The sequence below is a fragment of the Saccostrea cucullata genome, unplaced genomic scaffold (assembly GCF_032062105.1).
Source record: "Saccostrea cucullata isolate Sc308-1 unplaced genomic scaffold, CSIRO_AGI_Scuc_v1 ctg1396, whole genome shotgun sequence".
In the NCBI taxonomy this organism is placed as follows: Eukaryota; Metazoa; Mollusca; class Bivalvia; order Ostreida; family Ostreidae; genus Saccostrea; species Saccostrea cuccullata.
The window spans coordinates 15209-79363 of NW_026919687.1; the positions used below are offsets into that span (position 1 = coordinate 15209).

The following is a 64155-nucleotide window of genomic DNA, read 5'->3' on the forward strand; positions in this document are numbered from 1 at the left end:
TAGTCCAGTCAAATTGGAGAGATCCTCATCGGAAAATGACGAATCCTCATCAAAATCAAGTCTTTTGTTGACTGTATTTGACATAACATTGCGAATGTCCTTGAGAACACCAACAACATCAGCAGCCAATATTTCCTTTCTTTTAATTGATTCTGCATTAAGCTTTATCTGTGATTTCAGTTTTTTATTTTGCAAATGCGATTTGCAACAGTACACACCCAGTGGTATTAGGACGCCATAGTTCAAAAATATATCTACTCTAGTCTCAGCTGGCACAAGACAAAGACCTGTGTTTTTGTGTTTGCATATAAAACAATTTGATTTTGACTTGCCAGCGCGGGGAAAAGGTACTTTAATGAAATGTTCATGTTTACGATTCTTTAGACCTAGATCTGATTCTGAAGAAACATTGGATGTTGGTTCTGCTGATTGTATATATCTATAGTATTTTGACAAACACTTGGAACAGAGATATCCATCAGAATTTACATCTGCTGATTGCTGCTTTGTCCATTCATACTGTTTAACTGATATTTTTTCTTGTTTGGCCTTTGTTTTTAAATGACCTACATAGTTCGCATCGATTTTTTGAAAACGGCATGATTTACATATCATTTCTTCTATCTATCCCACTCACTTTCTTCAAGGAAGACTCCGTAACATTTAAAACCATTGTTTGGTGAGCCAGTAGGTTGAACAATAATGGAAACTCTATTCTTGCTTATGTTGTTGACATAACGCATGAAGTTTGAGATCACAGTAACGAGGAAAACATGTTTTTTTTAATTCAAAATTTTACAAATAAATCCCAATTTTTACTTTCATACCGTATTTTTTTAAATACATATAGTTCATTACATTTGCAATGAATTTGCTTTAAAAAAAAAAAAAGAAAATAATGCAGCTATATTGGGACTCGAACCCATTCTCAAGTTTAAAAAGATATTTCTAATCCACCTACACAACCACTTGACCAGTTAGAACACAATTATAACCGCGTAGATTTTAATGTTATACCTGAATTTTGGACATATCATTTTTTTATCGCTTTTTAAAGTTTTTTGAAAAAGTGCCTCTTTGAAACAAAAATCGGAAATAGCAGTTTTGAAGGAAATTTCCGAATCTATATGTTTATATTAAATTTATTCTGTTTCAAGGAGGCACTTTTTCAGAATGATGGGGATTCCCTACTGGAAAAGCACGAAATATGTCAATTTTGGCTATGTGACTCATTTATATTTTAATTTTTGAAATAATATAAATAAATATCAACTTTCCAAATATAATTCCACATTGTATAATATATATATTTGCATTTGAAAAAAAAAATTAACATAGATTTAAGTTTCTTTAAATTGTTCATATTATCTGCTACACTTTTAGGGAAAATAACAAAAGAACTGCAACACCCTCTTTCTATACATACGAGTATTAAATGATGGCACATAAAAGGAAGAAAAATCCGTTAAATCTAGGTATTTTTTAACGGATAGAGTCTAATTTTATCTAGAAGTAGGGCAAACTATATATTTTCGGAAAGGTCTATGCAAGTCCTAATTTTTTGTTTCCATGTCAGCTAAAAAATATCCAAGATGGCGGCAAAATATCCAATATGGCCGCCAATAGTAAAAATGACAGATACAGTCTTATTGAAAATATACTTTCAAAATCAGGTGAGTTAAGAATAAATAGAGGATATTCAATGTTTTGTAGTTGAATATGGAATTTATTTCACGAGTGGGACGGATTTTTGATATTTTCACGAGTGCGAAGCACGAGTGAAAATATCAAAAAATCCTGTCACACGAGTGAAATAAATTCCATATTCAACTACAAAACATTGAATTTTCTGTTTATTACATTTTTAAAATAAAAATTCTTTAATTTTTCCTTTGACTTTGTCTTTTTGTTATACAGTCATAGGCTCGTGACGTCATAGTTGAGCGGTTGAGACGTCATAGCTATATGAGGTGAAAACACTGTAAACATGGATTTAGCAACATATTTTTGGAAATTTTAACCATTTAATTCGCTGTCAGAGTGGTTTATATATTTTCATCTGTCTTATATTAGGTCAAGGAAGATTTTTTTTACAGAAATCTTCGTTATGGGAAGGGAAATCGAGAGTTTTCCCGCACTTCTGATATTCATCACACTGTGACAGGATATCATTTTGATATCCTTTCACAGTGTGACAGGATATCATTTTTATTCAATAAATAAATTACAGTATTTCACGGGTAAAAATGTAATAAATAATGAAATTTTATGAATTATTTTCAATTTATTACTTTAAAAAGATTTATTAAAATAAGGATCGTAATAAAATATGGTCACTAAAAGTTAGCAAAGAAGAAAGATGTCAATATTATGAAAATGGCAAAAAAAAAAAGGAAAAAAGAATTTACTACAATTAACTCACAACTTTATTTTTAAATTTACATAGATCTTTAAATACATATCAAATTTTCGGTTTCAATCAATAATTGTATATTTTATCCATGCTTCCTGGACAAGTTGTGTGTTAGATTTCTCTCAGACTTCTGCTACTACCGGCCACGGGCGGGTACCATAATCATGATATGGAATGATTCTATAGCATTTTCCTGAAGTCTAACTGTATATACTCACTGAAAAAAAAAATTAACCACAAAGTATCATGTGCACAAACAAAATTAAAAATGTTTTATAGTTATAAGTAAAACAATAAATATATATTTTCTTTTATCACATTTGAACTTCGGGTTATTCATTTATTATACAGGCAGTATTTCAGAATTCAGAGGAAATCCAGGCTGCAGAATCAAATTTGTACATTTATATCAGGGATCGTTAACTAGCATATATAGGCCCCTGTATATGTTATGTAGTAGGAAATGACCATAGTTTTCGAATTCATAGACTTTATTCCAATAAGTCTAAAATTATTTAATCTCACATTTTCTATTTCACTTGTGGTTTTACGATACAAAAGTGTGCATGAATTTAAAGGTACTTAGAAACTGTTCAAAAGTTGCGTCGGGTTGACGTCTTTTGAATGAAATCCGGGTGAATTATTTTCTGAAATTATTACAGAACCACAGTTTTCTGATAGGAAATTTTCTCAGCTTTCCAATAGTGTATGTTGCATAAAAATATTTTGATTACTTACCGTAGTAAAATTGACCTCTTTCCTTTGAAACGGAAATACATAAACTTCTGCACATTGCATCAAGATGCAACAATAACAATGTTAATCTTCAAAATGTAAGCTTTCCTGTGATATGTCAATGTCGTTAATTCCTTTAAAATCGCCTCCCGGAAAGCCAATCAAAATGACGCTATCAACGTCGCGGAGACAAAATTACAGTGCCATATGCATCAAAAGGGAAACCCCGCATCCAATTTTAGCACAACTTCGACCCGGTTAATTTTCAACACAGACTTATTAGAATGATATAACACACACATCATACGAAAGTTCAAACAAAGAAGAAAAAAATCGTTGTATTTAATTTCTACATAAATATGAATAATAATGCAAAAAAGACATTTATAAACACCGATAAATTGTGTGTAAATAGCACAATTACACAGGTAACTCGGGTTACCTGAACCCCCTAGTAAAGGCTTGGATTTGAGGATACGCAGTACAGTTAAGGCAACATTTTCTATAAAAAGCCACCGAAAATGATACACTTAATGTGTAATTGTTTTATTTTTCGGCAAGACATTCTAGCTAAAATAGCTTTACGTTATCTTGAAGAGTATGTCCATCACTTTTCACATCGGTATTTTTTTTTTGTCATCATGTGACCCTCTTAAGTCACGTGGGCTCCGATTTTAGGTCAACAAATGAAATGTCAAATTTAACCAAAAAGTTCAAGGGCAAGGCAAACAAAAAAATAACTGCACAGCATTTTAAATTGTGCCTATGTATCTATACTTTTGCAAAAACAATGCTCATTCAGTTAGTTTTCCGATATATTTAAGTTATTCAGCTAAAACAGACAGTAGTATATGAAAAATAGGGTATTTTACTAATTCCATAGATAATTATAAATTACCTGAAGGATTACAAAGAAATGAGCAACACTTTTTGAAAACTATATAGTAAAACGAATAATTTAAAATATAAACCTACTTTTTCCATTGTCGCCTTGACCTTGAACTTTTTGATTAAAAATTGACATCTTGGTGCAGTCAATCTAAATATAGTTTTCAAACGCCTCTTTGACCCAGCATGGGAGATAACTCTTTAGTACTTGATATAGTTTGTTTACCTCGTAGATTTTAAATAAATATACTTGCGGACTGCGCTGGGATTTTTTACTTAATCAAACGGTATGCACAAAACATCCTGAACATTTGTTCCTTCTATTTTGTGACTTAGTTCTCTATTCAATGTATGAATGATGTTTGCTAAAAGACGTCTTTCAGACCTTCCGCATTTCCTTAAAATGTGTCAATACACAATGTCATGCAGCTACATGAAGGCGTACAATATGCTGCAGCATGTAATCTAAAACGCCGATTGTTGATAAAATTGGAAGTATTCAATTATAATTTTAAATAATCAATTGATAGGCTCCATCAATGCAATAATTAATTCGGTAACTATAAAACTCTGTCTCATACACATACACTTGTGTACAAATAAGAAAACGTTCTGCCTTTTGCTTTGATTTGTTTTATTTTTGCATACGATATTCTATCATGGCTTTCATTCAAACCTTCAACTCCTAAGGAATTTAAGTTGTACGTTTTAAGAACTAAGTAGAAAGCTTAAATATTCCTGTATTTGTTAAGAAGACTATCATTTCATTCCAAAAGAGGCTATATGGCGGGGGGGGGGGGAGGGAGTTCTTTAAAAATGTTGAAAATACATATGTCCCGGACTGGATAAGAAATAAAGAAGTGCTCACCTCCTATAAATTAGAGGGTTTTTTTTGCTTGCCAGATATTTTTTCAGTGAAAAGGAAATTAAATAGATAGTGTGTCGTTCATTTAATTGGAAATCAATATGAGTCTACCCTTCATTGACATGGAATTTTAAAAAAAATGACTTGGGAAAACTTGCCAACCAACCCTCCTTTCAGAATAAAATGGTGGTCCCCTTTGTAAACCTGTTTTGAATCAATAATCTCCTTTACAGTTTCTATTATTGAAAAATTAACACAATGTACATGCTGGAAATAATATCTTGATGGAGATTGACACCCACCACACAAAATATATGCAAGTTAAGATTTCCAAATCTTAATAGCCTTTTCAATACCTATACAGTAAGTACATGTATATGAAAAAGTCAAAGCATTATTCATTGATCAAGAACATTTATTTTATAAACAGCTTTTCAAATTCATAGGTAGACTGTATAAGGAATACTAAGCAGGTGCAAATTATTTCCATCACTTCATGTTCTTGTGGATGAATCAATTCTGAAAATACATGTATGAGAAAATTAGGATATACATGTAAACATTCCATTATTGAGAGTAAATTGGTGTTTAGAATTAAATTAAATTCAAAACAATGTATTGAAACATGGAGCATTGAATGCATAAATAATTGAAATATAAATTAAATGCGATTCCGCTTTTATATTTTATGATTTTACCATTTACCTTAAATGATGGATTAACCTGCTGCCTGAATGAATCCATAGGTCCAATTCTTTGGGAATAGCTGCAACACATCATATATGCTATGAGATTACTAAATGAAAAACATTGTGGAATAAAGTGACATTACATTTGACAATAAAAAAAATCATGATATACATGTAACTATATTGGAGATAAATAGAAACAAAGTTGTGTTACAAAACTTTTCTGAGAAATTAAAACCACTGATATTTACAAAAACAAGTAATTGGTATATGAAAAAAAACATTCTATCATCTTTCCCAAAATGAAAAATAAATATAATCACACATGCATGCCTTAAAAAGTGAAATGCTTTAGAAGTATACATACCCTGTGGAGAACTGGAAGGAATTTTCATTTGTTTATCCTCAACCCTGGAACTCTTGACAGCTTCAATAATAAAAGTTTTATATATCATATATATATATATATATATATATATATATATATATATATATATATATATATATATATATATATATATATATATATATATATATATCTAAAATAAATAAATGTACATGTATGAATTACAGAATTTTAATTGACTTGACATGTAATCAAACTAAAAAAATATTTTATTTCCCCAATTAATTTAGAAATTCTATAACTTTACAACCATAGATGATAGATCTTAACTGTAGATTCTATGTTTTTAACATAATGATGAAAATTTGGTGGCATGTTTGAAAAATCCTATCAAGAACCAGTGTGCCAGCTAGGATATATGAAAGATATGGGGAAACATCCTCAGGTAGTGTACAATTTTTTATAATTATAAATTATGTAGCATGTTTGTATACTGTCAGAAAGACAACAACATAACATGTTTAATAAATCATTATCAACTCATAGACTAAAACAATGAAATTTCAAATTTAATTTAGTGTAAATTTGTATTACTGTTGTCATAGTTGATCCCCACTACTACACATAATGTCTCAAAGAAAATGAAAGAATTGTCAGGAACTCTGTACCACATATTTACAGTACAATAACATTAAAAAATTCTATTAATACAAAAAGTGTGCAACTTTGTATGGGTATGTTGGGATTGGGGGAAGCATACAGTACACACCAATCACAATGCACAGGGGGGGGGGGGGTATAATATACATACAATCGCAGTACACTGCTTTAGTTTTTCACTGACTGCGATAACACATCTAAATGAACATGTACACACGCTATCGTTTTTTTCTATGGTGTTAAGTGCATACACAGTGATACATACCTGGGCTAAATGTATCGACGATACTGCAGTGATGGATCTAAGGAGCTGATTCTGATCGTCTCTGTTTCCATGATCTTTCGAAATAATGTCCTCATATTCTCGTAATAGGTATAAACAATGACTTGTCTCTTATCTTATCCCTATTTTCTTTAATGATTCTCCGGTTATTGCATTAAAATCCACTGCATATCCCAGCTGATGTCGCCACGTTTGTAGATGTAAACAAACACTCCGTGTCATCGAGTGCAAGCGTTTGGCTGAAGCCGAATGCAGCCAAGCGGCACATAAAAAGTGAATTATTTTTAAAGATATGCTATTCTATGTAAGGGGAAATCACTAATAATTATTTATTTCCACATGAATATATTGACGTTTGCTACAAATTCTTGCATATATCGGTAAATAATTATTTTGAGCTCTATTTCCTTATAAGGATTAATCAGGGCGGAGCAACTGTCATGACGTCAGGCCTCATTATTACCTCATTACCATATTTTTTTCATGTGTTGCCTTTTAAACTGTACTGCGTAAGATGGTTGTCGTTTTCTTTAAGGAAAACTTATCTGTGCTTTGAAATAGCCCGTTATGGAATTAAATGTTGAGCTAAATTATTATTTAGTAAAAGAGATTCCATACACTGTCCTAGTGTGAGAGTAATTCGTCAATCGTAAAAGTCGGCGCTTCTCGTAAAAATCCAGTGGGAGCTAGCAGCATATAATTTTTTTTTTTTGTGGATGCATTCATTTTAATCGAAATGTACAATGGGTATATATGTACAGAGTTAAAATTAATATGTTAAGTAATATATCATATCAGTTAAGATATGTCATTTTACTCCAGAACTGAAAAAAATGCTGGTTTTATCATAATTCTAACAAAGGCATGAGAAATTAAAAATTAAGTTTTGTTTATTGAAATATCAGTATAATGCCTTGGCCGGTCACATATAAACTGAAGTTCGGGCGCCCAAATTTTCTCGCATTGTCTGCTGAAAAATATGAGCTGTCGACAGAAGGATCGGGCGCATACAGCAGTCTCTGTCACATTAATTCCCAAAAACACCGATAATAAAAAAAACGAATTAATTCTAAGTTTGCAAATTGTCAAACAGTCGACTGTCGCCCGGAGCATCCTAGGTTTGCATAAAAAAAAACAGCGGTCGATGGTCGTTTATACCTCACCTGAGCCGAAGGCTCAATTGAGCTTTTCTGATCAAAATTTGTCCGTTGTCTGTCGTCGTCTTCGTCGTTAACTTTCATTTTCGACTTTTTCTCAAAAATCACTGGGCCAATTTCAACCAAACTTGGCACAAAATATCCTTAGGTGATGGGAATTCAAGTTTGTTCATATGAAGGGCCACGACCTTTTCAAGGGGAGATAATTAAGAAATAATGAAAATTTGATGATATGTTTTAAAAATCTTCTCAAGAACCGCTGTGCCAGGAAAGATGAAACTTATAGGGAAGCATCCTCAGGTAGTGTAGATTCAAATTTTGTTCAAATTATGACCCACGGGGGTAGGTCGGGGCCACAATGGCCGATCAAAGTTTTACACAGAAATATATAGGAAAATTCTTTAAAATTCTTCTCAAGAACTACTGTGCCAGGAAAGATTTCAGTGTCCTGCAGTGGATTGGAAGCCGCGAAGTAAGGAGCAGGTTCGTTTTACTAAAGAACTTGAGACCAAATTTAATTTGCATATATTTTATTAAATAAAACTAAATTAAATTTGATTCTTATCTTTTTAAAACGAGTACAATTTTTTGTACGGTATAATGCAGATGTCCAACCTATTTAAACAACATTATACATTTATTGACTGAGTTCGAGGGCAACATGCGTTTTGTGGGACCCAAGAACCAAACGGTCTGCCTGAGACCGTTAGGCCGAAGGCAGACAGTTTGGTTCGAGGGTCCCACAAAACGCGTTTTGCCCGAGAACTCTGTCAATAAATGTTTTGTTATACCTTTCATTTTATTACATATTTTTTGACATACATGTATTTTGTAATTTATTCAGTAATGTAACATCAGGTCTGTCACTGTTTAACATCAACGAATGAAAATGAGATTAAGCTCCGCCCATTCTGTGACGTAAGCGGTCCAACATCTCACTCAGCGGTCCAACATCGATTTTTTTATGCCCGCTCAGCAAAACATTAAAAATGTCAGACTTTTTTTCGTATAGATTTGTATAGGAACAATTTTTTAAAGGTATAACAAATAAATGTATTTTATATACAGAGCAAAAAGATCACAAAAAGTTAATGATTTTCCAATAATTGTTATGTCCATGATATATATTGACATCTTCATGAGTGGAAAATTCTTCAGAGGGACTTTAAACAAAATACAAACAAACATATATATCGTGTACCGCTTAAAATCTGGATTTCCTGATATTTAGAATCACAGTAAATAATTAAAGGGGCTTAAAGTACGCCTTTGTCTTTAAAATCCCAGCAAAAAAGGACATAGATTACACCTCGTGTATAACTTTAGGTAGACAGATTTTCTTTTCATTTCATATAAGTATTATACTTTTCCCGAACCCTTCAAGTTTGGCTGGGTGCAAGGCTAGCTCCAAAGCGATTGAGGCAGTTAGGCCTTTTCCCTAAGGACATATCTGTTGATCGACTTATCTGTCTATTGCTTATTGCTGAACTTTCCATTCAATAGCACGGCTTTGAATTTTTTACTGGGCAATGAATTATTTTTTTTTGCATCCAAAACAAAACCCTGAAAGGGTGAAAACTACAGACAAACTATACACAAATGTTAAAATCCCTATAAAAATCATATCAGATACATGCATGAGGAGGAGTCATTTAAATTAATAAACAAACAATAAAAATAGCTCATTCCTAGCATGTTAAACAGATGCATCAATGATGCAATAATAATCAACTTGTTGCAATCTAGAATAAACAATTGACACAAAGACAGACAATAAAACTTATGTTCCTCGACTTAATGTGCATTGTACAGCTAAAAAACTTTATACTGTATAATATACTGTATTTGGAGTAGCATTTTGAAAGAATTTTACAGAAATTTCTATTTTTAGTAACCATGACAACACCGTTCATCGAAATCCGATATATAGAATTATGTATCTTAGTGTAGTTTACTTGTGTGCCAAGTTATATTGAATTCAGACCAAAACTGTAGGAGATGTAGCATTTTTGAAAGAATTTCACAGGTTTCTATTTTTAGTAACCACGGAAACACCATTCATCGAAATCAAAAACCAATACACAGAATTATTAACCTTAGTGTAGTCTATTTGTGTGCCAATTTATACTGAAATCCGCCTAAAACTGTAGGAGGAGTAGTATTTTGAAAGAACTTAACAGAAATTTGTATTTTTAGTTACCACGGAAACATACACTGTGGTTCAACGAAATCCAAAACCGATAAAAAGAACTATGTACCTTAGTGTAGTCTTCTTGTGGCCCAAGTTATATTGAAATGGGATCGAAACTGTAGGAGGAGTAGCATTTTGAAAGAATTTAACTGAAATTTTTAGGTCACCTGAGTAAACTCAAGTGACCTATTGCTATCCGTTTTCGTCCGTCGTGCGTCGTCCGTCGTGTGTTAACATTTGAACATTTTCAGCTTTTTCTCTGCAACCACTGAACCAATTTCAACCAAATTTTGCACAAAGCATCTATGGGTTAATGGGAACAAAAATTGTGAATTTCATGATCCCTGCCCCCCTGGGGCCTGAGGGGTGGGGCCAAAACCACTAAAATTAATGCAATCTTTAAAAATCTTCTTCTTTACTCCTGGGCATCAAGCAGTCAAACTGTTTGCATGATTGTATTCAGCATTGAGTCTTTTACCAAAATTGTGAAATTCATGGCCCTGGGGTCAGGGGTTCTAGTGCTAGGGCGGGGCTAAATAAGTATATAGTGAAAATGCATTATTTCTTTGAAAATCTTCTTCTCTGCTCCTAGGTATTAAATAAAACCAACTAAGTACATAGTTATGATAAGCAAGAGTGCCTCTACCAAAATTGTGAATTTTATGGCCCCAGGGTCAGGGGCTCTGGTGTTAGGGTGGGGCTCTATTGATTATATATGGTGAAAATACATGATTTCTTTGAAAATCTTCTTCTCTGCCCCTGGGTATTAAATAAACTAACTAAGTACATAGTTATGATGAGCAACAGTGCTTCAACCAAAATTGTGAATTTTTTGGCCCCAGGGTCAAGGGTTCTGGTGTTAGGGCGGGGCTCTATTGATTATATAGTAAAAATACATGAATTCTTTGAAAAACTTCTTCTCTGCTCCTAGGTATTAAATAAACTAACTAAGTGCATAGATATGATGAGCAAGAGTGCTTCAACCAAAATTGTGAATTTTATTGCCCCAGGGTCAAGGGTTCTGGTGTTGGGGGGAGGGGGCTTTATTGATTATATAGTGAAAGTGCACAAATTCTTTGAAAATCTTCTTCTTTGCTCCTAGGTATTAAATAAACTAACTAAGTACATACTTATGATGAGCAAGAATGCCTCTTCTAAAATTATGAATTTTATGGCCCCAGGGTCATGGGTTCTGGTGTTAGGGCGGGGCTCTATTGATTATAGAACTACATTAAATCTTTGAACATTTTCTTCTCTGTCTCTGGGTATGAAGCAGATGAACTACCTATATAGTTATGATGAGCAAGGGCCCTTATATTGCAGAATTGTGAATTCAAAGCCCCAGGGTCAGGGATGGGGGGGGGGGGGGCTCTACTTATATACTGATTATGAATGAAATCTGCTCCTTTGTATTTAAAAAACATTTATTTATTTTTGATAGGCAATTTTAAGGATGCCTATTTAAAATTTGTGCAATGTGTGGACCTAGGGTCAGGGGTTTATGTCACAGTGTTAGGGGCACTACTGATTATTGCTGAATATTACTGATTAGTTGGAATGCATTTTTGTTCCCCTACCCTGCCTATGGGTATTCAGTAACCAAGCTAAGCAACTAATAAGTGTATTGTTATGATGATCAATGGTGCCTCTTTCAAAATTCTGAATGTCATAGCACCTGGCTTAAAACATGAATCAAATTCAATAACTGGAAAGTTGTTGCATAATGCTCAGGTGACCTATAAGGCCCGTGGGCCTCTTGTTATTTTTAGTAGCCATGGCAACACCGTTCATCGAAATCCAAAATCGATATACAGAATTATGTACCTTAGTGTAGTCTACTTGTGTACTTAGTAATATTGAAATCAGTAGGAGGAGTACCATTTTGAAAAATTGTTTACAGACGGACGGACGGATGCATTACTATTGCATATTAAGGTCATACGCAACGTAGTTTGAACATTATTGGGTTCTTCCCTGGAGTTGAAGAGTTCCACTAAATGAAGGACCTGTGTGCAATACTTTCAATGTCTATATATGGATTTGTACAACTCTTCTAAAACAAATTTTGAAGAAAAAGAATCTGGAATTTATGTTTTGTAATTTTTGTACATTTTTCTTTGACAAATGCAAAAATTTTCATAATCTGATATCTTTTCAAAACCCCGGGTAACACATGCTGATTTATCAGTAGGTAAAGTACCTTGCGTATTGTCCTTAAGCTCTTCTAATCTCATAATCATATTATTCAATACTTATGCAGTGATTGATGAATTTTTGGGGGGTATACGAAGGTTGTTCGGAAAGTTCGTGGACTATCACCATAAAGAAGATGGGTGTATTTGGCGTGTAATCTGCAGGAATCATTTGTACGAAACATTTATGGTTTAAATGTCCATGATTTGGTTGGCGGAACATAGCTGGTCAGATTTTTTATAGCATCAGTCCACGAACTTTTCGAACAACCCTCATATATTAGATCAGAGGCATACGCCACTTTCGATATCATCATCTACGATACATCAACACCATGGAATCTCTTAAGATTCTTCACGCCTCACTGCTTTATTGTCACGGGTATTGACGTGGAATCATTATGGCGACCCGTGATCGTGCTGGTTATTTTGCATTACTTTTGTTTCCATTTTACTGCACTAACGTGTATCTGTGTTTCTTTGTATACTGCACTGACCTGTACAACTATAATTGTAAGTTGTGATATAAGTTTCTTTGGTATCATACTTTATGCATTAGACGAAGTATTACGTTATTATTGTCGCTACCGAGTGCTGTATAGCATGCGTCCGTCTACACCGGTGTCGACTAATTACACGGAACGGTGACAAAGTCTTGCCCTTTATATAGGGGTCTGCAAATATAGCGATTCTCCGAACAAAAATGGTGGACACGTTTATTTTACGAATCGTGTTCAGCTTTAATTTTGATGAAGATTGTCAGTCACGATTATATCTTGTTTTTGGACTTGACCTGATTTAAAGTAGATAAGATAAGGAAACTATATGTACTTTAACAAATAGCAATCAAGCTCACAGTTACTTTGGCTCCACTTAAAACTTTTCATGTTAAATGTTAACTCAACAGCCAATGCCAACACTTCAATATTCGGTGAAATAATTTCGTATACTTGTGAGTTCATTTAATTTCAACTTTCCCAATAATTGTTCTTGTTGAAATTGACACTTATGTTATAAACAAGGAAACATATCTAAACCCTTGTCGTCTAAATCCTGTTATATTAAAATTACTCATGTAAAATAAAGTTACAACTTACTGAAGTACCCAAAAACAAATGCTTTGTAAATGTTAAATGAACATTTAATTTTAGATTTAGGAGCCTTTTTAAAACTGAATGTAAGTATAAAATTAATTTTTTTTTTTTGTTTCTTTTTGTTTGATTTTTTTTTGTGGATTATTTTTTTTTAGTTTATTAAATGTTTACTTTTGAAAACATATTTATCAAAACCAATTATATCTATGCAGGCAGTTAGATGTGTAAAACATATTGTTATATGATTTCAAAAAATACTTATTTTTTTCTGCGCTTTAGAATATAGCATGTTTAAATATGCACAATGTTCACATGAAATTATTCTATGGAACTTTTTAAAACTCATATTGTCTTTTTCTTTACAAAAGGTGATTGGGCTTTTAAATAGGTGCTTGCTAAGAACTACGAACTCTAACTCTTGATTCCCGCCTACATTTTGCACCCATTAAATTCAATATTAATGGCAATTTGGTCATTAAATCTTTGTTTAATACATTTATAGTTTTAATTCCAGCGGTTGATAGTAAATTATCATTAATTCCAGCTCTTAAAAAAAGGGGGTAGACGATATTTTCTGGTGAAATCGAACTTTTAAGAATCACCATATTTTGAAATAGTCTTAAATATGATAAAATGTATCTCATATCTTTTCTTATGTTTTACGCTAATAAATAAAACATATATAAATTAATAATATACAATTATTTAGTTGTAAATAATTTTAAAAGTTGTGAAAAATCAGCATTTTTTTCGTTTTTTGTCTATAAACATATGTTCCCCCCCCCCCCGTGAAACACAAAAAGCTTTGGCATAAATTTGTAAAATGACAGTTCATATTACCTGTAAAAAGGAATTTTTGTTTCACGGGGGGGGGGGGGGAAGATGTTTTAAAAATATTTTCCGTTTTCCGTTGATTTCTATAGTGAAAAACACAAGTTTTACCAAAATTATAGAGTTATCTCTCTTTGGTATCCCAAATAAGTAACGTTTTATGACAATTCATATAAATATCTAATAAAAATTTTGAAAATCATTTGAATATGTTAACTTTTGAGAATTGACTTAGAGGTAGGCGGGAGAACAATACTATCGTTCGTTGTTCTTTATTGTGCTCGAAAATATATCGGTTATATTGACATACATATATCTATTAAAAGATTTACGTAAAATAGAATTGCTTCATGAGAACAATCATATTAAATAAACTATGACTAATATATTAAGACAAAAATATCCAGGTCAACAACACAAAAAACTGAAACGTGGTGCATAATGGCGGAAGGCAGGTATAGGCAGGTAAACATGTTTTTATTTTCATAAATTTTTCCTTGATTTAGATTATAAACGTTAAGTTTTGTTGTTAATTAACTGTTATCAATGAATTGTTATCAAAGTTATAGAAGAATCCACAATAAATTATTAACGTGTAATCTTTGTAATTGTGAGAATCCAAAATAAATATTGGTATAAATTAATATACTTACAGAATTATGAAAATGAATATCACCAGCTGGACGACAAAAATTCATATGTTGAACTGGTAATTTATATTGACAATAGTCTTATTTTTACAATTGAAATAATATGTGCACTATTAAAGAACAACGTAAGTAATTTTAAACTTTTCTAAAAAAAAAAAAAAAAAAAAAAAAAAAAAAACCCTTAAAAGAAAAAGACAACAAATGCATGAATTACGGTATTTTATTACAAATTGGAATAAAATAGTTTTTTGTTAAAATGTTAATAAGTGATAAATGTAAAACAACAAACACGATAAAGAAACAAGAGAAAGTTTCGAAATTTAATGAGCAAAATTAGAATAGTAAACATGTTTGTATATACTATAGGATCAAAAACATGTTCGTATATACTATAAGATCAAAAACATGAACATTCAGCGATTGTATTTGGTTCCTGTTTAAATCCAAAAGCCATGAAATTCACAAATTTTGAAAGAGGCACCATTGCTTATCAAAGGGAAACGAGGAAAACGTAATGACTTCGATTTCCTTTTTCATGTAGATCCCGAATTTGGAAACAGATTTCGAAGAGGTAGAAGCAATAACACATCATAATACATCGAGGATTTGTTTAAAAACAGTTGTCATCTCCGTCTTCTCTGTCGCAGTCGTCGGCTTTTTAACGATGACAGTTTTATATATTCAGGAAAGAAGTAAACGGCAAAATGAAAATGACGGTAAATTTTATACTTTCAAAATACTGTATTTAATGCATTTGTATCATTTCATGTCATTTCTTTTCGTATTTCAAGGTGAAGGCAAAACCAGATGGCTTCCTTAAGATTTCTTTTCATACCACTACGCTCCACATTCATGTAAACCCTTTACTGAATAGACTGACTTTGACGGAATAAACATTCGGGCCGTACAATGAGGATACTAAGTTTAACATCGATAAGCCACTCTAATTAACCAATCAGAGCGAATAAAATAGAAAATGCAGGGAAATATTGAAAGTAGGTTAAAATCTCAATTTTTTTACTTCAAAGCAGAGACAAGTCATGCCCTTGTTTATCTAATAGTTTAATTATTAACTGGTTTTTTATTCTGTTAATCTTTCATGAAAACTTTGATAAGGTCAATCAGAGAGAGCATCCTATAGTCAGTCTATTTCCTCAAATGCTTTTGTAGATCTGGATTAGAAACCCCTAATTTAGGAAGATGGCTGATGGGAAAAAAGTATGAGTTTAAGAGAGTAAGATTGCACTTGCAAATTGACATTTAACCACATTGGCACAAGACATGTTTGTCGAGTGTCCATTTGCACTTTTCCCGAGTATCATATACATGTACGGCTTTGTAAAATTTCCTACTTCAATTTTGTGATTCAAGAGTATTGAAATTTTGCGAAGAGCGCTGACTTTTACAGTCCACAACTTATTTTTACACTTTGACAATATACGGAAATTCTTTTGCAGTAAAAAATAATCCAGCTCAACGTTGAATTTTACTAATATAGAAAGTTTTCGACCTGCCAAAATTTAGCAAAAGTTACCTTCCGTTGGCCGCCATATCGGAGGTCGACTAGGTGATTTTCCCTCTCTGTCTTACCATGTTTGAGAGGTTGCAGCAGAAATATTTGGTGGAGAATCTTTATTACATTTTTTTCAAATAAAGGAAGCTTCCAAAAATTTATATACTTCTGGAAAAAAAGAGCAAATATGAAAATTAAAAATTGAATGAACAATATAGGAATATGAGCATTTGGACTTCCAATATGGCGACCAACGAAAAAAATTACTCTTGCTAAGTCGAAAACTATCTTTACCGAGCTGAAATAAGCACACACAAGTTGTCCATAAAGAATCCGAAAACAATCTTGCCCTAAATTGCGCCTGACACATTTAATACATTGATTTTGCTGGGTGAAAAAACTATTTTAAAAATAGATTAATCAAATGAAGCCATGAACAACGTTATTTTTCTGACATGTAGGTACACTGTAGTTTTTTTTTTTTTAAAGATGAGTTGACAAACAACTTTTTTTACTCAAGATATTTTCTTAAATTCATTGAAATTTCTATGAAAGCCTTTTTAACAAGTTAAACATTTTTATTTCTATATCTATCCCAAGGGGAAACTGTTGGTCAGAACCAGAAAACAGTGGTTTGCCCTAATGAACCCTTTAAAGGAATGAATTATTCTACAGCAGGAAAAACAGGTACCGGGTACTTCAAGGAGTTTAAAAAATATTTTGTATTGTTTATTTACCGACTTTGATATTTATATGTTGTTCGTTATCTCCATATATCCTTCTTATATTTATTTTAATGTTTTGAAAAGCTTTTTTATGCCCCGAATGGAAAGATCCGGAGGGGTATTTTTTGTCCTGTCTGTATGTTTGTTTGTTGTCAACTGTAACCGATCCCATAACTATTGCGCTGTCGAGGGTAAGTGTCTTTAACTTCAGACAGTCTTCGTCCAACTCTAGATTTTTGTAACCATCACGGGCATAGTATTTCACAAACGCATCTTGTTAAATTATGCTAACGTGTTTAACATTTTTATCATTCGGTTTATAGGAATTCAGGGACGCCAGTTTTTGGTCTGTGTTACTGACAATCTCAGCATGGCAAGTGACCAAACCAAAACCATATATATTTTATCGGATGGAGATTTTGAGTTTAAATTAATTTCAAAGTTTTCTACACAGCTCTTCAATGAAGTTGTTACACCAAGGATAAATGTTAGGGAAATTAGCGTTACAAGTGCGATTTCACTCTCAGATTTCAAAATCGAAGAAAAAGCACTGCAGATCGAGACTTCTAGAGACGTGTTCGTTATCATCATTGACAATTATATACATACTTCTGATAGCACTAGCACTTTACCAATTAAATCAACATCAAATTCATACGTCATTTCTACACCCAGGGCGTTTAGCAAAACAACAGGTCCACAATTTGCAATAGCCTCCCGAAGGAACAGTACTACAATCAAAATACACTTTCAGTTTGATCCCGATTTGCCAAAGAAAGTAAATGGAATAACGTACCAAAATGGCAGTGTAATGCATCTCGTCTTACATGAGCTTGAAACATATGAAATATACCATAGAGTCGACATGTCAGGAACCTTTATTGAATCAACATATCCAATCGCAGTATTTTCTGGAAGTTACTGTACTGAAATAGGTTTTAAAAACAGCACTGATTTTGGATCTTGCAGTAAGCTTGTAAACAACTTCCACCTATTGAAAGGCTGGATAAAATGTATATAGTCCCGCCTAACTATAACAGAATGAGAACAATCCTGAAAATTGTGTCACCTTTCCAAACCCGACTTACATATTAGATTGGAAATAAACAAACGGAGAAAATACTTCACCCGAGAGGATATTTTGAAATAACTTTTTCTGATAAAGAAGTCGTCGTCATAGACTCAGAAAAGCCGGTTTTGGTTACCAGCTTTGCCACTGGGTCTAGCGAAACGGGTAACCCTTACATGATTACTGTACCAGGAATTCGACAATATACAAATAAATATCGAGTTATGGTTCCTGGAGGTTTCAGAGAAAGATACGTCGCTATAATAGTTGAGGAAAAATCACTAATCAATTTGATGCTAAACGAAACAAAAATCATTCATTACTTGAATGACGGAAAATTCTATACAACCGTAACATTCTGGAATATTAACTTTGTCGTTGTTGTTTTACAGGTACAGGGAGGTTTTTAAGAGTTGAATCGACAAACAATGCGGCGTCCGGGTTAATCGTATATGATCATACAAAAAGAGATGAACAGGGGTTTGCAGGGAAAGAAGTTTTGCCGGACATGTGTGTGTCCCCTCCAACAAATAATTCCATTTCTTTTTCCTCCTTTCATTTTTTTCGAATGTGGAACCATTGTCCGGAAAGAATATCGGTACATACCCTCTTATTTCACCATTGAAGTTTTGTGTGTTTAGCTCACCTGTCCGTCCGTCTGTAAACTTTTGACATTTTCACCTTCTCAAGAACCACTGGGACAATTTTAACTAAACGTGGTACAAAGCATCTTTGGGTAACGGGGAGTTTAAATTGCTAAAATGAAAGGCCAAGTCCCCTTACTAAGGTAGATAATCAAGAAAAGACAAATATAGGATGGGGCCATTAAAAAATATCTTCTCAAGAACCACTGGGCCAGAAAATCTCAAACTTATATGGAAGTATCCTGGGTAGTGCAACTTCGAAATTGATAAATCATGACGTCCAGGGGTAATGTGGTGTCACAATAGGGAATCCATGTTTTACATAGAAATATTTAGGAAAAATCTTTAAAAATCTTCTCAAGAACCACTTTGCCAGGAAAGCTGACATTTATATGGAAGCATCCTGGAATAGTGTATATTTTATATGTTTAAAATCATGACCCCATGGGGTAGGTCGGGGCAACAATAGGGAATCCAAATTTTACATAGGAAAATCCTTAAAAATCTTCTCAAGAACCACAGGGCCAGATAAGCTGACACCTATGTGGAAGGATAATGGGGTAGTGTAGAATCTAATGTATAAAAATCGTGACAGTGGAGGGGTTAGGGGGCCGCAATAGGTATAACAAGAGGGAACTCGGGTAAAGAATCGCATCACCAAAGTTACTAAGGTGAGCGATGTGGCCCATTGGCCTCTTCTTTTTCATTTAACACCGAGTAAAGCGCTGTATGTTCCTTACTTTGATGTGTTAATTTGAAGACAAAAAACTTTTATTATTGGTTGGCATGACTGTATATACAAGTATGTACGAAATTAAAATTTAATTAATTTATTTAATAATATTAGATGTGCATGCATGTGTATAATCAATTATCTTTGTACTCAAGAAATGGAGAGAAAATGTTGCTTAAATTTAAATTCAAAGACAAAAGAAAATAAAGTTTTGCTTCCTGTAATTAAATCAATTAAGCGAGAACTCTCGTGAGGTGAGACTGTATCGATGCAACTTACACATATGCCTAGGTCACATATTAGTCGATTGTCAGCGATACAATTTTTCTCGTACTGCTCGCGTAAAAAAATGATCGGCCAACACAGGTATCGGACGATATAAAGAGGTCTTTAGTCCGTCTGTCCGACCGTCTGTCTGTAAACTTTTCGACTTCTTCTCAAAAATCGCTGGGCCAATTTCAACCAAACTTACCACAAAGCATTCTTGGGTGAAGGGGATTCAAGTTTGTTCAAATGAAGGGCCAGGCTCTCATTCAAGGGGAGATAATTGGGAATTAATAAAATTTGTTGGCATGATTTAAGAATCTTCTTCTCAAGACCCACTGTGTAAGGAAAGCTGAAACTTATATGGAAGCATCCTGGGGTAGTGTAGATTCAAATTTTTTTTCAAATCATGACCCCCGGGGGTAGGCAGGGGCCACAATGGCTGACCAAAGTTTTAATAGAAATGTATAGGAAAATTCTTTAAAAATTTTCTTCTCATGTACCACTGTGCCAGGAAAGATGAAACTTATATGGAAGTATCCTCAGATAGTGTTGATTCAAGTTTGTTCAAATCATGACCCCCGGGGGTAGGGCGGGGCCGAAATGGCCGACTAATGTTTTACATAGAAGTAGATATAGGAAAAACCACTATGCCACAAAAGCTGAAACTTATATGGAATCATCCTCAGGTAGTGTAGAGTCAAGTTTGTTCAAATCATGACCCTCGGGGGGTAGGGCGGGCCAAAATGGCCGATCAAAGTTATACATAGAAATATATTGGAAATTTTTTTTTTAAATCTTCTTCTTAAGAATAGTAAAGCCATACTTGATCATATTTATATGGAAGCATTAAGGGTTGTTTAGATTCATGCTTGTTCAGATCATGACCCCAAGGGGTAGGGCGGGGCCACAGTGGACGACCAAAGTTTTACGTAAAAATATATTGGAAAATTCTTTAAAAAATCTTTTTCTCAAGAATAGTAGAATCATAATTGATCATATTTGGAAGCATCCTCAGGTAGTGTAGATTCAAGTTCGTTCAAATCATGACCTCCAGGGGTAGGGCGGAACCAAAATGGCCATCCAAATTTTTGCATAGAAATATATAGGAAAATTTTAAAAAATTTCTTCTCAAGAATAGCAAAGCCATGATTGGTCATTGGACTACTTTTGGATTAAAACTTTTCAATAATAAACCAAATTTCTACTTTTCTTAGCCACAGTGCTCAGGTGAGCGATGTGGCCCATGGGCCTCTTATTTAAATATAATAATTAGTTATGCCCTCCATTGATCTTATGTTAAACAAATGACTGTATTGTAAAAAATGCTTGAAAACCAGTTCCCATTTGGTGCTGCAGCTTTGTTATTTTTTACTTCCTTAAAACACTAAAAGACATTGTTTGATGAATATTGTCAATTATTAATGACGAAAATAACAACTAAATACAAATAAACTACCTTACCTACTAGGGAGATCCCAGACAAACGTACAGAGACTTATTGAGCACCTAATATCACAATGGCAGCGGGATCTCCCTAAAGTCTAAGCAAGACATGATTATCATTGCTGAATGTTCATTTATAAGATGGGAGATCACCAGGTAACATATATACATGTACAACAATGGCAGGGGGATCTCCCTGTGATATGAAAAATCAAAACAATGTAAAAATTAAGGTGGCATATACAAAAAATTTTTTTAATCATTAGTATGCTATAACATTATGTAATGACAGAAAAAGAAAACATACACGCATTAAAACAAGACAGAATATTTACATTTACTTTGACCCATTAATAACAACTAAAGTTGACTGAAAATGTATTAGGATATGCCATAGATTGAACATATATATATATGTTTTAAAAATGTATTAGGATATGCCATAGATTGAACATATATATGTATGTTTCGTAAGGTCGTTCTTTATCTGTGGTGAAATATATTACAGCTTATCTCCAAGATGTGAATATTTTCCTTTTTCTAATGAACCCTTAAAATAATCGCCAGTATATTATTTTTTTTTTAAAGTCTATAGTTTAAAGGCAGTAATTAAAAATGGAAAATTCAGTCATTCAGTTGAAATCCACTGCAACACAATTTCTTGCATTTTTTTTCTATGTTGAAGAATGATGGCCAAATATATGAACCGGTAGTTCTTTTTAATTATATAAATACTTGCAAGTTTATATATTTCTTCAGAAATAAAAGTTCCCTCCTGGTGTATTTTCTTCTCAATTAAGACTGAATCTCTTCTTCAGTTATATATATATTTTTTAATTTTATTTTCTGCTTTCACTTTCTCATTTCGTTTAACTTTTTTTAGAAGGATTTTTGGCAATTATTTTTATATTTTTCTTATGATTTATTAAATTGAAGTTTTAATGATCTTAGAAAAATCTGCTTGGCTTATTGCATCAATAGGTCAGGTGTGCAAACTTCCTTGCCTGTAACTTGTTGTAGAGCGCTTGTTGCAGACATCTGTGCTAGTGTCAACTACTAATTTGTCCACTAATAAAATTTATTCCGTCTGTTACAAACATGATAAAGACATTGCGGGACGACAAAGGATGCTTACTCCTTCATAGTTTCTGATATTAGATGTGCTTAGTTTTAGAGGCCTATGTTTCCCGTGGTCCTGGTTTTTATTAATTTAATGGGATTTTGAGCATGATAGCTGCGCTGCTTCTTTTCTGCTTATTGCATTAGAACTTATTTGTTCAAAACTACTTTGTTGTCATCCTTTCTAGCTTGTCGCTTAGCAAAGGCATTAGCAGCATGAATCTTAGCTAATCGCTTATTAGTATTTTGTTTAAAATCCCTGACTTAATTGTACCGAGTGATTAAGTCTGCTGTATAGAACTTGTTTCCAATTATAAAATCTGTATTATAAATACATGCAGGAGCTTAGAGTTATCCGTTTTATCAGGATACGAACCGGCGGGGTATCACAGGTAGAAATCTCTCGTGTACGGTAAACTACACAACATCAAACACTGTGCTTTTTAAATTGAAATTGTGAGCAGTGGATCCTATGAAATTCATGTATATTTTATTTTAATTGTAGATAGAGTTCAAAGGTTACAATGGTATAGTGCAAATTATGAGGCAACAGAGAGAAAAAATCGCAGAGGACATGATTTCTCTGGAAATCAAAGAATACAACATGAGGTAGATTGATTGATTGAATATTATTTTTATTTACGCCGAGTCGGCAATTTTTCAGACATGAGGTAGAGAAATTACTTTTGAAATCGATTTCAATCAACCTACTATAGTTTCGTGTTTTTTGCTACGATAATGATGATGGGAATTAAAATCGCTGGCAGTGAAGAGGACCCTGATGATGTTATGTCATGTCCAAATAGGTTTGAGACGATTACTCTGAAATTAGACACAGGGAACGCTTAGTAAAGATAGTCGTGTTGCATATTTTATTTTAAAAAAATAAAGTAAATCAGGAATTAAGGACATTGCGACCGTTTTGAAGAATCTTTGTACTTGCAAAGTCTTACTTCCCTTCGTAATATTCAGCATGAGAAGTGCATAAATTATAAGGTGTACTGATTTGTCTCTATAATTGAAGGTTGTTTATTGCATAATATTGCATTTCCAATTAATCTTTAATATAAAATTTAGGGGGAAAACAAAGACCTTACCAAGTTCTTTGGGACATTTTACACGTTTCTAGATATAGGCATTGTATAGTAAATAAATATCAATATTTTCAACAGTTAAACTCATCTAGCACCTTTAAGTCTTCCCTAAGAAAAGAAATGCCTATACTTGACTATAGTTTTTCATTAAAAAGTCATGTATTACTTAGGATGAATCCTCAGCATTGGTCAACTTATTTTCATCTTTAACTAGAAAAAGATGTCACTGTTTTTATCTATGTAACAAAGAAGCTTTATGATAAACGTGATGACTTCAATTTTTCAGTCATCAAGAAAACGGTGCGGTTTGGGTTTTATTATGCCTTAAAATTTTATTGCTAAAAGAGTTATGAAACTGGCTTTAACAAGAGTTGAGTAGATGAATATGATAAGTAAAATCATTTTAAAAAAAAAATATGGCACCAAAGAGGACCGTTCTTGAAATAAGACTATATGTAGGTTTTGGGCACGAAAAAATCCACCCATTGCTCAATGGCCCCGAGTGAGGAGTTGAGGTATACGTTTTCAGCTCTCAACCGACAAATGTTGGCGTCTCTACATGAGTGAAGAAATCTCGAGAGGGATGTCAGACAACATACAAACAAACAAAAACAAACACTTATACTAAATGTTTTTTAATGGAAGAAATATATAAAGGACAATTGAACCGACATTTGTGCAGGCCTTTTAAAAGTAAACGTATAATTTTAAACAGACGATTAAACACAGTATTTTAGTCTTACAAAGACCAACGAAGGCTTGCATTACTGTGGAAATAATTGTCTTGGTGATAGATGTAAATTGAGTTGAAAAAATCGTAATATCATAAATAATACGCACATATTCTTCTAACATTTGTTATTATTAGCTCACTGTGGGTAGCAGAGAAAACTAAAAAAAATTAAACAAACCTAGCAAGAAAGACGTTATATATATATATATATATATATATATATATATATATATAAACGTCTTTCTTGCTATATATATATATATCGAAATAGGTCATACATAAAATTAAATTATCCTTCACAGTCAATGATTTTATTTACGAAATCAATTATTGCGGGGGGATAATTGTTCATACTATTACATCCCAAAGCTTCTGCTAACGACAGAAATCCACCTCGAACATCTAAACATAAATGCTGACAAAACCCAAGTAAAAGCAACGAAACGCTTCTAAGATGCAGAGGAACGTATTTCCCTTTATCAAAATGAACAAGAAAATACAGATCATGAAGAGCCCTCTGTCTTCTCTCTCTATCAATCTTTTTAAAGCAACAAACTTCCAATGTATGAAGAAAGACAAGTGGAGGAATTCGTACAATACTCCTTGAACTTGGATGCAGAAAGATAAAGTCAATATCAAAGCATTTCTTTAATACATCGGCTCTTACTAGTACGTCCATAGCAACTGCGTTTCGAAATTTATGCTGCAGTGGTGTTCCATGGAAGAGATCTAAATAGACAGAACCATCAGCTTGTCCATTGTAAATAACGTACGACTTCTTTAGAATGCATTTACTTCTGTTCAATATTGTGATGGCATCATTGTATAGACCATTCGCATACAGGAACATTGCTCTGTAAAGAGGCATACTAAGATCTCCAGCAAAATCCGAGATTTTAAGCCAATTTTTAGCTATTTTGTGTTTTAAATACAATTTTTTGTTCAACTGTCCCTGCGCATTTACAATATTTCTAAATATCTGAACGTGCAAATACATTGTCAGAGACTTGTTTGCTATCAACAATTTTTCACTTGTTTGATATTTTCTTGTTACGTATTTTGAGATAAACCAATTTGCAACATTTTGATTCACTGAGAATGAATGTATTGATATTAAAGGAAATAAGGGAAAATGATCAACTTCTGAAAAAAAATGCCATTCATCGAATATCCTACTTTCTACAGTTTGAATGTTTGTTGTGTAGTTCATCTGTATAACCTGGTTAAAAGAATTCCTGATTGATTCACATGAAAAAATACATTTTAGTCCCTGGTCATAAAGTAAAGATAGTCTGTTCAGAAGCTCGAATCTTGAGCATTCGGTACACTTCCCCTTTAGCATGTTATAATCCGGTATGAAAAAATTTGGAACATAACTCAGGTATACCCATTGTAAAATTTGTTTGAAACACGTCCAAACACATGATAGAAAGTTTGACGGACTCCAAACTAAATCATTTTCTTGAATTTTCCAGAATAGAACAGTTTTTAAATAATAGGAACATATTAAGGGCTCTTTATCATTTTTATGTACAACTTCTTTAAAAAATATTTTTAATAAACCATACGTCAGAAATTGACAATGGTTCATTGATTTCACCAAGATATTTTCTGCTTTTGAAAACGATATTCTCCATTCAAGCGATTGAAGCACTGATTGTTTGCTTCCAATTGCCACAAAGTGACAACCTCCATCTACAATAGATTTGATTATGTTTGGCGGAGGCCACGAACGGGGCCTGTGGATCCACTCAGTAGCTGTTGGAGGCCAAAAATTACCTCGGAAAGAGAACGCCATATCCAGATCTGTATCCATAAAAACCTTGAAACAAGGCCCGTGGATTTTGAATAAGGTTTTTCCAGCATTTAAAACTTGATTCATTGTTAAATTTTGGATAAACATACTATTCCCCATGAATGATAGGATACCATTAAGGCTATCATCATGTATGGAATCGCGAAGACACTTAATTAAAAAATCGTCGCTCAATATCACACCATCGTAAGCAACATATGAAATTTTTATGTAAACAAATCCTGGTTCACTTGGCACACATTTTAAGTAAAAAGTTAAATTGCTAGGCTGGGATAAATGCTCTCTTTGCACGTTTTCGGGAAAAACCACAGCATTATCAGTCCAAAACATAATATCTAAGTCAGATCCTGGTAAACGAAAACCATCTCGTCTGCTTCCACTTAAGGAACAGTGACACAGCAACACACAATTAGGCGCCTCCCTAATCCATATAGGATTTGTAGTCTTCTCTTCCATATCCATTATTGTACGCCTTGTCCAGACTGCCTTTTCACTACCAACAATGTTACACAAAGCCTTGAACATGGCAGCGGAAGTAGAGAGAGAGTTCATTTTCCTAATAATAGAAATTTTTAAAAAATCACATTGATGAAAAATAATGTACTAAACTGAACTCAAATACGATAACTAATAAAATCAGGCAATTTACATGAATTGAAGTTATATGCATATAATACATAGGTGCATTATAGATCTTTATCTATTAATCCAGCATTATCTATCCAGAACTTTTAATATGCAGGAACCGACTATTCTAACATCAATACTGTTACATTAAAGGTGTTTATCCGAGAATACCTGAAAAGTTTGCTCTAATCGTAATCTTAAGATATCTTTAGGGTTTTTTTTTACTTTTTTCTCTTACCATGGTTCATTTAGATATCAAATATCCCCAACCGCCTATTTTTTTCCAGACATAATCTTTGAACTGAAGAAATGTTCGTTGGAACCCCCACTTTTTTGTCAATGTAAGTACAGTGTAATACAGAACAATAACAGGCACATACAAACAGGGGGAGGGCTTGGCTTCCATTTTTCCCAATACTTTTAATATTTGAAATGTTCATTAAAAGGCTGGATGCACCCCCTCCCCTATAGGCACAGGTAATTTATAATATAAGTAAATGTGGAATTTAGGCAAAGAAGCTGGTACTGAATGAAGTAAGCCTTGAAAAAAAGTTGCCCCCCCCCCCCTCAAGAAATAGGGCAATTTCCTTCTTTTTTTTTTTGCTTGTCAACTTTTTTCAGGTAAGTCAAAATAATAGTACTGATACATGTGGAACTTATCTCTCCTCCCGAATCAAACAATTGTATTCTTTTATTTCGCTAATCACATTCTTTTCAGGTAGGTTAAATCCCATAACACACACACACTTTCACATCCGATTCTAGGTCACTGCTGTCAGCGATTTTCGTGAATAAACGACTGAAGATGACTAAGTTAACAGAGATATATTGTTAATGATGATTTTTTTAAGTGATTAAATCTAAAATATATTCAAAATCTAAAATAATGCATTCCGTTTTCCGTTCCGCATTTTAGAAACATCCCCGTGAAAATGCATAAATTGATTAAAAATCTTCTCTGCTATTGGCATCAAATAAACTAACAAAGGAATAAGTTTGCCTCTTCCAAAATTGTGAATTTCATGGCCCGAGGGTCAGGGGTTTTGATGTTATTGTGGGGCTCTATTGATTATATATTAGTGAAATTGCATAAATTCTTTGAAAATCTTCCTCTCTGCTCTTGGGTATTAAATAAACTAAGTATAAATTTATACTGAGTAAGAATGTTTCGTCCAAAATTGTGAATTTCATGGCCCCTTGGTCAGGGGTTCTAGTGTTAGGGCGGGGCTATATTGATTATATGGTTAAATTGCATAAATTCTTTGAAAATCTACTCTGCTCCTGTGTGTTCAATACCAAGTACTAAGTTATTAAGAGCAAGAATTTCTCTTCCAAAATTGTGAACGCCATAGCTCCTGGGTCAGGGGTTCTGGCGGATCTCTATTGATTATATAGTAAACAGGCACGTAGTATCAGGGGGGGCCAGGGGGGGGCCCCCCCCCCCACTTTTTTCCCCAACGTTACCTTTACTATAGAAAATGTCTATTGAAAAGATCTTTGGCCCCCCCACTGTTGACCACAGTATGTACATAGCAAGAAAATATAGGAAAAAATTGAAAGTGAAAGGAACTTTGCCTTGAAAAATAGTTGGACACTACCCCCCCCCCCCCCCCCCCCCCCCCCCCCCGGAAAAGGATTTTCGAGTTTGGGTAATTTTTCAATTTTGGTTTTGTTTTTTTTTTTTTTTGTTTTTTGTTTTTTTTTTTTTGCTTGTCAACTTTTTTTTAGGTAAGTAAAAAAAATTTTCTCAGGTTGGCCCCCCCACTTTCAAAAACGATGCTACGTGCCTGGTAAAAATACATTAATTCTTATAAAATCTTCTCCTGGGCATTAAATACACTAACCAAATATATATTATGTTGAATAAGGCTGCCTCTTCCCAATATGTAAATTTCAGGGCCCCTGGGACATGGGTTCTGGCGTTGGGGTGAGGCTCTTATGATTATATAGTGAAATGCATGAATTCGACGAAAATCTTTTCCTTTGCTCCAGGTTAATATGCAAATGATGAAATTACATGTTTCTGATAAAGAACGGTGACTCTTTCAAAATGGTTAATTTCAGGGCCACTTGGTCAGGGGTACCTGGTGGGGGTATTTTGTCTGAAAATAAATTTATGCTTTGAAATCTGATCTTTGGTATTGATCAACCATTTATACTGAAATAAATTTTATGAAAAAATTTCCAAAATATCGAATATGTGACCGCAGGATCATTGGTTTCTTTGCGGTTGGCCGCTCTTTCAAAATTGTGAATTTCATGGCTTTTGGATTAAAACACGACTTCAAGTGCTCGAAAATTGTTTCATGATTCTCAGGTGACCTATAAGACACGTTGACTTCTTGTTTGTTAATTAAGGATACTTTTGATTTTTGTCTGAATGACTGAGATATATGTATTGCTGATTTTAGGTATACGAAGTTACTTTAAAGGGTAATGGAAATGAATCGAACTTCTATTTAATAATTAAATTACGGCATAGAAAACAAGCGAATTGGAAGAAATTGTGCCCCCCGCTGAAGTAAAAAAGAGGAGGATCCTTAGATTGTGTGTGGGGGGGAGGGGGGGGGTGTCGATCATTGTTATCATCAATTCATGGATTCACATCCATGCCGTCTAGTTGATTAATACAATGAGTAATAAATGGTCTCGTACAAAAATTTAGAAAATCATTACCCTCGAGTCAGTGCATGTAATTCTAGGATGTGGCTAATACACCCTTGGCGTACGGTGCTGTAAAAAAAAAAGAGAAACTGTTTTCGTCACGTGATCTCATATTTGAACAGGTACTTGTAGGCACAGATTGCGTCATCAACAGAAAAAAATGTATTTAAATCATGAAAGTTTTTAAAAGAATAATTAACGAGAAGGTATTGATTTTTTTCATTAGGTATTTATAGTTCAAGTTACATTTTCAATAAAAAAAATTCTTAATAATATTTTGCATATTTTAAGATATAGGATGACACATATGGGCGCGCTTGATTTGTCTACACCATACTACACCCGGTGTAGAAGATTTACACCCAATAATCAAGTGAAATTGGGTGTAGTGTGGCAAATTCAACATAGACGTCAAAATTTCAACAAATTGAGGGGGGCCTATTTGCAGACGATTTTTTAATAATATATTTGTTGCGATTGTGAATATTCTTTTAAAATTCCTTTGAAAACAAAACATTTTACAAAATGCAAAGAATTTTTTATTAAATATTTTCCTAGCTGTCCATATACCCCTATAACCAAATATCTAGCTATAATCAAATATATCTAGAGACTTTAACACCCAAACTTGCAAAATTTTGCTTATTTTTTTATTTTACAAATTATGAAGTATTTTATTTTCCATAAAATGCACAAAACATGGTCTACTATATTACTAAAAACAATTCATCACAATGAACCTATAAAATATTTGACAATAAACTCAAATACAGAAAAAGACATTCTGCAGTTTTAACGTCTTGACATTTGTCAGCCATATTGAATTTTCGGTGCTATTCCCTACACATGCCCTGCACAGGGTGTAGATGGTGTACACCTAAAGTATACACTTTTGCACTTGATTATGAAAAAGTGTACACCGGGTGTAAGGTGTAGACAAATCAAGCGCGCCCTAAATTATCTGTTCATAATATAGCATGTGATTGTTGTTTACTTGCGGTTTTCATTCCCGAGAGTAAAGAGTCTAAGTATATGTCTCGAACGCAGATATCGTCATTTAATACAAAAAACAAAACAATTGCTAATTGGTCTATCGATGTCGATCCACTCCAACCACCACTTGAGAACAAAAGTCCCAACTTCTTTTAACAACGTATGCTAAAGGTTTATGAGAAGAGTAGCATATACATGTATATCAAAAATCCTTTGCTAGCGAAGTATTCATGTAAAGAGGATTGGAGGTGTATATGGACTTTATTTTTTTTAAAAAAGGATTAAAAACTAAGGTTTTCTTTCTATGCTGCTACATGTATAGGTTTTTGGTAAAATATACTGCATTGAACATGTGCGAAAGGCCATTGAGCTCATTTACGGAGGTTAAAAAAAATAAAATTTTAGCGGTATAATTAACGAGAAACTTTTGCTGTTTAACCAAATCTTTTGCATACGTCTCAATTTTCTTTTGATTTGTTTTATATATTTTATTCATTGCACTGGAAAGCAAAAGGGTATTTCGATATTGGTCCATCACAGGCTACTATTTTAAGTTTTCTTGCTTGGATTATCTTATCGTCACATTTTGTCCTTCTCAAGGCTGTTCAATCAATTCAAAGTCTATGCGAGTTTTACAAAAGTTAAAATTCAGTGTAAATTATGAATTTCAGGGGGGAAAATCACCCCTTTCGGCACTTTTTAAACACTCTCCATAGAATTTGAAATAAAATTATAAAGATCAAGATCGCAGAAACGAAGTTTTGTAAATTGTGTGAAAATTCGATTTTCACTTGTCTCCGTTAGACTCACTGTAGAAATACGACGTCGTATTGAGGTTGCGCAAGGTGGTCATTTCATTGCTTACTAAAACATTGACAATGTATTCAAAGTGTACAAATTCTTTGCTCTATACTTTAATAGGTTTAATTCCCGGACCTAGTCCACAAACTTTTCATAACACCTTGGATATATACATGTAAATATTGTAGAAAATTTAATAAAATTAGAATCTTCCTCTTCGATAAATTTGTAATTAACAGGGTCTTATTTTGTCAAAAATATGATGGGTTGCTAAATTTACTATAGTGGTAGAGTTCTGAGTGAATGTTACTGATAAAATAAAAAACTTTAGAAAAGTGTCAAGTGGAGATTTTCCTAAAAAGGTATTTAGTTTAAAGAATTTCTTGAATTTAAAAGTTGAAAAACGTCTACAAGTAAAATTTAATTTTTTTTGTCATTTGTAGGGCTTTGATACGTTTAAACAAAAAATCTGAAGACTAATCTATCATTTTCTCGCATTATCCCTCCAGCGATTCGTCTGAGGAAATGATATTTTATAAATAAATTCAAAAAAGATTCCGTCTGCTTTCATTTTCAGATCTTATCCGTCAGTCAAGATCAAGGTTCCTGCGTATACATGTAACATTACAACATTGCAACTAATTTTGCGTAAGCTTTGCATTATGACGCGTAAGTTACGCATTAGTGAAGTTGTTTTATTCCTTTAGAAATCTTTCTAGTCCTTTTTATTTGAAACACATGTTTAGTGCATGGTTATGACGAGAATGAAGCCTCTTCCAAAATTGTAAATTTCAAGGGTTCGGGTGATGTGGAGGACTCTGGCTTTAAATGTATTACTTTAAAGATCCCTTTTGATGCTTTAGGGAGGGCGTACTCCTTTGAAATATAAAACATTCATATGGACTTAAAAAAAAAAAGTCAATAGAAACTGAACAAAATTTTTTTTTTCGTGGGTGGGGTTTTATTCATGGGTTTTACTTTCTGAATTTTATTCCCTTAACTGAACGATTAAAAGGAAGATGTATTTGTGAAACACAATGCTCCCGGCGACTACAACGTTCCAAAAAGCTATTTTAGAGGTCAAGGTCACAAGGTCATTGACCTCGATCATTGAAAGACCTTAAATAGTCGAGTATACATAACAAATATGAATCTCTATCTCTATAGTTCAAAAGTTATGTGAAAGATCAAAAAAGCCACTTTGAGCATATAGGTCAAGGTCAACGTTACAAAATCATTGTCCTTGGTGTCATTTGAAAGAAATTATTAAGTTGACTATGCACACCGAGTGGGAAGTCTATCTCACGGTTCAAAAGTTATTGCGAAGGTTAAAGTTGACTAAAGTTGATAACAGACAGATAAATAGTCAAACAGACTCTATCGATCCGGGCGCATGAAAAATGCAACCAATAGTTAATGTGTTACTCTATGGTAATAAATAGATTTACGTGGTTGTAATAAAAGTATTACTTTTTATTCTCTTCTAAGTGTTTTCACCGATATTTAACTACATACAAATAATTTTAATTGACATGTTGACAGTGGGTGTTACTAAAACGCGGAACGGAAAACGTAACGGAAAGCGGAACGGAACGGAAAACGGAATATATTAGTTTAGATTAAATCACTTAAAATACACAAATTTTGTCATAAACAATATATTTTAAACACATTCAATCCCGTATTATCAAAAATAAGTTGATATATTCATGTTCACCCTTTTTTTTTATTTACAAATAAGTTGATGAAACAAGAATATCAGCAGTATCGTTTAATTAAAGATATCATTTCGTAAGTTCTAAGGTCGATACAATGACCATGTCAGCAAATACAATTTATCATTGAGTCAAATGCTGACTGACGTTTTTCATACTACTTGTTCATTTTTATACAATAAATTGACGACTGATTTTCCCTTTATTTCCCAAACATGACAAGGAGCATGCGGCGGGTGTGACCGATCGGCAGGGGATGCTCACTCCTCCATGGAACCTGATTCCACCTCTGATGTTTTGGAGGTCCTTGTTTGCTCTGCTCCTATTTTTGTATTGTTTTATAGACTCTTGATATTGGATACTGTTCGATATCTCCATAGCAATGCTGAATGCTGCTGACGTAGCAGTGACATAGAATTGAATTTGTGTGTGCGTGTGGGGGGGGGGGGGGTGTTAAACTTATCTGAAAAGAATATAACAAGCGAAAACAAAACACAAATATATGATTCAGGAGGGCGAATCAGTTCCTACTCCACTGTCTTTCAATACTTTTTGTACATTTACATGTACTTACTACTTTAAATAACAAATTTTGAAGGTTTCATTAAACATTTCTGTAGTTTAAAAAAAAGGTTATGTCTGGTAAAAAAAGGGGAGGGGGGCAAATATTTGATATATAGACAAACATGTTTAAAGAGAAAGAAAATGATTAAAATTCTTAAGATTACGATTAGAACAGACCTTTCCGGTAAGCTCGGTTAAACACCTCTAACACGTAAAGTTCATTTGTTGTTTGAATTTTTCTGTGTAAAAAAATGTGGCATCTTTACTTTTAATGAAGTTATAGTTTGTAGGTGGCACACGCAAGTGTAAGGGGGAGGGCAGGGTGGATATGAATGGTGAAACATTTAAGTTTATTTTTCCGTTCTTTGGAAAGGTCTGAAAATTTGCAAAAGGTCCACCTTTCCTCTTTAGACATTAGCTCCAAACCTTTTTACGTGAAATTGAATGTTCATTGAAACCCAACAGTTTTTGTTAATGCAATACATGTAATAAGATTGTGTTATAAAGTACTGAAAGATATTGGACTTGAACATACCCCCCTTCTTCGAACAAAAATTGTCTTTTGTCTTTTTTGCTTGTCAAACTCTTTTCAAGCATAGACCTAAAGCGCTTTAGGTCTACGTTTCATGTAAGTTTACCTCCCCCTTTCAAATTCGATTCTACGTGACTGCTATATGTCAGAGATTTTCGTGAATAAGAGACTGAACATGAATTAACAACCTGTTTTTAATAATGAGGGATTTAATATGAATAAAATATATCGTTTATGATAAAGAATGAGTATTTTAATTGATTGAATATAAAATAAAATTTTCCGTTCCGTTCCGCTTTCTGTTCCGTTTTCCGTTCCGCGATTTAGCAACACCCGTTGACAGTTACTTTAATGCAAATTGAGACTGGTACATATGTTGTTCTAATGAAAGGGTATTTAAATACCTTTTGTTATTCATATGCCGTGTTCCCTAAATATACCAGATTGAAATATGAGTATATGTATTATATATTATTTTCAAAAGTCTTTATTACTGAAAATAAATGTTAGAACACAAACATATACTTTTGACTCAGAAGTAACAAAACTTCCTGTATTTAATTGATAATTCTTTATTTTGACACGCACATGTAACGCAGGATGCAAATTATTTAAAAATCCCCTACGGCCCTGCTAAATCTAATGATCTTAACTTTCTTTTTACCGATATGATAAATTATTTTGATCGTTTGTGATGTTCATCGTGCAAGTACTTTTAAGACCCCTCCCCACCCACCCACCCCCCCTTCGACTCAATCAGTCAGGTATCACTTGAATATACATATCTTTTTACACTGTCTAGAATTTAGGTCACGCTGGATCTGACATAAACAGCTCTTTTTTTAATGTGACTGACGCAGAATGAATTATTTTCAATTATTCGCCACGTAAATAACGGAGACTTAAATGTTAAAATACGCAGTCGGCTGTAAAGGACTAAAAGTAAGCGCTTCTCGCAAAAACCTGTTTAAATATGTATGGAAAGAGATTGTACAATATTCAATGAAATGAAATCATAAGTTGTAAAGAGCTAGTGTTATCATGTCGTGAAAGACATGAGCTTGTTAATTAATAGCGTCCAATAATTTCAATCCTACAATATTTATGCAATATGAAACCCCCCAAAACGAGGTTATAATCAATGGCATGCATTGTATTCTTACACCAGACTATGTTTATAATGTTTTTTTCATATCATAAGTCAATAAAAAGGCATGTCAACTAGGTAACAGGTACTCATTTTATCAATAATATCATTTTGACACTACAGTAACTGACATCAATTAAAGCTTCAGTTACAACATGACACCGACTTTCATTAAAATAAGGTTTATAGCAAAGATCTTAGGACCTGCTAATTTTATTCGATATATCCATAATTAATAATGTCCGTAAAACGATTTCGTTGAAGCATACATATAAGGCTAACTTGCAATATTGATGTAACTTGTAATATTGATTATTTTCTAAAAGTATATGACAACAACGAAGTTTTTTTTTTCAAAAAGAGAATTTCATTATTATATATATATTACTTAAAAAATGGTATTGCCTACCTTCTAGCAGTTTTTCCTAGTATTGAAACCCACAAGCTAGAAACACAAAAGAATACCATCCATATATTTTTGAAAAAATGACATGCGCATTTTTTAAATATTCATTACTCTGATACGAATACATGAATAGAAAGCGATTTTTCTAAATACAACTGCACCTTTCCGCTTGATTAAACATACTAAACACCCACATTCTTATTTTTAAAGCATGGGGTTTAAAAAAAAATGTTTAGTAAAGTGTTTTGGTTACCTGAGTCACTATGTGACTGATTGCTAACCTTTTATTGTCCGTGGGTGTTCGTAACACAATGGTATTTTAGTTTGTGCATGTCATTAGTAATTGATCAAGTTCGTCTATAGTCGAGGGGAAAATAAAAATAATCTAAAACAAATTTACAATATTTATATAAAGGTACAAGCAGGAAAGGGTAACGTGCGAAATGAAAGATAACACATTCTATTTAAAAAAATATCATTTGAATATAGAACTTTTATACCCTCTAAGAGAGGATTCTTTATTCCTTAAGATGGTAAAGGGATACTGAGAAGAATAGAAACAGTGACCCAAAAATTACAAAAACAGACGACACTTGTTGGATGATATTTCGAAACAAGGACGAAAAAGAAATCATTTTTGTTGGAAATAACTGATACGTTAGGTATTTGTCAGCTAAAAAACGATATCTTTTAAAATGTCACTGAGTTGACTTTAAATGAAAAGATAATCTTTTTGTCTTTAATGTATGCAAGACGAACACTCATTCATCCTTTAGTTGAAGTTTTTAACTTAAAACGTGGAGAAAAAAGTTGATTTTTTAGCTCTACTGGTTGAAGACATCTACTGGTCCAAGATTGGAAGACTTTTTGGGATAATATGGTGTCCGTCGTCCATCCGTCTGTCTGTCTACATGTTAACCATGTTTCAAAATGCAACGCCTCCTACAATGTTGCTATGGTAACAAAAATTAAATTTTTTTTGGAAATATTTTCAAAATGCTACATATATATGATATAAAACATAAATGATGCAAGGATTATGAACCTGAGTATAGTCTACTTGTGTGCCAAGATTTATTGAAATCAGACCAAAGTTGTAGGAGGAGTAACATTTAAAGTGTATTTCAAGGAAATTTATATATTCTGTAACCAAGACAACACTGTCCATCGAAATAAAAACAAGAGGCCCATGGGCCACATCGCTCACCTGAGCACATTGGCTGGGATATATTAAGCTGAAATCATTTCAGTATTGAGAAGTTTACGTTGGGGTCAGTGTCTCCAAATTTAAACAACCAACAACCTGATGATGCTTCAACGGCTTTTGCTGTTTCTGAGCAGATGATTTTTTTCTTCTTTATTTATTTGACCCCTTCCCCCCTTGTGGCCTAGCCCTACTCCTGGGAGCCCTCATTTGAACCAGTATGACTTTGTACTCCCTGAGAATGCCTTCATATTAATATGATTAAACATAATGTTTCTGTTCCTAGGAAAAAAAATTATAAGCGAAACTTTGATCCCAAATAGAAGCCAAACCTACCTATCACCTACTGCTCGTTCATGACTTGAACAAACTTGAATCAATACTACGTGAGGATGCTTACATAAAGATACAGACCTGCCTACCCTTCCGCTTTTGGTGTAATTCTTCCGCTTTTTACCAGAAAATTACGCTATTACGCCACTTATATTAATTTTACGCTTTTGATAATTTGGTTAAAAATCCATTATGAACTTCAAAATTTAGAGTCATAGTACGACCTCCTGAAATGAAATGAGAAGTTTTAGTAAAAGTAATAAATAGAGGACCAGTTCGGTAACGTACGTAATATATCTAGTAGTTATATGTAAACTGGTATGGCGAACATTCGAAAGAACACGAGAAGGCACTATTTATGTAATTATTAATTGATATTGCAATAAGTACAGTCATTTCTATGCTCAATTTTTTTTTTACTTTAACATTGCTTAGAACAAAATAGAGAAATGTGAGTGTTCAAAAGATAAATGCAGTGTTATTATGTACGATTTGTGAAAACATGCTAACCCAAGCTTTGATACAAATTGACCAAATGCTTTATAAAGGGTGTGCAGTTGATTTCTGTTTCATATAGGATACAAGTATTTAACAACACTTTTTTGCCAATACACAATCGAAAAAGAAAAGTTTATGCCAGTTTTATTTAGTAATGTTCGAGTTCGGTTGTTCTTAAGTAGTAAAACAACAAATAGGAAAACATGATTGATTACGCTTTTACCTCTGAAATTCCACCAAAAATTTGCTGAAATTACACCCTTGCAATGAACAAGGTAGGCAGGTCTGAAGATATGACCAATCATGGCTTTATAGTTTTAAAGAAAAATTCAAATGTATTCATTCATATGGAAAACTTTAATCGTCCATAGTGGCCCCGTCCTACCCTCCTGGGGGTCATGATTTGAACAAACTTGAATCTACTGGTACACTGCCTGAGGATGTTTTCAAATAAATTTTGTCTTTCCTGGTCCAGTGGTTCTTGAGAAGAAGATTTTTAAAGATTTTTCCTATATATTCCAGTGTAAATCTTTGATTGTCAATTGTGGCCACGCACTACCCCCGGAGGGTCATGATTTGAACAAAATTACCGTATATACTCGCCTATAAGTCGGTCCGCCTGTAAGTCGGTTTCAGTCTTTGACGTTTTTTCGTTGGGATTTGCCATTGCCCCGCTTTTTTGTCACAATTGGGTGACAATTTCAAGTAAATTCAATGTTTTAACTGGTTTCAATTCTTGTGTTTTTAAATGTTTTTGATATCGATATTTTATCTTAAATTATTAAACAGATGGATAATGCTTACTTAAGATACAAAAAAAATTATCAAAATATGTAAATAATTTTTTTGTATGAACCAAGAATACATAAACTATCATGTACCGGTATATCCAGACATTTACTTGGATTAATCATCGGAACAGAACCAGTGGTTCTTGAGAAGAAGATGAAAATGTGAAAAGTTTACGACGACAACAACAACGACGACAACGACAGCCGACAGACAAATTTTGATCAGAAAAGCTCTCTTGAGCCTTCGGCTCAGGTGAGCTAAAAACGATACACAAAATTATGTATCTTATCGTAGAATCTACGTCGTATATGACATCACTAGTGATTGCATATGTTTAAGCTTTGCTAGATCCATATGACGTCATTATTAAGCAAATGCCACTTTTTCCCGTACTTTACATCTTCAATAAAAATTGTAGAAAATGAAGTATTTTGAGATTCACAAATATATACAGCTTGCAATGTGGTTTTGGTATTGAAATCGTTGTCAGCAACTGTTAAAATATTTATTTCAATATATATTGGAATCATTGTTAAAAGCACTTTTGAAATCAATAATTTTATCCATGTTGAAATCTTTACTTCAAAAGAGAACATTATTTCAATAGTGGTTGCAACCTATGTTTGTTTGTTATTCAAATGAATCTCACCCACTACTGAAATAATTCTTACAATAATGGTTGTTATTTCAATAGTGCTAATTATATTGAAATGCACTCTCTCCCACTATTGAAATAATTATTTCAATTGTGGTCGTATTTCAGTAGTGGTTACTATCTATGTTTGTTTATTGAAATGCACTCTCAACCACTAATTATTTCAATAGTGGTCTTATTTCAATAGTGGTTATTACCTATTTTTGTTATTGAAATACACTCTCAACCACTATTGATATTATCAATTCAATAGTGGTTGTATTTCAATAGTGGTTACTAACTATGATTGTTATTGAAATGTACTCTCAACCACTATTGATATAATTATTTCAATAGTGGTCGTTATTTCAATGGTGATTGCAACAATGCCTGCTCTAGACTTAGGGAGTAAGGACCCTCGATGGGTTAAAATCCATTGTGTGACGTGGATCGAGACAGGGCAATGGGATGAGATCTTACAAACCGAGGACCCGAGTCGTAGTAGGGGTAAGTTGGCACGAAAGAGAGACTTCGCTGATAAATTACACTATAGTGCAGAGTCTTAGAATAAATTTGCAACCCTCCACCGGTTTGGAATGGCAAAACAGTTCAGGGGTTGTAATGACGTTCAAAAAGGGGTACTTCTCTTTGCTTAAATGTTCTATTAATGGAGAGGTTATCTATAGGCTTAGCCTGTTGCTCAATCTATTCAGATTGTACTGAATAAATATTGTTTAAATCAATATTCTACCAAGTTTTATCCCCTGGAAAAACTGGCTTAGATTTAGGAAATATTTATATGTGGTTTTGAAAAATATAATGCATTCATAGTACTTGCTTTTAAATGCCAAAAAGATAAGAGAGACGAGATATGTGAAAGTTAATGTCGATTTGTAGTGAGGGTGTTTAAAAAGTAAAGTTTATCATGTATGATAGATCATAAATGTTGAAGTCATTCAATCAAGCAAATGTGCTGTTAAGTAGAATCAAGTAAGATTTTTAGCTCACCTGAGCCGAAGGCTCAAGTGAGCTATTCTGATCAAAATTTGTCCGTCGTTGTCGTTGTTGTCGTCGTTGTAAACTTTTCACATTTTCATCTTCTTCTCAAGAACCACTGGGCCAATTTCAACCACACTTGGCACAATGTATCCTTGGGTGAAGGGAATTCAAGTTTGTTCAAACGAAGGGCCACGTCCTTTTTCAAGGGGAGATAATCATGAATTTGTTAAAAATTAATGGCATTTTTAGAAATCTTCTTCTCCAGAACAATTGGGCCAGGAAAGATGAAACTCATGTGGAAGCATCCTCAGGTAGTGTAGATTCAAGTTTCTTCAAATCATGACCCCCGGGGCAAGGGTGGGGCCAAAATGGCCGACCCAAGTTTTACATAGGAATGTATAGGAAAAATCTTTTAAAATCTTCTTCTCCAGTACCACTTGGCCAGGAAAGATGAAATCATGTGGAATCATCCTCAGGTAGTGTAGATTCAAGTTTGTTCAAATCATGACCCCCGGGGCAAGGGTGGGGCAAAAAAATGGCCGACCCAAGTTTTAGATAGGAATATATAGGAAAAATCTTTAAAAATCTTCTCCTCAAGAACCACTGGCCAAAGAAAGATGAAACTCATGTGGAATCATCCTCAGGTAGTGTAGATTCAAGTTTGTTCAAATCAAGACCTTCGGGGCAAAGGTGGGGCCGAAATGGCCGACCCAAGTTTTAGATAGGAATATATAGGAAAAATCTTTAAAAATCATCTTCGCCAGAACCACTGGGCCAGGAAATATGAAACTCATGTGGAATCATCCTCAGGTAGTGTAGATTCAAGTTTGTTCAAATCATGATACCCGGCGCAAAGGTGGGGCCGAAATGGCCGACCCAAGTTTTAGATAGGAATATATAGGAAAAATCTTTAAAAATCATCTTCTCCAGAACCACTGGGCCAGGAAAAATGAAACTCATGTGGAATCATCCTCAGGTAGTGTAGATTCAAGTTTGTTCAAATCATGACCCCCGGGGCTAGGGTGGGGCCAAAATGGCCGACCCAAGTTTTACATAGGGATATATAGGGAAACCTTTTAAAATCTTCTTTTCAGGTACTTCAAAGCTATGATTAGTGATATTTATATGGAATCATCCTCAGGTAGTGTAGATTCTAGTTTGTTCAAATGATGAACGCCTGTAGGGGGGAGGTGGAGTAAATTCAAGCCTGATGTGCTCAGGTGAGCGCTGTGGCCCCTGGGCCTCTTGTTTTTCTATGTATAGATCTATTTACAATATTATATGCATTGAAATCAGCTGTTCATTGTACAATCAAATAAGCAAAACCTGTTGAAATTTTTAATTGACCCCAAGAAATCTCATCAAGAGTGTAAGGTTGAAAATGCAGACCTCGAAAAACATGTCATGAAACTAAATGGCGACAGCGCCAGGTGATTGTATAATGTCTTTTTTTTTAATTTTATGATAACATGATTAATATTCATATCAAGCTTAAATCTTCAACATTTCTTTAACTTTTGTTGTTTTATGTTCCTTAAAAAAAAATTGTAAATAGACATATTATTTATTTTATCGCATCAGTCTACGAACTTTTCGAACAACCCTCGTATATTAGATTAGAGCTGAACACGACTCATAAATAGGTATACGCCATTTTCGATATGATTATCAACGGTACATCAACACCAGGGTATACTCTTCAGATTCGTCACACCTGACTGTTTTATTGTCACGAGTATTGGCGTGGAATCATTATGGCGACCCGTGTTCGTGCTGGATATCCTGCATTATCTTTGTTTCAATTTTACTGCAATTACGTGTATCTATGACCTGTACAACTATAATTGTAAGTTGTAATATAAGTTTCTTTGATATCTATCTTTCCTGCATTAGACGAAGTATTACAGGTGTACGTTATTATTGTCGGTACCGAGTGATGTATAGCATACGTCCGTCTACACCGGTGTCGACTAATTACACAAAACGGTGACAAAGTCCGGCCCTTTATATAGGGGTCTGCAGGTATAGCGATTCTCCGAATAAAAATGGTCGACACTTTTATTTTACGAATTGTGTTTAGCTTTTAATTTGATGAAGATTGTCAGTCACGAATATATCTTGTTTTTGGACTTGACCTGATTTAAAGTAGATAAGATGAGGAAACTATATGTACTTTGACAAATAGCAATCAAGCTCATAGTTACTTTGGCTCCACTTTAAACTTTTCTTGTTAAATTTGAACTCAACAGCCAATGCCAACACTACAATATTTGGTGAAATAATTTCGTATACTTTTGACTTCATTTAATTTCAACTTTCCTAATAATTTTTCTTGTTGAAATTGACACTTATGTTATAAACAAGGAGACATATCTAAATCCTTTTCGTCTAAATCCTCTTATATTAAAATTAATAAAGTTACTCATGTAGAAAAAAGTTACAACTGACTGAAGTACCCCAAAACAAATGCTCTGTAAATGCAAAATGAACATTTAATTTTAGATTTAGGAGCCTTTTTAAAACTTAATGTAAGTATAAAATTCTGGGTTGTTTTTGTTTGATTTTTTTGTAGATTATTTTTTTAGTTTATTAAATGTTTACTTTTGAAAACATATTTCTCAAAACCAATTATATCTATGCAGGCAGTTAGATGTGTAAAACATATTGTTATATGATTTCCAAAAAATACTTATTTTTTTCTGCGCTTTAGAATATAGCATGTTTAAATATGCACAATGTTCACATGAAATTATTCTATGGAACTTTTTAAAACCAATATTGTCTTTTTCTTTACAAAAAGTGATTGGGCTTTTAAATAGGTGCTTGTTAATTTATTGTGACCGAAAATATATCGGTTATATTTACATACATATATCTATTAAAAGATTTATGTAAAACAGAATTGCTTTATAAGAAAAATCATATAAATGAACTATGACTAATATATTACGACAAAAATATCCTTAGGACAACAAAACAAACAACTGAAAATTGGTGCATTTTGGCGGAAGGCAGGTTTAGACAGGTAAACGATGTTTATATCTTCATAAATCATTCCGACTATGATGTAATTGTCATAAAAGAAACAGCATTGTGGCTCGTTGTGTAACTTTCATACCCTTGATTTAGATTGTAAACGTTAAGTTTCGTTGTTAATTAACTGTTATCAATAAATTGTTATCAAAGGTATAAAAAGAATCCACAATAAATTATTTACATGTAATCTCTGTGATTGTGAGAATCCTAAATAAAAAATTGGTATAATAAATATCCTTACAGAATTATGAAAATGAATATCACCAGCTGGACGACACAAATTCATATGTTGAACTGGTAATTTATATTGATAGTATTATTTTTACAGTTGAAATAATATGTGCACTATTAAATAACAACGTAAGTAATTTTAAACTTTTCTTAAAAAAAAAAAAAAAAACCCTTAAAAGAAAAAGACAACAAATGCATGAATTACGGTATTTTATTACAATTGGAATAAAATAGTTTTTGGTTAAAATGTTAATAAGTGATAAATGTAAAACAATAAACACGATAAAGAAACAAGAGAAAGTTTCGAAATTTAATGAGCAAAATTAGAATAGTAAACATGTTTGTATATACTATAGGATCAAAAACATGTTCGTATATACTATAAGATCAAAAACATGAACATTAAACGAGGAAAACTTAATGACTTCGATTTCCTTTTTCATGTAAATCCCGAATTTGGAAACAGATTTCGAAGAGGTAGAAGCAATAACACATCAAAATACATCGAGGATTTGTTTTAAAACAGTTGTCATCTCCGTCCTCTTTGTCGCAGTCGTCGGCTTTGTAACGATGACAGTTTTATATATTCAGGAAAGAAGTAAACGGGAAAATGAAAATGACGGTAAATTTTATACTTTCAAAATACTGTATTTAATGCATTTGTATCATATTTCATGTCATTTCTTTTCGTATTTCAAGGTGAAGACAAAACCAGATGGCTTCCTTAAGATTTCTTTTTATACCACTACGCTCCACATACATTGTAAACCCTTAACTGAATAGACTGACTTTGACGGAGTAAACATTCGGGCCGTACAATGAGGATACTAAGTTTAACATCGATAAGCCACTTTAATTAACCAATCAGAGCGAATAAAATAGAAAATGCAGGGAAATATTGAAAGTAGGTTAAAATCTCAATTTTTTTACTTCAAAGCAGAGACAAGCCATGCCCTTGTTTATCTAATAGTTTAATTATTAACTGGTTTTTTATTCTGTTAATCTTTCATGAAAACTTTGATAAGGTCAATCAGAGAGAGCATCCTATAGTCAGTCTATTTCCTCAAATGCTTTTGTAGATCTGGATTAGAAACCCCTAATTTAGGAAGATGGCTGATGGGAAAAAAGTATGAGTTTAACAGTGTTAGATTGCACTTGCAAATTGACATTTAACCACATTGTGTTTGTCGAGTGTCCATTTGCACTTTTCCCGAATATCATATACATGTACGGCTTTGTAAAATTTCCTACTTCAATTTTGTGATTCAAGAGTATTGGAATTTTGCGAAGAGCGCTGACTTTTACAGTCCACAACTTATTTTTACACTTTGACAATATACGGAAATTCTTTTGCAGTAAAAAATAATCCAGCTCAACGTTGAATTTTACTAATATAGAAAGTTTTCGACTTGCCAAAATTTAGCAAAAGTTACCTCCCGTTGGCCGCCATATCGGAGGTCGACTAGGTGATTTTCCCTCTCTGTCTTACCATGTTTGAGAGGTTGTAGCAGAAATATTTGGTGGAGAATCTTTATTACATTTTTTTTCAAATAAAGGAAGCTTCCAAAAATTTATATACTTCTGGAAAATGATGATTCCTAATTTAAAAGAGCAAATATGAAAATTAAAAATTGAATGAACAATATACTAGGAATATGAGCATTTGGACTTCCAATATGGCGACCAACGGAAAATAACTTATGCTAAGTCGAAAACTATCTTTACCGAGCTGAAATAAGCACACACAAGTTGTCCATAAAGAATCCGAAAACAATCTAGCCCTAAATTGCGCCTGACACATTTAATACATTGATTTTGCTGGGTGAAAAAACTATTTAAAAAATAGATTAATCAAATGAAGCCATAAAAAACGTTATTTTTCTGACATGTAGGTACACTGTAGTTTTTTTTAAGATGAGCTGACAATAAACAACTTTTTTACTCATGATAATATTTTCTTTAATTTATTGAAATTTCTATGAAAGCCTTTTTTATATGTTAAACATTTTTATTTCTATGTCTGTCCCAAGGGGAAACTATTGGTCAGAACCAGAAAACAGTGGTTTGTCCTAATGACCCCTTTAAAGGAATGAATTATACTACAGCAGGAAAAACAGGTACCGGGTACTTCAAGGATTTTTTTTTAGTATTTTGTATTGTTTATCGACTTTGATATTTAATATTCTTCTTTATCTCCATATATCCTTCTTAGATTTAATTTAATATTTTGAAAAGCCTTTTTTATGCCCCGAATCTAAAGATTCCCGGGGGATATTATTTGTCCTGTCTGAATGTTTGTTTCTTGTCAACTGTAACATATCCCATAACTATTGCGCTGTCGAGTGTAAGTGTCTACAACTTCAGACAGTCTTCGTCCAACTCTAGAGTTTTGTAACCATCAAGGGCATAGTGTTTCACAAACGCATCTTCTTAAATTATGTTAACGTGTTTAACATTTTTATCATTTGGTTTATAGGAATTCAGGGACGCCAGTTTTTGGTCTGTTTTACTGACAATCTCAACATGGCAAGTGACCAAACCAAGACCATATATATTTTATCGGATGGAGATTTTGAGTTTAAATTAATTTCAAAGTTTTCTATACACAGCTCTTCAATGAAGTTGTTACACCAAGGAAAAATGCGAGAGAAATTAGCATTACAAGTGCGATTTCACTCTCAGATTTCAAAATCGAAGAAAAAGCACTGCTGATCGAGACTTCTAGAGACGTGTCCATTATCATCATTGACAATTATATATATACTTCTGATAGCACTAGCATTTTACCAATAAAATCAACATCAAATTCATACGTCATTTCTACACCCAGTGCGTTGAGCAAAACAACAGATCCTCAATTTGCAATAGCCTCCAGAAGGAACAGTACTACAATCAAAATACACTTTCAGTTTGATCCCGATTTGCCAAAGAAAGTAAATGGAATAACGTACCAAAATGGCAGTGTAATGCACCTCGTCTTAAATGAGCTTGAAACATATGAAATATACCACAGAGTCGACATGTCAGGAACCTTTATTGATTCAACATCTCCCGTCGCAGTATTTTCTGGAAGTTACTGTACTGAAATAGGTTTTAAAAACAGCACTGATTTTGGATCTTGCAGTAAGCTTGATGAACAACTTCCACCTATTGATAGGCTGGATAAAATGTATGTTGTCCCACCTAATTATAACAGAATGGGAACAGTCCTAAAAATTGTGTCACCTTTCCAAACCAGACTTACATATAAGATTGGAAATAAACAAACGGAGAAAATACTTCAACCGAGAGGTTATTTTGAAATAACTTTTTCTGATAAAGAAGTCGTCGTCATAGATTCAGAAAAGCCGGTTTTGGTTACCAGCTTTGCCACTGGGTCTAGCGACACGGGTAACCCTTATATGATTACTGTACCAGGAATTAGACAATATACAGATAAATATCTAGTTACGGTTCCCGAAGATTTCAGAGAAAGCTACGTGGCTATAATAGTTGAGGAAAAATCCCTTATCAATTTGATGTTAAACGAAACAAAAATTATTCATTACTTGAATGACGGAAAATTTTATAATACCGTAACATTCTGGAATATTAACTTTGTCGTTGTTGTTTTACAAGTACAGGGAGGTTTTTTAAGAGTTGAATCGACAAATAATGCGGCGTTTGGGTTAATCGTGTATGGTCATAGAAGAAGAGATGGACACGGATTTGCAGGAAAATCAGTTTTGCCGGACGTGTGTGTCCCTTTCAATAAATAATTCTATTTCTTTTTCACTTCTTTTTAATTTTTTCGAATGTGGAGCCATTGACAGTAAAGGATATCGGTGCAAACCCTCTTAATTCACTATTGAAGTTTTGTTTTTAGCTCACCTGAGCTGAAAGCTCAAGTGAGCTTTTCTGATCATCCGATGTCCATTCGTCTTGTACATTTTTGACAAGTTCAACTTCATGTCAAGAACCACTGGGCCAATTTTAACCAAACTTGGAACAAAGCATCCTTGGGTAAAGGGGACTTAAAATTGTTAAAATGAAGGACCAAATCCATTTACAAGGGGATATATCTAGAAAAGACAAAAATAGGGAGGGTCATTAGAAAATATTCTCTCAAGAACCACTAGGAAAGCTGAAAGTAATATGGAAGCATTCTTGGATAGTGTAGACTCTTAAATGTTAACATCATGACCCCCGGGGCTAGGGCGGTGCCACAAAATTTTTAGGGGAAATCTTTCAAAATCTGTTTAAGAACCTATGGACTAGGAAAGCTGAAACTTAAATGGAAGCATCCTGGAGTTGTGTAGATTCTAAATTGTTAAAATCATGACTCCAGGGGCTAGAATTTGGTCGAAATAGGGAATTCATGTTTAAGATAGAAAAATATAGGACAAATCTTTTAAAAAATCTTCTTCTCAAGAACCACTTGGCCAGAAAAGCTGACACTTATGTGGATGCATTATAGTAAATGGGGTAGAGTAGATTTTACTAAAGTGAGTGTTGTGGCCCATTGGCCTCTTGTATTTCATTAAATTCTGAGTCTATTGCTGTATGTTCCTTATTTTGATGCGTTAATTTGAAGACAAAAAAACTTGATTGATCGACATGACTGTTTATAAGTACAAAATTAAAATATATTCAGTAATAGTACATGTGCATGTACATGAATAATCAATTATCTTTGTACTCCAGAAATGAAAAAAAATGTTGCTTTTATTAAAATGTAAACAAAGACAAAAGAAAGTAAAATAAAGTTTTGGTTCTTGTTATTACTTAAATACATGTAAGACAGAACTCTCGTGAGGTTAGACTGTAACGATGCAATACGTAATATCGCAATTACCTCGCAGATATCTTACTTAATACCACTCTTTTGCGGAGGAGTCGAGAAAGCTCTTAATCTCTGGGCCACATGATATTGTTTACAGTAGTGACAATCGAATGATTCGAACAATTTTATGCCGAAAGTACAATGTATTGCAACGGATTGTACTCAAAATTGAAGTCAAATAAGAAAAATTTAAAACATTTATCAGCTTTAAAATGTGACGATTTTCAATGAAAATTTAATGAAAAAAGTTTGTTTGGATAAATATCGTAAATTATATATGTTTGCAAAACACAGATGCCTCCACATGGCAACATAGCGAAGGTAAAGCTTTCTCAAATGTAGATTTAATATGTTGGCACCTAAAGTAAGGCCTTTTCACAAAAATACAAGTGTGAAAAATAAAACTCTAGCACAACCTATTCAAAGGTTATGTCCAAGGTCAAAGATAAAAGGTAGCACAAAAGGTCAAGGTTGTTGGTTTCTAAAAATAGGCCTTGTCTCAACGATTACATAAGGAAACCGTTCAAAAATTATTGTAAAGGTTGTATTTTTAAAAATAGGTCAAACTCCAAGATCAAAGGGTAAAAGTTTTTGGTATCCAATGAACCGTCTTTTCACAATAATTACAAATGTGAAGCATGAAAGTCCTAGCCTTTTCCGTTTAAAAGTTATTGCCAAGGTAAAAGTTTTCATAAGTACAAAAATCCCAAGGTCAAAAGGTCAAAGTTGTTGAAACTCAATGAAAGGTCCTTCCACAAAAAAAAAATATATATATATATACATGAAATATAAAAGTCTTGGTATCTTCTGTGCAAAAGATGTAGACAAAGTTAAGAATGTTTTAGTTAAAGTGGGTCAAACTCCAAGGTCAAAGTCAAAAGATCAAATTTAGAAGGTTTTTAGAATGCATGCATCGGTAGCTCTCTGCTTTATCTGTCCGAATTTTCTCAAGCATAGAAATTCAGTTCTGCAGCTAGTAATTTTGCGTCGATTTATTTTTGCGAATCTGAGTCAAAGGGATGTTGATAATATTTCAAACTTCTGCGAAATCCCGGTTATAAATAGAGACCAACTGTCAGCCAAATTGTTCGTGTGCTTTGTTGATTTTTAAGAAAAATATTTTTTGCGAATGCAAGAGACACACAGATTTACAGTAAATATTTCAAAATTTACGGTAAAGTCTGAAGTATTTTCCTATCGTTAATGTGTCGGAAATTTTCTTATCAGCTTACGACAAACACATGACAAAATATAATTTTTACGAGTATTGCGGAAGGTTGTCATTATGTTGTTACTGCTAGCCTATGATAATGTTGATTCCTAACTATACAACGTAGAATAAAATTAAATATTAAATTGGGCTCTGACCAGTAGAGCTTAAAACAGAATTTAAAAAAAGGAACAGCAACCTTTTCGTACGTTATTAATATACACTTTTTCTCTATCTTTCCGGTCTGTCAATTGTTTTCATTCTTTGAAGAGCTACAATTTTTCAGCTAGCTCATAACTTTCTACTCAAAATTAAATTGAAAGTGAATTGAAATTTTTTTTTACAATGTGCATGAGTATAGATTTTCGATACTCGATTTTTTAAAACCTTTACAATCAACCAAGTTTTTTGTTTTAGTCGTAAGTTCTTTTTTAAAACGGAGATCAGTTCTTACGCCCCGTGGGGATCCAGGATAGAATAGGTCCTCAGTACCCCCTTGCTTGTCGTAAAAGGCGACTTTATGGGGCGGTCCTTCAGATGAGACCGTATAAACCTAGGCCCCGTGTCACAGCAGGTGTGGCACGATAAAGATCCCTCCCTGCTCAAAGGCCGTAAGTGCCAAGCATAGGCCTAAATTTGCAGCCCTTCACCGGTGACGTCTCCATATCCGTGAAATATTCTGGAGAGGGACGTTAAACAGTATACAATCAATCACCTTACCACTGCACCAAATCTCAGTCAAGTACAATTTTTCAGAGTCATAATAATTTGCATTCTAGTTTTAATGAATACATGCACCTGCAACGATAAAAATAGATTTCAAACTGGAAATTGTAAATGGAAAAAAGGATATTTTTTCCTACATGCTAATTTTGGAGCGGTATATTTTAAAGATGTTTCCTTAAATGTGTGTAAAGCAAAGTTAGAATACAAAGGGCTCTGAATTGTGTGTGTTTACGGCGTATTCGATCTGTGCATGTTGTACCGTATTTAATCTGTTGACAGAGTTTGCTTATTTCTGTACGGCACCCGATCGCCGCTTTAAATGTAACTTCGTCTAAAAATCCGAATGATATTGAGTAGATTTGTCATGTCCTTTTTATTGAACTGAATACGTTGAACAATGGAAATATTTTAGAGTATACGTTTAAGAGAAACTCAACTTCAAAATCAGGATTAAGGATATGCTATACATTTGTAGTATGTAAAATTTCAAGAAAACGAACATTTAACATGTTTATATATTATATATATATATATATATATATAATACCAAACCCAGTATCCCAAACAGATTGTGTGTCGTTTCCTTTAATGATGAATTGTTTATATATAGACTGAGTCCATTCCTTCCGTCAGTTTTCTATTTTGAATCACAGAGGAGAGGAACTCTTAGAAGGTAACCGAGATTCTTTTAGTTTTATTATGTTTTATATGTTCCAGTAGCTAGGCTACCTCATAAAATATGCTCTATACTTACATTATATATCTAATTAGTAATAAAAACTTTTACAAATATCAAAATAATAAACAAGTTAAATCCAGCATCATTACTATTTTGGTCTCATCGAAATTATTAAAATGCCGTCCAAAATATTTTTAAATTACAGGAAAAAAGTTATATTTTGACTGAACAAAAAAAAAGAAAAAGAAAAATGATGAAACATTTGAAACTTCCGCATAATTTCAGAAAAAGAACAATATATATCAGGGCAGCAAATGTGATTATAATCTTACACATAAACATGTACATAATAAACATTGGCCGCATTGCTTTTGACTGAGTGCCTAACACACAACGCGTCGAACTCGTTTATTATTTCCCTAATTCCATTTCTTTGTAGAAATAAAAGCTTGCCCACATTCTGTTTCAGTACATATTTATTAATATATGTATATTATTACACAAGGTAATTAAATAATTGATTTTGTTTGATTTACGTCTCTGTATATTTTTTCATTCGTATCGAGACGACTCCCCCTGCTTCAGGACTTAAATTAGACCTTTGTCCCCATTCAAAGCCATTAAGAGACGAGGGGTCTATTCCAATCCAACACCTAACGGGATCTCGGTTTATTCGGTGCCATCCGAGTGACTGGTCTCCACGTTCCACGAACAGTATGATTCGAATTGATGGTGTGAAGACACGATATTTGAACACACATTCACCACTGCGACGAGCGGGCGACTAGTATTACATGTACAGTAGCTATGTTCTTTGATAGATAAAGATATGTACAAATTTTTAATTTATGGTATTAAATGTTTTAAGAAAAATTCCGATACTTTTATTCATGGTAACCTTTTAAAAAGTATTATCAAATAAAAATACTTTACGAAAGAAGGAAAGTAAGCTCACCTGAAGTGAGCGTTTACTCTTTTATAAAGTAATGGTTACTAAGGCCAAGTCTATTTTAGTTTAACAACTTTTATTTTATTTGGAGATAAATCCCAATTAAAATATGAAACTTAATTACCAAAAGGGTGCTAAATTTGGAAGTTGTAACATAAAAACGTTCATCAGGTGTCGAGAAATAGTAGGTTTTCTGATGAAAAACGAAGAAAATGAAGATTTATCAAGGTCAATGGACACGAAATACATCTGGAATGTAGAAAACATGGAACTTTACATATATTTAAGAGGGGAATCAGAATCCCTGCAGTAGCAAATATCTCCTGTCGATCGGTCACAAAAGCTGTGTAAAAATATGCATCTGTTGAAATCATAAAACATTTGATAATAAACATTATGATGAGTATCAACCTTGACCTTTTTTATTGATATGTATACAACTTCAATTAAAGCTTGTTCTCTTTAATGATCCTCTGTATTAAACTACGATTTTTTTTCTGAAGAAAAAAAATGCGGAAATTTGTAGCGCGTGTGTTTAAGTGATATCTGAAGTTTTCTTTTTTTTAATATAGATAATAGAAATCACTTTTCTCTTTCCTGTTTTTGCGCTAAATTTTTATTTTCATTTCTCCAGCAGATAGAAGAGGAATGAACAAAACATTTATAGCTGTAAGTGCGGAGAATGATAATGAATTAAACTACATGTATTGCATTGTAGTAGAAAATGTTTTTTCAATTGAATATTTTAGAAATATGTTGTATATATATTTATTTTAAAAAATGCATATTATATATTAAAACAATAAAAACTTGAATGCTTTATGAACTTGTTAACTATAATTTGTATTTTCACTAAAAGGATACGACGGCAGAGGAGTATGAAATTGTTATGTCTTGTAATCCCAACACCGGTACATCAAATGAATCCCTGGTAAGTCAAAGGTCAACTCGGCTTGGCAAACATTTTAAGCATGAATATAGAACTAGTCAACAAAAATTAAAAACACCCCCAGAAAATTAACTTCAATGTTGAACAGTCCCAATTCATTTTCGATATAAAAAAAAATGTTTCTTCATCTTCGCTAGCCAAATGTTTCTTTGTACTATTCTCCTTGGCATACGGTGTAAAAAATACTAGGTAGAATTTTTTTTCTCAAATTGTGATTGGAATGGATCGACATTGATTGAACAATCGGCAACGGTTTTTTTTTTTGTAAACGACATCTGCTTTTTGGGATAAAATTTGATTCTTCACTCTCGGGAATGAGAAACGCAAGTTAATAACATGAATCACCTTCTACAAGTATGAAGAGATACATGTATCTTAAGATATGTGTAAAATATGAATAAGAATCTATATTAAAGATGATTGTTTGCACTTTAGTCTTAAAATAACAAATGAATCAATCAAAACCTTTTCGTTAATTAATCTTTAAAAACTCTTTTTTAGATGATATATTATAAAATATTTCAAAAATGCTTATGTTTTTTCCAAAAGAATCTAATTCATGATTAAAATGCACACATTTTCAGCATATCTTGTGGGATAGATTTTGACAAAAATGTCTTTTTAACGTGACAGCTTTATAAGGGAGTTATAGTAATTTTTACCAATTAGAGTTATCTGTCTTATTAGAGTTTCAATGAACTTTAATCACAAATATGTACTTTTCTTACCTCCATTATGCGGATAATTTCCTTTTCTTTAATGAATCATTAAAATTATCACCAATGTATTAGTTTTTTTTTTTTGTTTTTTTTTTTGAAAATAGTATAAAGTTTCAAGGCAGTAATCAAAGAAGCAAAATTCGATCATTCAGTTGAAATGCAAGGCAACTTAATTTCTTACATTTTTTCTTTGTTGAAGAATGATGGCCACGTACACGTATGAACCGGTAGGTCTATTTAATTATATAAGTACTTGTAAAAATCCTTATATTTTTCTTCATTGATAAACGTCAGCCGGTCTCAATTTTCTTCTCAATTTACACCGTACCTCCTCTTCAATCGTGTTCTTTGTTTTGCTAAAACTCAATCGTCTTCTTTTATACTTTCTATTTTCATTATTGTATTTTAAAGTATTTTTTTTGCATTTATTTCATTTACAGTTTCCTATGATTCATTATACTGAAGTTTTAATGATGTTAGAAAATAGGCTTATTGCAGCTATAGGTCAGGTGTGCAAATTTCCTTGTCTGTAGCTTGTGGTAGAACTGTTGCAGAAATGAGTCCTAGTGTCTAATACTGATTATACACTAATTATATTTACAAGGCGTTTGTGACCGGTCAGCAGCTAGGAATGCTCACTACTGCATGGCACCTGATCCCACCTCTGATGTTTCGGAGGCCCGTGTTTGCTCTATACTTCTATTTTGTATTGTTTTACTAGACTTAAATTTTTTATCTGTAACAGGAAAGGAGAAAATGTATGGCTGGACCGGGAATCGAACCCGGGACCCCTGTAACACTAGTCAGGTGCTCTACCGATTGAGCTATCCAGGCCGATATCCACGGCCCGAACCATTACATTCCTCCCTTCTTAAATGGTTTTCGCCCTCGAAGATACAACCCAAGTTCTTATTGCCCCTAGCAGGACTTTCACCTGCAATTCCAGGGGTGGTCAACGGCACCAAATCCATATCCTTGATTTATTCATTTTTTTTCTCGAAATGATGAAGACATTGCGGATCGACAAGGTACCTTCAAGGTACCTGATATTAGCTCTGCAGAATTTAGAGGCCCCTGTTTGCTGTCCTCCTCTCTTTTATTGATTGAATGGCCTTTTGACCTGCTTGTTTTTTTTTTCTTTTTGCATTATAATTTATTTGTAAGGCTTTATAAGATTGATAAGACTACTATGCTGTCATCCCTTCTTTTCGATGAGTAAAGGCATTAGCAGCATGATTTTTCGCTAATCGCTAATTTTGTCAAAAATTCCTGATTTACACTGTACCCAGTGTTTATGTTTGCTGTATAGTGCTTGTTTCCAATCATAAAATTTAATTAATCTTAATCATGAATATATCCGGTTTCTAATCATAAAATTTGTATTATAAACTAGAGGTACTGTGAGCAATGAGCTCACTAAATGATACCCCCCGCCTCCCATATGAATAAAATGGCAGTGTCCATGTTTGATCTGGAAAATTCAAAATACGTATATGTCAGATCAAAAAGTAAAGTAGGAGGTCACAATGGCAATATGTAATAAAGATTCTGTGAAAGTTTCATTAAATTTCCTTCAGTGGTATGAGAGGAGTTACGGATAAGAGATGGGTACCCCAAAGCGTAACAGACGGACGGATGTACATCCCGATTACTATATATATGTACCCTCCCGCTTTTCAAGGGGTATAATAAAGGCAGTTTCCAAGCATAAAATCTGTATTATAAATATATACTATTTCCAATCATAAAATCGATATTATAAATATATACATTTTCCAAGCATAAAATCTGTATTATAAATACGAGTGTTATTCGAAAAGTTCGCCTTTGCAGCTCCGTTGGGTTATCCGTTTTATAAGGTTACGAACCGATGGGGTATCACAGGTAGAAACCTAGCTCTCTTGTACGGTAAACTACATAAACTTCTAACACTGTGCTGTTAATTATAAATTGAATATGTCTCGCAAAGATTTATAAATTTGTGAACGGTGGATCCTATGACCTTGACGTGTATCTTATTTGAATTGTAGATAGAGTTCAAAGGTTACATTGGTAGTGAAGCTTGTGAGGCAATAGAGGGAACTAATTGCAGAGGAAATGAGTCTGAAAATCAAAGAAAACAAAATGAGGTAAAAATGAAATTTGAAATCAATTAAAATCAGATTCCGACCGTTTTGAAGAAATTATGTATCTGCAATGTCTTTACTTCTCTTCTTAATAGTTAGCTAAAGAAGTTTATAAGGGGTTGCTCACTCCTCGATGGCACCCAATCCCACCTCTGATGTTTTGAGGTCCGTGTTTGCTTTGCTCCTGTTTTGTATTGTTCTCTGGACTTTTGATTTTAAATACTGATCATTATATCCATATGTTTAATACTCATGCACATTCATATACACACAACTGTAATTTCAGAGGAACATTAAAATACAAATTTTAAAGGAACATTTAAATATAAAGTTTTATCACAACTGAATGAACCATAACTCTTTCATACAAACTATTATACAAACTAAATACATAACACAAACTCGAAGTTAATTCCCTTAGATAAACAAAACTCTATAAAATTGATATAGTCATTAATAGTTTCGAGTTTATTTTTGTGGTGTGTTCCCGTTTTGCACACATTTGATAATTAGGTGTAGAACAATAGGTGTGAATTATGTTTTTTCAATGCCTGAAATTCAAATGTGTGCAAAACGGGAATAAACCATTATTTTAAATTCTACATTCCCTTCTTTTTTTCAACTGTTTCATTTATAATATTTAAACGGCTTGTTCCCGTTTTGCTCACATTTGAATTTCTATGTTTTTTTTGTTACAGTCGAGTGGCGGACCATCATGTATTAACATTACAGAATTTTTGAAACAGAAGAAGGTTGTGATTTGTGCTGTTACTATTATAATAATTGTCGTTCTTGCATCACCTATTCTAGCTCAAGTATTCAGTTAATAATTTACTTTGGAAACAGACGAATGCATCACATTCTACTGATTATGCATACGAAACTCAACTGAACTGAATTTATGTAAATATATAGTCACATTTTTGTCTTTAAAAAAAATAGGTAATCAGAGATTACAGGGTTCTCCTCAACAAATGTTTGTCTTTAAGTAAGGCAAATTTCCACAAACTAGTAATCTAGAAATGTAAGAACATTCTTAATGCAAGTCTGAAGGTGTGCATCCATAAACGAATCATCCATGTAAGATTGGTCAACATAGGGCTTGCAACTACTCAGAAAAGGTTCTGCACCAAAAATTTTAGCCTGTTATATAGTTCAGATCCAGCATCTGATACACACCTTGTAGTATGCGTCCTTAGATGTTTCACCCATGCAAGTATGATCAACAAAAATTTGCTCTAAGTATATTGTCACTCCGTTCACAGTGGTGTGTGCAGACTAACAATTGAACACACCCGGTGAATCGTAAACATCAACATAACAGAGTTCGTGCCCTGTTTACAAAATCAGTTTATATTATATAGTTTATTTTATATTTTTCATCAAAACAGAAAGACATGAAACTTTAATTTCTTAAGCATTTAGAAGAAAATTTTCATTTGTTAAGGTGCAAGAATGTGTCAACCAAACCCCTCCAGAATTTCGAAGTTTCAATTCCTTTGAGATAAGAAAGATATTTCCTTTATTTTCGTGTTAAATGCAATTGCAATATTTAAGTCCTGATATTTTACAAAAAAAAAAAAAAATTGTAGAAAATATTATCTGTAAATCTATGTCTATGCACATTTAAGAAGCCATTGGCGACTGAGAAAATTCCACATTGATTCAAGAGTGCAAAACTTTTCATTTGTCCATTTGGTATCAAATTTAAAAGTTTATAATAATTTTAAACTGTTATACAATAAACTGAGGTTATGTTTTTTTTCCTTATATTGATTTTTAAGTCGGAGATTTTTTACATATCTGCTCTTGATCATTAGATACAATGTATACATGAGTGTCTAAAATTTGTCAGGTAAATTACAGTGTTAGTAGAAATACGAGATCTCTCTTTTTGTGTCCCTATTTTTTTCTGTATGGCAAAACTACATTATTTACAAATGTTTCGAATATAATTAGCAATATGAGGCCGTTTAAATAGGTGAAGATCGAATATTTGAAATAGGCGTCTGACAATTTAACGTGTACGAGAACAATGTCCTAGTTCGCACTTATTGAAATATTCTACAATACAAGTCACACGATGGAATTGTGTATTCGAAAAGTTACCTATAGGGTAAGAAATCACGTGATAAATTATAAAATGCAATATGCCACAGCTTTTTGTTACAATAGAGAGAGCAAATGTAAGAAGAATCTATTTTGTCTATTTTATACATTGAACGCATGTTTGTCAGTCTTTACATGTATGCATATTGACGGCTGCTGTCAAACGGAGAACAAAAGACAACCATGTATTGACTATGTACAAAGCCAGTCATACATCTCTGGATCTCTTCTAAAATTAAATACTATAGTACTTGAAATAATTTAAACTATTTTGAGATTCCCATTTTATTTGAATTAAATACGATCGGAAATTTTTAAATGTAAGAAAACAATGTACATTTTTTGATTTAATAGCATCCGTTACTGTTGAAAGGACGTTCATTAAGAACAGAAATGTCCCAATTACATCATTGTATTTTCGAACATTTATGTAATTTCAAGCATTCCACAATGACATATGTATCATCTAGCTCTTGTATACTCTTCATCCATACATGTATGCCTATTTGACAAAGAATAGCAAAATACTCTATAGGGTAGTTAAATGTATGTAACAAATTTTATAGCCAAAAAATATGTCGTTTTCACAAGATAATATCTCGTTTTCACAAGAAAATAAGTCGTTTTCACAAGATAATAATTCGTTTTTATAAGATATCTCGCTTTCACAAGAAAATAATTGGTTTTCACTAGATAATTTCTCATTTTCACAAGATAATATCTCGTTTTCACAAGAAAATATCTCGTTTTCATGAGATAATATTTCGTTTTTACAAGATAATATCTCGTTTTCACAAGATAATATGTCGTTTTCACAAGATAATTATGTTCTTTTCACAAGATAATTTTTTTCTGATAGTTAAAAAAAAATCGCGTGTCCTAAATATACCACCGTATGAATTAGTGTGTTTCTTATAAAATCATTTGTATTCATACAATTTATTTTAATAACGATATTCTTCATATTAAGCACGAGAGAGGAAGAATAAGTTTAAAAGGTAATTCTCGATAAAATTAGTAAGTGACGTATATTTTACATAATTCATCACATATTTCGCCTGCGGGGGTATTGCATTATCTCGGTTAGTTTGTGAAGATGAGCATCATTTCGTTAATTAATGGAACAAAAGACAATGAAGAAGTTTGAATGCGCTAAAAATTGAAATGCATAAAAATGTTATCTCGCACTTGCTGTAAACAACCGCCGGTAAAACTTCGTTCTTTATATCGAATTCTCGCGACAACAAAAATTGAGATACTTCAAAATGTTCTCTTGCACCTCCAGTAAACAACCTCCCGTAAAAATTATCGATCTTTAAATCGAATTCTAACGACAAGTAAAATGTATAATAAAACTTGGGTAAATCGTTAAGCGGTAGTTTAAAAAACCCCAACCTTAATAGACAGCCATTTTTATCCAAAACTTCGTTTTACCAAGAACAACAGATCTAGTGTGATGGTGGAAATGACGAATTCAATGAAATGGTGATCTTGATTTCTTAGTGGACTGATTTTGATTCTTGACGTGGTATGTACTGTTTATAAATAGAGTCTATACCCACTTTTTTTTATCAATAAATATTTATTGCCCATAAAAAATCATAAGTACAAATGAATGAACTTAGACTTTTACAATTGCGAGGTAAAATTAATTGTCAGTGAACAAAAATTTTGAGTATTATAAACATCAAAGCTGTAATAAGTATACCTAACCGTCGATTTCTGAACACTTCTAAAGAGTCATCCAAACAAAATAAATTCTTACGCCTTTTGTATCTTTTAAAAGAATTGTATAAGGAGCGAAAAGTAACATTTTCTTTTATATTCGTCTGCCAAAGACTACACATATAGTTATATCAAGCTAGTTCGGGGAATTGTTCTTTTGCTTACAATCAGGCAGCTGTTCTTCTTGTTTGAATGTATTGCTGATAGAGTCAACACAAATAACGTTTTGCCCTGTTGATTCCTTTGGATGACCTGATTGATACATTTAATTACTTTTTATTAATTTTTTGAAGGTAAACTTAAATATCTATATTTTTTTGTATTGAAATACAAATATAGTGCGAAAGAGCACTTAAACAAATAATAAATCTTACATAGTTGAATTGAATTCCAATTTCAGTATTTAAGTTAAAATAGAATGTAAAGGGTAGTTTGATCATTTATTCGTTAATAGCTGATTGGATTTCCAATTTCTTTATTTAAATGGTTCATATCTTTGTAATCTGATCTTTGTGTCTTCTCTTCAGTAAAAGGACACAAACAAAATATATAGTTGCAATAAATTAGAAGTACACTTCCAGACAAATCTTTATGGCATTGCATGGATTTTCCTCATCTCTATCCAAAGTCAATATTACGCGTTTTATGTCCCCGTAATCGATGATTACGTCTGCCTGTAAAACTAACCTTGCTCATAACTTCTTATTTAGTTGACCTATGATTTTCATATTTCAGATACTTATTCCTTGTGACAAAACCTTTGTTAAGGTACCACCAAATTTGACCTATAAACTGTGACCTTGGACTTTGACACACTTGTAAACAAAATCTTAAATTTACCTTGCCAATAACTTTAACATGGCAGATATAAGGACTTTAATACTTGGCAACTTTAACATGGCAGATATAAGGACTTTAATACTTCACATGTATGTATTCTTAATTTGTGAATACACCTATCAATGGATACCGACATCTTTGACCTTGACCTGTGCGATTTATGTACTTTAATAAACTTTAACCTTGGCTATAACTTTAAAAAGGTGGAGCCGGATAGGGCTTTCATACTTAACATGTGTAAACCTTTCTATGTCTATCTTTAGTAACCACTGCAACACTGTTCATCGAAATTAAAAACCGAATAATAGAATCATGTATCTCAGTGTAGTCTACTTGTGTGCTAAGTTATATTGAAATTAGACCAAAACTGTACGAGGAGTAGCGTTTTAAATGAATTTCACGGATTTTTCTATTTTTGGTAACCATGGCAACACCATTTATCGAAATTGAAAACCGATGCACTAAATAATGCTTCCTCGTAAAGTCGATTTGTCTGCCAAGTTATATTGAAACCAGACCAAAACTGTAGGAGGAGTAGCATTTTGAACAAAAAATGTTTACTGACAGACGGAGGGGCGACGGACACCTTACTATCGCATAAGCTCTTCTGGTCTCTGACCAGTAGAGCTAAAAACAAAATCAAGAAATTCTCAAGAATAACACAACTTTGACAGGTGCAGATAAGTTTACTGTGTAATGTTAAGGTTGTTGCTAAAGACGGTAAGCTTAAGTTTTCTCTTTTTTTAAAAACCCCCTTTTTATGTATTTTATAGACCATCAAATGTGCACTTGTCATTTTTGAGGGTGTGCATAATTCATTAAAAATATCATAGTTGACGATAGAGGATTTTAATTAGATATGACTTTTATATGGTGAATATTGCTTTTAAACAAATGATTTATATCGAATCCAAGTTATTTGTTTGACATAAATTTTCCGCTTTCCTTTCCATTCCGTTTTTCCTTCCGCGTTTTAGCACAACTCCTACCCGGCTACCTGCATTTTTTTTAAAAACACGCTAAAGATATGCACTGCCAAATTAACTCATTTCAAGGTGCTCACACTGTGGTAAATTTGATTATTACAGTATTTGAACAGTTAAAAAATCATTACGAGGCAATGAAGTAATTACATGTAAAATATGTAAACAAATTTTGTACAGTTGTACCATTTGTTAAATATCCATAAGCAAATCTTCATTGATTCAATGAAATATCGTATTGAAACAGCTGTTTACAAAGGCTTTAAGTAAAATCAATAAGATGGACCTCAGTGACCGGATTATCTTGACAGAAAAATTTAATTTATGCAGGGAACAGATTTTGAGAAACCCACCACGTTGTTAAACACAGAAAACTCTATAGCAACAACTTTAATCTTTTAAAATCCCTTTTGAATTTATTGATAGACAAACTACTTAGGTCCATTTTTTATGTTCTTTTATCTCTTTTACCAGATTTATGACCACACCAGGATACATATTTCTGTATATCGGTGAGATCTATCACTGTTTGTTATCTTCGATTTTTTTTTATTGCATCATGCTTTTATGCTTATTTAAAGTCGGTCCCCAAAAATACTTCAACTGGAAGAGTAGCTTTTAATAAAACTTTACACAGGATTTTCTATTTTAGTTACCATGGAAACATCGCAGCACAGTTAAGGTTACAAATGAAAACATCGGCGATTTTTTAAAATAAAAATTACATACTTTATTAGGATGGGCGATTCTTTTTAGGAATTCACTGATATAAAGAAAAAAATTATGTGGTTTAAATCTACATGTTGGGGACATTTAGAATTTTTATTTAGACTTGTCATGTGATGTCGACGTCACATGACTTTGGCAATTATACTTGCAGTTTAGAGGTCATCTATAAATTTCAATATTGCAAGGGCATAACCAAGTTAAAAATCTAAGTTTATTTTATAATCCTTTTCAACACTATATGTAGTTTGTGAAAAGTGCTGCGAACCTATATAGATTCCCTTTTTTAATTGGTAAAATTTAATTTGTTGGACAGAAGGTTAAATATTTTGCTGGTCAACCATATTAAATATAGCTATAATTAATTTTTTTGAAAGATTTCAAGAGGTTCGCAGCACTTTTCAAATATCTTAATGCTTCTTGAGTTTATGTGTAAAATTTTGACAAGATACATTGAGGGTATGCCCTTGCAATAAATCGATTTATTAGGGCCCTTCCATTACTTTTTCAATGAATCTGCATATAAATACACGACAGTATCGCTTGTCTGGAGAATGCACGTAGAGTTTATAAATAAAATACTAAAATAGACATCGCATCCAAGTTTACGGCTTTTTATTTTACTGTAAATAATATTTTATTTGAGAACAAAAGACATTTTTCATTGTACAATTTGTGACTTGATCAGCCTCTCACTGTGTACAAACTGCGTCATTTTTGCGAGATGACGTCACATTGACAAGTGCATTGCGATCGATGCATCGTATATATATTGTTGTGTGGGATTTAACAAACGACAAAACAGCATGTAATAGTAAGTTTGTATGTAGTATACAGCTATCCAGCTGTTTGAAATAGGAAATAATTTCATTTTGTGGTATTTTGAAGACCTTATATTATGTGTGACGTCATAGTAAACATTTCCCGTACAAACTAGGCCCCGCCTCCTTACTGTAACCTTAACTGTGCTGCGATCAGTCTTTAAAATTAAAAATACAAAACTTGATAATTATGTATCTCAGTCTACTTCCATGCCAAATAATATTATAATCAGACGAAAACTGTATTTGGAGTAGCAATTCAAAAGTATTTCACAGAAATTTCTATTTTAGTTACTACAGTAACTGCAACACCCTTCATTCAAATCAAAACCGATATACAGAATTATGTATTTTGGTGTAGTTTACTTGTGTTCGAAGTTATATTGAAATCAGACTAAAATTGTAGTTGGAGTAGCAGTTTGAAAATTGTTTACAGACGGGCGGACGGACGACGGACGCATTACATGTACTACTACTATTGCATAAGCTCTTTTGGTCTCTAACCAGTAGAGCTAAAAATGTCATCTTGCGCCTGCCGCAGCTGTAAACAACCTCCGGTAAAAGTTATCCTTCTTGACTTGAATTCTCGCGACAATTTAAATAAAATGTTTATTATCACTCGGGTCAATCGTTAAACAGGTCCAGTCCAAAGACTATTTCTACCTACATAGCTATTAATAGCTACCTAGGTATTAAAAACTACCTAAAGTAGCTATCTCTACCTACTTTTTATATTTTCTGCATTTTGCGGCCATAAGACCGAACGGCGCAACATGGTGAAAACCAACTTTTTAGCTCACCTGTGCCGAAGGCTCAAGTGAGCTTTTCGGATCAAAATTTGTCCGGTGTCTGTCGTTGTTGTCGGTGTCGTAAACTTTTCACATTTTCATCTTCTCCTCAAGAACCACTGGGCCAAATTCAACCAAACTTGCTACAAAGTATCCTTGGGTTAAGGGGATTCAAGTTTGTTCAGATGAAGGGTAACACCCTCATCCAAGGGGAGATAATCATGAATTTGTTAAAATAAATTTCATTTTTAAACAAGAGGCCCATGGGCCTCATCTCTCATCTGAGCACTAAGGTAGAAAAAAGTAGAAAATGGCTTTTTATTGTAAAGTTTAAATCCAAAAGCAGTACCATGACCAATCATTGATTTGCTATTTTTTAGAAAATGATTTTTAAAGAATTTTGCTATAATATCTAAAAAAAAGTTTGGTCGGCCATTTTGGCCCCGCCCTACCCCCGGGGGTCATGATTTGAACAAATTTGAATATACACTACTTGAACATGCTTCCATATTAATATAATGAATTATGGCTTTGTCTTTCCTGAGAAGAAGATGTTTAAAGAATTTTCCTATATATTTCTAAGTAAAAATTTGGTCGGCCATTTTGACCCCGCCCTACCCCCGGGGGTCATGATTTGAACAAACTTAAATCTACGCT

The 64155-nt window shown here is 33.1% G+C and overlaps 3 protein-coding genes and 4 long non-coding RNA genes across 7 annotated transcripts in view; 6 read left to right on the top strand and 1 right to left on the bottom strand.

Annotated features, from left to right (window-relative positions):
• Positions 1 to 3625, top strand: part of LOC134235933 (IgGFc-binding protein-like) — a 13945-nt gene extending 10320 nt beyond the window's left edge. Inside the window, exon 4 of the mRNA XM_062718112.1 lies at positions 3609 to 3625. The gene's annotated coding sequence lies outside the window, so the exon portion shown is untranslated. The remainder of the gene's footprint in view (positions 1 to 3608) is intronic.
• Positions 3626 to 4988: 1363 nt separating this feature from the next.
• LOC134235941 (uncharacterized) lies at positions 4989 to 7132 on the bottom strand. Its single transcript, XR_009985506.1, has 4 exons — positions 6862 to 7132; positions 5958 to 6017; positions 5607 to 5667; positions 4989 to 5420 (listed from the first exon to the last, which is right to left on the bottom strand). It is a non-coding gene; the product is annotated as an uncharacterized LOC134235941 (long non-coding RNA).
• Positions 7133 to 13431: 6299 nt separating this feature from the next.
• LOC134236016 (uncharacterized) lies at positions 13432 to 15748 on the top strand. The gene is made up of 4 exons (XR_009985519.1): positions 13432 to 13596; positions 14752 to 14809; positions 15000 to 15053; positions 15536 to 15748. It is a non-coding gene; the product is annotated as an uncharacterized LOC134236016 (long non-coding RNA).
• A 1363-nt stretch (positions 15749 to 17111) lies between these two features.
• Positions 17112 to 18719, top strand: LOC134236000 (IgGFc-binding protein-like). Its single transcript, XM_062718176.1, has 2 exons — positions 17112 to 17194; positions 17556 to 18719. The coding sequence occupies exons 1-2, from the start codon at positions 17167 to 17169 to the stop codon at positions 18251 to 18253; spliced, it is 726 nt and encodes a 241-aa protein (XP_062574160.1). The 5' UTR covers positions 17112 to 17166; the 3' UTR covers positions 18254 to 18719.
• A 23593-nt stretch (positions 18720 to 42312) lies between these two features.
• LOC134236021 (uncharacterized) lies at positions 42313 to 43392 on the top strand. The gene is made up of 3 exons (XR_009985521.1): positions 42313 to 42587; positions 43027 to 43084; positions 43339 to 43392. It is a non-coding gene; the product is annotated as an uncharacterized LOC134236021 (long non-coding RNA).
• Positions 43393 to 43783: 391 nt separating this feature from the next.
• Positions 43784 to 46038, top strand: LOC134236009 (uncharacterized). The gene is made up of 3 exons (XM_062718185.1): positions 43784 to 43948; positions 45357 to 45443; positions 45803 to 46038. Exons 1-3 carry the CDS (start codon positions 43897 to 43899, stop codon positions 46036 to 46038), a joined length of 375 nt encoding a protein of 124 aa, XP_062574169.1. The 5' UTR covers positions 43784 to 43896.
• A 4210-nt stretch (positions 46039 to 50248) lies between these two features.
• LOC134235949 (uncharacterized) lies at positions 50249 to 52643 on the top strand. Its single transcript, XR_009985507.1, has 3 exons — positions 50249 to 50757; positions 52347 to 52381; positions 52572 to 52643. It is a non-coding gene; the product is annotated as an uncharacterized LOC134235949 (long non-coding RNA).
• The last annotated feature ends 11512 nt before the right edge of the window (positions 52644 to 64155 follow it).

Bases quoted from the DNA above. Each gene is read 5' to 3' on its own strand.
- LOC134236000 (XM_062718176.1), top strand. From the start codon at position 17,167: ATGAATTATTCTACAGCAGGAAAAACAG. The intron at 17,195-17,555 runs GTACCGGGTACT...TTCGGTTTATAG, and splicing joins TTCTACAGCAGGAAAAACAG to GAATTCAGGGACGCCAGTTT.
- LOC134236009 (XM_062718185.1), top strand. From the start codon at position 43,897: ATGACAGTTTTATATATTCAGGAAAGAAGTAAACGGGAAAATGAAAAT. The intron at 43,949-45,356 runs GTAAATTTTATA...GTCTGTCCCAAG, and splicing joins ACGGGAAAATGAAAATGACG to GGGAAACTATTGGTCAGAAC. The intron at 45,444-45,802 runs GTACCGGGTACT...TTTGGTTTATAG, and splicing joins TACTACAGCAGGAAAAACAG to GAATTCAGGGACGCCAGTTT.